Source organism: Dermacentor andersoni, chromosome 11 (assembly GCF_023375885.2).
Source record: "Dermacentor andersoni chromosome 11, qqDerAnde1_hic_scaffold, whole genome shotgun sequence".
Lineage (NCBI taxonomy): Eukaryota > Metazoa > Arthropoda > Arachnida > Ixodida > Ixodidae > Dermacentor > Dermacentor andersoni.
Genome location: NC_092824.1, coordinates 71,259,047 through 71,331,135, shown reverse-complemented (window position 1 = coordinate 71,331,135; position 72,089 = coordinate 71,259,047). Strand labels below are relative to the sequence as shown.

At 45.8% G+C, this 72,089-nt stretch overlaps 2 protein-coding genes and 1 long non-coding RNA gene across 3 annotated transcripts; all 3 read left to right on the top strand.

Moving 5' to 3' along the window:
• The first annotated feature begins 16,210 nt into the window (after positions 1 to 16,210).
• Positions 16,211 to 25,186, top strand: LOC129381653 (uncharacterized). Its single transcript, XM_055064680.2, has 4 exons — positions 16,211 to 16,432; positions 17,165 to 17,241; positions 19,762 to 19,888; positions 23,155 to 25,186. The coding sequence occupies exons 1-4, from the start codon at positions 16,311 to 16,313 to the stop codon at positions 23,822 to 23,824; spliced, it is 996 nt and encodes a 331-aa protein (XP_054920655.2). The 5' UTR covers positions 16,211 to 16,310; the 3' UTR covers positions 23,825 to 25,186.
• A 9,695-nt stretch (positions 25,187 to 34,881) lies between these two features.
• On the top strand, positions 34,882 to 49,788 carry LOC129381651 (uncharacterized). The gene is made up of 4 exons (XR_011890977.1): positions 34,882 to 35,047; positions 36,751 to 36,827; positions 40,612 to 40,735; positions 48,163 to 49,788. It is a non-coding gene; the product is annotated as an uncharacterized lncRNA (long non-coding RNA).
• A 10,544-nt stretch (positions 49,789 to 60,332) lies between these two features.
• LOC129381426 (uncharacterized) lies at positions 60,333 to 68,877 on the top strand. The gene is made up of 4 exons (XM_055064286.2): positions 60,333 to 60,512; positions 62,371 to 62,447; positions 64,968 to 65,094; positions 67,334 to 68,877. The coding sequence occupies exons 1-4, from the start codon at positions 60,391 to 60,393 to the stop codon at positions 68,037 to 68,039; spliced, it is 1,032 nt and encodes a 343-aa protein (XP_054920261.2). The 5' UTR covers positions 60,333 to 60,390; the 3' UTR covers positions 68,040 to 68,877.
• The last annotated feature ends 3,212 nt before the right edge of the window (positions 68,878 to 72,089 follow it).

Here is a 72,089-nt window from a genome sequence, read left to right as displayed (position 1 = left end):
CTGCCGGATCAATCAGTCATGATTGTAATCAGGGTGAAAACGACACATTCACCACATCGATGCTGAATCATATCAGGAAGGTACAAATACTAATTATTCTAATATCAACGGAAGTTTCCATCATAATTGCAGAAACTGTATGCACAGTGTCATTGTTATACTTCAACCTATATTACTGATGTTAGAACATGTTCCATGCTTTAAAAGATTTTATTCCCAAATTATTGTGAGCATTCGGTCACTGTAGCAAGTGGAGCAAGAATACTATGTAGCAAACTACATAGGACCCGGTGTATGTAATTTAGTAGTTAAACTAACAGTATTCGTGCAAGTCAATGCGCCGTTTCGTCTACGGTGTATGAGTGCTGTGCACCATGTATTGCCCCGAGTGTGCCGTTCGTCCTATGCCAGCCAGCATAGTCGGTATTTAAAGAGAACGAACCACTGCGAGGAGCGCGTTTACAAACCCCGACATTGCTTTTTCCTAACTTTGCTTTAATAAAACGTTTCACCTTCTTTCTGTCACAGCTAGTAACTGTCCGACGAATACTTTATTAATTGTAGGATTTCTGACGGCGCCTTGCGCTACCAGAGGAACACGCATCGCCCGCCGATGACCGTTGCGACTTGCAACGTGGACGGTACGTAGGCGATTGTCACTTGCCTTTACCACAAACATGGCAGATAGCCCCTACGGTTACCGTGGTAGCGGTAGACTTATTGCGTATAAAGATGCCCTTTGCCAGCAAGCCCAAGACAGTTTCCGCATGAGCCAGACTATAACTGTGCTTACTAAGACATTTGTGCGTACCCGAATATATGCAACGTGATACATAATCTATGCAGTAAAAGTTTCTGAGTGAATTTATTCATGAATCGGTGGGCTGGTAAAGCACGCTCCTAGATAAGCGCAGAGGCCGAGGCTGTGCATTCCATGTAGTGATTAATTCACTCGTAGATGGAATCGTCGCTTGACCATTGGTCTACAATTTTATTTGCCAAGCAGAATCTCAGTGGGTTTGACCTGCTAACATCGACATGTTTTCCTTAAACCGAGCTGGTTTACAAAGCAAGCCCTTTGATGCGAATGCCATGTGTGATGTGTAGTTGGTGCGGCGCTTCAGATGTCTATACCATGATGTCTTAACGGTGTTGTTACACTGTAGGCAGAGTGTGACAATTGCTCACCAAGAGGATGTTACAAGAAGACATATAGCCCTGCATCCCAATGGAGAAGTCACAGCATACAATTTGGGGCACCCCAAAACAGTGTATATTGAAGTTCTTGGTTCTTTCATTCCAACAAGGCAAGCCGCAGCCGCAGCATAAGCAACGCTAAAAAGTTAATGAAGATGCAACGGAAGGAGAAACAAAATTATTGGGTTGATGTTTGCTCTCTGTTACCATAAATTTGGGGTTCTGAAACACTATGGGGTTCTGAAACATAAGCATTAATCGTATTGACAGAGTAACAATTACTGTAGCCAACGATTTCCGATGAGTGTGCCACAACATTAAAATTCTAACGCTTTTTTAACGAGAAATTCTACTCCATGCTGAAACACTGGCCTTCCAAACTGAACAGTATTTCTATATTGTAACGGGATTAGACTTCCTTGGATACGTCAAGCGTTATACGCTTTGACAGTATCTGTGCAACCTCTTTCGAAGGCCTGACGAACGTTGCGACTTTACCGGCGCGACTAACAAAGTTGACAATGCCAGATAATAAAAAATGGTTCCTTAAATTACACCTATGCTATCACACTGTAGGCCATTCAAAGTCAAAGATGAAACTCAAATCTTTCGTTCCTATGGTTTGGAATCCGCGTTGAATGTTTTCTGTAGCGTACGACGGCATAGACACTAAGGCATGTGGGGGTAGTATAGTTCCGTAATATTCTTAGCCAACTCCTCCCGCCCCCCCGCCCTTCATATTGTAAATAAAGGTGCATCCGAAAATACGGCGTATCTCTGCAGGCATCTAATGTGCTTATTACTGGATAACACAAGATACATTGGGTGAAGAGTTTCACGCACAAGACACCGACATCATGTTTTTCACTTTGAGCATTCTCGCGTTCTGCCCGCGGGTTGAGAGAAAACGTGATAATCTGCAGAAGAATCCAAAACTACACAATCTTGATCGTGCTCGGCCTCCCCATCACCACGAAGTTCTTACATGCATTCAAGACATAGCTGCAGAAAGACAAAGCACCGCGTACGCAAGAACAGCAATAAAGTTTCCATACCACTAAAATCTTTTTGGCTTGCTCCATAAGCATGAAATATTTCCCTTGCACTATGGCGAATCAACACGTTTTCTAAAGTTTTATGCCATACAGATGTCACTGACAATGGCAGCTCAAGTTGCCAGCAGCTGGGGTCTATCAGGAGCATCGATAAGGCCGTGGCCAGCACAAGTCGCGCTGACATGGAGGAAGCTTCAGCCAATTTTGAAGACGGCGCCACGTAAGTTCACATTTAGAAAAGCTCCACTAAAAGCAACTCTGAAACGACAGCAATGGCTACCAGTGTAACAATATGCCCCTACTCGGTAATTTGTCCTTGGTAGGGCTAGCTGTGATGGCTGAAACAGGTACTGCATCAGAAGTTTGGAGCATTCGGTCGGTGCGGCTGGCCTTGACAAACTTCATGGTTTCAAGAGCGCGACCGCACACCACACGGGTAGTGTGCACACCTCATGCCGCAACCACGAAGCTACACAAGCTCGCCCGATTTACCATCCTGTTAACATGCCACAACGTCTGGTACACTTGCAGGTTTCCAGCCTGCTTACTCACTCCCCATTATGGAATATGTAAAGATTGTGAAGGAGAGGCAGTCATCGGAGCCGAGGCTCATGAAACGAAATGTAGGTTTTCGTGTTTTCCTGTGAAATTCCTGTAAGAATTAATTTGGCACCGAAGCACTTGCGCGAGGGATAAATGTTGCGATGACTTAAATGACAAATATCAACTGCTGTTCTAACAATATGGCGTCGGCGCCAACAAAAACCTTTAGCTCGGTATCTATTACCTAAGTACATTGCAAAAGAGAAATGAATCTGCTTGGCAACGCACTGTACGAGCATTGAAGCTTGTGGCATTTAAAGAAATGTGATAATATTGTAACCGATGCAGTTGCATTTTAGATTTGTCAAATACTTAAAAAAACGTTGAGAAACTCCAGCACCAACTGAGCGATGAAAACACTGCCACAATTGAATCAACTGCAACAAATAGCACATTTAAAGCGCTCAGAATTCATGTATTACAGAGCGCTCTGAATTTTTCTGTATTATGGGTAGACCATACGCCAGTATTCGGGCACATTGTATAGATTTCAAGGAAATCGCAAATAAATATTAAGAAAGTTGTCCGCTTAGGCTGCTCCAAGAGATGCAGCTAATCGAACTGAGATATATATTTTTTTCAAGTAGATAACTTGGTAAATTCTAAGCTGCTATTCTTTCTAAATTTTTGGGATTTCATAATTTTTCTCACTTGCAAGCCTGAATATAAGTTATGATGGATAATTTGCCGGGCCTTGACTGGTTCTGTCAAACAAAATTTGATTGTTTCATAGCTTTTATTCTTCATTAAATAATCCGGGCCATAAAGCCGGCCAAACTGACATTATTAGGAACGACGTACAAGGTAACACCACACGACTCGTGCCAAACCGTAACATTGCGTGAGTCATGTATACAACCGCTACAAGAATAAATAAAATTACACAAGTAAAAAGCCATTACCGCAAGGATAGCGACCAGTGTTCATCTAGTGCTTAGAGTAGAAATTTCAAACGAGCAACTGGCTGTACAGAAGACTCTACTACTCTACAGCCCGGGCTATTTTTCTTCACTACACGGTTGAAAATATGTCATACCAGCAATGCCTTAACTAAACGCTTGCAGCTTTCATTACCTTACCGAGAAAAAGAAAAGAAAATACTAACTCTTTTGGTAGCATATTTCATTCATTGTACACGTAAACACTGAAGCATTTGACGTATCTGTGCTTGCTACGTATGGGGGGAAATGATTATGCCTCTGTCATTCTCACGATGCCTTTGGCAGGAACGGTGTGCCATTCGAACGCGAGTCAAATATTAAATGACTTCATGCAAACACTGCAGAAAAACTTGAACCCGGAAGTTTTTCTTTGCATTCGATATGAAGAACTTGACTTAATACGTATGTCTGACGGGGAGACATTCCACCTACACTTCTCAAAAATAAAGCGAATAGTTCGCCTTTCTGTCATTTCCATTTCTTAAAGCAAGAGCCTCAAGTGGCTAATGGCAATGACTTATACCCGCAAAAAAGCGGCTCCAATGCAGTGAGACAAAAATGTCATAATGTTTAGATCGGCTAAGTTCCTTATCTAACCACCACTACCAGGCATTTCTTCTCCGTTCGAGTTGCAAGAAATACCAAAAACGCGCTTTACTTATTACAGTATGTACAGCCTATGTGGTACACGTAGAGGTCTTTCTTATTTTCAAGTTTAGCCACGCAGATATACCATCACAGGCAGCAGTGTTCAATTTACGCCAAACTAGAGCCCCAATCGAGCGCCCAGATTAAGTACTGCAAGTTAGCACTAAAGTTCAGAAAGTGGCCTTATCCTTAACGCACGATTTAGTTTGTCACGCTCTCAATTGGCTAGGTGTGTTTTTGTCCTCCTGTAAGAAGAGTCGGTCGTTTTGAGTTTTTGTCTGTGTCTTTCCAGGAATGCTTGTGGAACGAGAGGAAGGGAACAGCGCGAGTTGTGCGGTGTCTGTGGCAATGTTTACAGCAGGCCCGATGCCTTACACGGGCACGCCAAGGAACCCACGGATGACAGAGCCCATATTTGCAAAGCATGTGATCAATCGCCTTTCAAGGTGTCTAAATCTGTCCAACATTGCCGCAACCCTACTGTAAAAAATTACAAATGCGAAACCTGTGGTAAAAAGTTCCACCGGGCAGATCACCTTACTTTACATTACCGCACTCACACAGACGAGAGACCCTACAAATGCCAAATATGCGATAAATCGTTCCGGCATCCTCATCATCTAAAAATGCATGAGCGCACGCACACAGGTGAGAAACCCTACATTTGTAAAACATGCGGTAAATGTTACACACGGGCGGCGTATCTCCGCAAACATGAGCACGCTCATGCAGAGAACCGTCATGTATGCCAAAAATGTGCTAAATCATTCAAAAACAAATATGATCTGAAGAGACATGTAGACTCGCAATGTGGAAACAACGCTTTCGTTTGCGAAATCTGCGATCGATTCTTTCTTAGCAATTCAAATCTCCTTCGTCACCGCCGAACAAAGCACGTGGATAGAACACCGTATGAGTGTACGCAGTGCGGATGTCGATTTGCAGACCAAGAAACACGCGATAGGCATGTGTGCCAGAAGGAATGCAAGATTTGAACGATGCCGTGTTGTTTTTCGAAATTGCGCGAGAAGACCTCGTCGCCAGAAGTATTTGGGGTGCTTGAATGTCGAAAAATACTGCAGGCCCTGGCCAGCGCTCACTGCTCCATGAAGTATGTGGTTGGTGAACGTTGTTTTATCAAACTGATTTCAAGACAAACCCTAATGGGCTGCAAAATTTTGTTTTCTGTAACTACAGGGATGAAGTCTCCACAAAGGATCCTTGACCCCCATTTGCTTAGATTAACTTCTTGTGCGTGTCTTCTTGCAGTGTACAGGCAAACAAGTTTTAATTAACCATATTCGTAGCGATGTTGCAGTGTAAACAGAATGGAATAGCCTTCACAAGTAGGAAGCATTTGAGAAAGAAGGTACTGTATTCTTGTCAATTGAGAAGTAATTTCTGCCATTACATGATGTCCAAAGGCCAAGTTGCCTGCGAGAGAAAGCACTTGCACATGCTCTTACGACAATGCATAACTACATTGTACGCGTATGAAAAGTATTTGCTTGAAAGCTTGTTCAATGCATTGACTGTTCTTTGGAGCGTGTATTCATACCGCAAATGTTTGTCCTATACCATAAGATAAGCTGATGATGGTAGTGAGACTGTATTAGATTCATATCATTTGGAACTTCACTATACGACGTGGTCTCCCAATAGGAAAAATTTTAGTGGTTTTATAGTGGCGGAACTTTTAAAGTTTAATGCAAAGTTTTTTATCCGCTCGGAAGTCGGCTGTTTTGACTCATACTGCTCTCTAGTTGCAGCTGTAAAACCTTTTTAGCTTGATGTGACAAAAGTTTCTGTGCAAAATTGACAAGAAAAGCTTGACATGACACGTAAGTTTTTACACGTTTGCTTTTATATATTTTTCCTGTGAACGCGTTTCGCCGGCTAAGAAATGTTGTTACAGCTAAGCGCATGGTGCGCCTGCGTGTATCGGAACAGTCTCAATCTTTCTTACCAATTATACATTTTTTTCTACGCTCTAGTCGAACCTTCCGCAATAAAGCTGCATGCTCAATACAAATACAAATGTACATTCTTGAAGGCTTGCAAGCACCGACGATTACGCTACAATCCTAAACGAATCATGCATGAATATCTGACACGCGTTAGCCGTCAATCACTTATTCGACGATTGACGTCTATGCTCGCAACAATCTTTCTGTATGAGTGTTACTCGTTTTGTGCCTTCCCGTTCCCCGATTAAAGAGTTAGTGGCGTGACACAAGGTTCTAAATATTGTGTTGTCCACCGTCCCCACAACGTGGCATCTCGTAGAGGTGCTTGTTGTGACCATATACACCCAGCAAGCCATGAAAACCACGTAAACATTCTCATCGGCTAGCGATCTTGCCACAACCTGCGACTACTGGCCGAGTTCTCATCAGGCCTAAAATACCAGGAAGATCATGGCCCAATCAGCAGTCCCAATAACAATCCTTGTGTCGTCAGCAACGATCGCGCTCCACCATCCAATGGAGCGACCGATCTTCCACAGTTCATCGTTTAAGATCTGGAACGCTGGCTGAAAACCAAATCATTAATTGGCAAATTTAAGAATTGAAAGTGTGACTAGCTGCGTCATGACTATTTCTCATTGGAGGACACCGCTAGGACGTGGTTTAATAAACGAGACTCCGCCATAACAGCGTGGGAGCTGTTTCGCAGGGGCATCCTACGAATATTCACGAGCGCCTTGCGCAAGAAGCCGGTCAAAACTATGATATAAACTTGTGTGCAGCTACCGAATGAGCACATCGTGATCTTCACGGAAGATATAGGCCGTCTGTTAGGTACGCAGTCTGTTAGGCAAGCGATTTACGCCGCACTGATTCGTAAACCGGCCAAGACCATCGCGAAATTTCTAACAGAAGCCACATCGACAAGACGCTGGAAAAGCACACTCGGCAACATAGCCGCCTAGTGCTTTCACTGAAGTAAAACATATTGGCACTAGGCTCCGACAAGCTCCCAAAACCCATCGAAGCCGTTGTACACGAATAAGTGCGTAGGATGTTCTGTTCGACGCTGCCTCAAATAGCCTTAATTGCGAACATCCTCTAAGGGCATATCCAGAAGTCATTGAGTCCCTGGGTCTTCGCAGCTCAAGCAGATAGTGAAGATTTCTGTCGCTGTAATCCGCCGTCGACATCCGCTTCCATGTCCGCACTAGTGTGCTGGAACTCTTTTAATTCCGTCGCCAGTTGCAGCCAACAACCCAGCCGCCCATAAGCTCACTCAACTCCCCGAGGAAGACACACGTATGGTGTGCACCCGACCACCGCCCGCTATGCTGTCACAGCAGGAATGCAAGCCGCGTCTATTGTCGATACCATGAGAAGGTACTACCATGTTTCGCGCGCAAAATTTGTACGTCCATAGCGAGGCGAGCGACCACGTTAAATTCCCAACTACTTCACTGCAACTCGGGGAAGTGCCCGGCGACTTTCCCGATCATCTTGGTCATGGCACTACCTCTCGCGGCAGTGCGCACAGTACACTGGCCCAAATATATGGCCACTATTTTCATGAACCCATATTCGGTAGTCTGCATGACGTAGCAATCTGCATGACGTAGCAACGGCACGGTGCAATTTCGACTAACCTCCGAGGGAAAAACGCGCCGCCTACAGAGTATACGACGTAACGGCGAGGCAATGCGATCCAGACTTCATTCGACGCAACGAAATCGCTAACACAGCACTCATAACTAGCAACCTCGACGTATTCCTCTATGTTCCCACAGTCAGAGCTTTAGTGGATAGAGAAGCCGACTACTGCGTCATGAGGGAATCGTTCAACGTGCAGCCTGTGCAAGTTATGACAAAATCGTAAGGCCCCTGAATCCAGGCAGCTGAAGGTCAGCTGATAACGCCGACTTGCAAAGCTACTGCACGTCACCGCAGAAGAAAATCTCGACTTCGCCCCCTTAGTGCAGCGTGCCGAAGAACCACGACAACCTGCTTGTCTACCCATCAAGTACTAGCGAAGGACGGACACCCTTATCTACAGTCTTCGACGAAGATATGAGAAGCAGCAGCCGAGCGATCGTGTTTGGGTTTTGACCCCAGTACACCGACGTGGACTGAGTGAAAAGCTATGAAGCGCTCGCATGTATCTAAATATTCTCGGTCACACTCATTAATTGTATCTGTCGCCTATGTTGTAGTGGCACCTTTTGTAATTAGATTGCATGCGTGACGCGAATAGTGTTGTGCATTCTGGAAGGCACACGAACACGTAATATTACTCTGGAATCTTTGACTAATCCTTTATAAATAGCCTACGCGCTTGAGAGCCAAATCAACTCTACCATGGTCGACACATATTCGGCGCTTACATATTGCTTCGGAACAGTATTTGCGATGACGAAGAGGCGAGCAGTGTGAAGGGGACGACGACGATTGGAGGCTAACGCGGGCTGTTGCCTCTTGGCCAAGTACGGCATATTTCCTTGTAAATATACTTGTATATAGCTTTTCGTCTGCGTCTTCCTACGTAACATATCTGGTGGTGGTGGACGTTCCCTGTACCTTGTCAGGGAGCTTCGCAGTGGACGGTACGTCGACCCTGCCTTCATGGCTCCCTGCGACAACTCGACTCAGCCGCCTCCGACGCCTGCTGCCACGTAAACGACCTACATTGCTCTCCCAGCTCTCCGTAATCCTGTCGTATTCTGGGGCAAAGATCGGGAAGACGTCGAGGACTGGATTAGCCTGTACGAACACGCCAGCCGCAATAACCAGTGGGACCTTACTATCATGCTCACCAACGTAGTTTTTTACCTCGATGGCACACCTCGAGTTTCGTTTCGGACGCACGAAGATGAGCTCGCCAGTTGGGATTCACTTAAGTAAAAGCTTCGAGACTTGTTCGGCAACCCCTATGGTCACCAACTTGCCGCGCAGAAGGCGCTTTCCGGCCGTGTGCAGACGTCAACAGAGCCCTATGTCACGTACATTCAGGACGTCTTGGCTCTGTGCCGCCAAGTTGACGCCTTCAACTTGCTCGTTTTCAACAACGTGACGACGGTGCATGCAGTTATAAAAGAGTGCCGCCACCTGGAACTCGCTAAAAAATGACGTATCGACCAGCAGTTTGCCTGTCTGCCCAACACCCCAGCGACATCTTCCTCTGTCGACGCTCCTCGTTCCAACAACACTGGCGATGTTACCAGGATCGTCCGGCGTGAGATCGAGGCCGCCTACCTGGCTGCCTTCGACTCCAGCTCCTCCAACGCACCTGCAGTCACGGTTTCCCTCAGCCAGGCAGTTGTCCGCCAAGAGGTCGCAAACATGGGTCTTCATACCAACTGCTCGGCCCATCGCCCTGATACCCACCCGGCTTCTTCGATTCCGCCCGGTCCAGCATCTTATCACCCACCACGTTTCCACGACCCATCTGAATAACGCACCACGAGCCCATTAGTTTTCACTGCCGTCGAATCGGGCGCATTTCTCGGAAATGTCGCAGTCGCTGGAGCTCCCTGACCCGGTCTATTTACACTGCCTACTCTCGCCCCCCAGGTGGCTCTTCTCGTCCCTATGCCGCATGCTCCGATAATGCCGGCACTGATTCTCCTGCGCCGAACCGCCCCTATTCTCGTTCGCCTTCGCCCCAGCGACGACAATCTCCCTCTCCCCAGCCCCGTCGCTCCTTTTCGTAGACTCCCTTCGGACGGCGCTGCATTGCTCCGTACACCGCCAAATGCTCTACTGGCGTTCCCCACTCATCTGAACCTTCTTGACGTGCAAGTCGACAGTGTTTCTGTATCTGCTCTTGGAGACACTGGGGCGCATTTGTCGGTAATGAGAGCGGATCTTGGTAACCGCCTGCAGAAAATAATCACGCGCGCCACGACGCCCGTTGTCGGTGTCGCCGATGGCGGAACAGCGTCCGTAATTGGTATGCCGCCCGCGTCTCCTTCGCGGATCGCTCCACTATCGTACTATTCACAGTCATCGCCCACTGTCCCCACGACGTCATCCTCGGCTTAGACTTCCTCTCCGCACATTCTGCTCTCATCAGTTGTTCCCCAAGTACTCTCCGCCTTGAACTGCCTGTTCTGGATCCCGCTGAACCACACCCCACTCGCCTCAGTTCCGTCAACTTCGTTCGCTTCCCACCTTCGGCACTGACTTACGTCGACTTAGTGTCATCCCCACCAGTGGCCTACGGTCACTACATCGCGGCTCCTATGCAAGACGTCCTCCTTACACACGGGTGCACAGTACCTCATACAGTTTTACCTATTACGGCAAATTCCGTCTGCCTGCCAGTGGTCAATTTTTTCTTGACAACACATGTGCTGCCATGCAGGATGTCCCTGGCCCAGCTTTGCTCATTCGAGGATCACTCAGTAGCATCTATTGTAGTAGACGAAAATTCAGCCAATCTCGTCTACCATCGCAGTAGGCAACTTGTACCATTGGCGACACGCAGAAAATGATTGCGCCCGACATGCCATCCGAGCACGCTCGGGAGCTCTACCACATTCTGTTTTCCTACCACGATATTTTTGACTTTAACGATCGTCCTTTGGCCCAAACTACAGCTGTTAAACATCGCTATAATACCGGCGATGCCCATCCTATTCATCGCCGCCTGTATCGAGTGTCACCAGCTGAGCATCAAGTTATTCACACAGAAGTTCGCAAAATGCTTGCCAAAAACATTATTGAACTGTCATGTAGACCATAGGCGTCACCTGTTGTACTGGTAGAGAAGAAGGATGGCTCATGGCGCTTTTGCGCGGATTATCGGCACCTTAACAGGGTTACGAAAAAGGACGTGTATCCCCTACATCGGATGGACGACGCCCTTGACTGCCTCTATGGTGCTCACTATTTCTCCTCTATTGACCTTCGCTCCGGCTGCTGGCAGATTGCCGTGGACGATCTCGACCGCGAGAAGACTGCTTTGGAAACACCCGACCATCTTTATCAATTCAAAGTGATGCCGTTCGGTCTATGTAACGGTCCTGCCACTTTCGACCGCATGATGTACTCCCTTCTTCACGGTTTCAAATAGTCCACGTGCCTGTGCTACTTGAATGACGTTATAGTATTCTCCCCAACGTTCGCTACGCACCTCGAGCGCCTTTCAGCAGTCCTGGACCTTTTTCGTCGAGCTAGTCTACAACTCGTAATTAGATTGCATGCGTGACGCGAATAGTGTTGTGCATTCTGGAGGGCACAGGAGCACGTGAGATTACGCTAGAATCTTCGACTAATCCTTTATAAATAGCCGACGCGCTTGAGACGCAAATCAACTATACGACGATCCACGCATGTACTCGGCGCTTGCGTATTGCTACGGAACAGTATTTGCGATGACGAAGAGGCGAGCAGTGTGAAGACGACGATTGGAAGCTAGCGCGGGCTGTTGCCTCTTGGCGAAGTGCTGCGTATTTCCTTGTAAATATACTTGTATATAGCTTTTCGTCTACGTCTTCCTACGTAACCATATTATATGGGTGTGACTTCTTTTGAAGACACATGTTTACCCATTAAACAATTGGTTCCCTGACTCACGCTTATTGCTACTGTGTTCTTCACCCTCCCTGCAAAGTCAGAATATCCAGGAATAACGATTATCATAGCGTACACTTATTTGGCTTATTCGGAGTTTTTAGGCTATGACGCCTTTGCCAAACGTGCCAGATTGGCCCATTCTTTAGGATTCTCATTGGCATGCCCAGCCTCCGCCTTTTGAGTGTCTTTTTTAGCTCGTCCTCGCCACCTGCCGACCACTTCGAGGTCGATGAACTCGCGCACGGCCTGCCGCCGCTTGCGTTGCTGCTCCGCCCTTCTTGCTTGGTGCTCGGCCTCTCCATCGACAGACGAACAGATACATCCATAGCGCACACAGAGCCCGGAGCAACTTCCAGCGGATACAAACCCAGCGCACCTCCTTGTACCTCACACCACCGCAGCGCGCTCCTCCTCTCTACCTCCAAGCGCCCTCCTCTACCTGCACTCGGTTCCCTCTCCCAGCTCGGCAGCCTCTGGCTTAACCTCGCTGATTTCACCAAGTGAACTAGTAAGCTTGCGCATAAAAACGTTTCATCTACCTGGATGGTATCTGTGTTAAGTCGGAGTGCTCGAAGTGCAGATCTACTACCGGCGTCAAATTAAACGCAAACGGCGAAGCACGTGTCGGCTTTTATTTGTAAGCGAGAAAGCAAACGTCAAAGAAAACAGAAGTGACAATATTGCAGTATAGGGCGAGCGTCATAGCGCAGTGTGGTGCAACTGGGTGTGCGCAGCTGTCAAAGGTGGTCACTGGCCGACGGCGCGCACTATACCTTCAGTTATGCTTCGCCAATTGTACAGAGACACTAAAATGTCTACGAATGTGCCACCGGGCATTCGCTGTATATCCTGGAACATGCAAGAGCACCAGCAGAGCCCGTAATGGTATGCGGACCGACAGACAATTTTGTTTCAGTGATGAACACGTATTCTACTCATTTATTACATTTTGTTGTAAGCATAAAATATATACGAGGTCATGCAGTGTGTCCTAAGCGAGCGGAATACATAACTGACCACTTAAACGATGCCCCGAGCAGTCATGTGAGTACCGAATGGACCAAAGCATGGAAAGATGAATCGGAGAATCGCTGCTCGTTGGAGTTGGGGAGTTGCCGCGATGCAGGGTCATCGTTATGTGTTCGAAGAATTTCAGTCGGTTTTAAATTACAAGACTGTAGCAGACAACATAATTCCGCCCAAATGCATAACGTCGTGACGTGTGTGAGGAAGAACTGTATAGGTTGGAGATTCCAAGCCAAGTTACCAACAAAAATAAAAGCTGTTTCTGCATACCGAACTACGCGGCGCCCACTTAATCTTGTAGTACTGCCTGCGATCGTCGAAGTACATGCCTCTGCCCTAATCAACGTAGTCAAAAGTAACGTACTCAACGTACTGAACAGTAAAGCACATGCCGCCCGGCATGTGCTTTACAATTGTGCACAATAAGATAAAAGGGATAGTAGCAGACCGTCACCTAGTGCCCAAAAAGTAAAACTGTGACGATCCCGCATGTGTACGAATTACATATAAGCGCAAAAGAATGAGTCAAAAGATGTGCAGTTTCGTTCGTCGGCGAATCATGTAAAGCGACCGCAAGTAGGAGCATTGGCTGAGGACGTCTTGGAAAGCTAGAATTATGAAGAGCAGCGCCAGCGGCCATGCAGTCGTCGCACCTCGATGCTATACGACAGCCAGAAAAAGTATGTCATTAATTTAGCGTCCCCTTTTATTGTCCTTTCCACTGTGTACACGACGCTGGCGTTTCCACACAGTTGACGCAGCAAGTGGCCCTTCGCACCCGCACCTGACTGCTCGCTCTGCTTACACTGCGGAGAAACCCGATACGTCTGCTGCCTATACCCATACCAGGATATGGCACTAGGAGGTTTGGCTTGAACTCTCTGCACCTACAGCAAGATGAATGATCCCGTGAAATTGCTGACTGCTTTGCTGCAACTCGGCGGAGACCCCGACGACTTTCTCGATCGCCGTCGCCAAGGCACTGCCTCTCACTGCAGCACCCAGTGCACACTGGGTGGTCGATATGTGGTCCGTATCCGCTAAACTAAACACAGCAACCCATGGAGGTGCGGTTGCTTCTCGTTGCAGTGCCGAGGGTCCTCCGCCGCCAACGCAAGATCAGTCCACACAAAGGATAGACACGCTCAGTAAAGAGTTGGTTTCGTGACTCCCGGTTCTTTCTACTGTGTTCCTCACCGTCACTGCAAGGTTAACATACCGAAGATTAACTCGCATCTTAGCAAAACCTTAGTAGATAGTGAAAGAGAAACCTCTCATCCTGGTGGAAGAAATCTGTGTTGTCTCGCACTGCTTTAGTTGGAGATATTCCATCTCTGCCAAACGAAACGCGAACAGCGGAGCCCGCGTCTGAATCATAACTGAACGAAATGTGGGTGCCGTCGGCTAGTCTTGCTGCACTGGGCGATGATGCTCGCCTTATACTGCGATATTTCCGCATCTGCTTCCTTTCATTTTTCTTTTCTCGCATCGAAATGAAAGGCAAACGAAATAGAGGAGAAAATGTCGCAGTCAAGGGCCAGCATCATCGACCGGTGTGGTCAAACCAGACGTGCCCGCCTTTCGATGCTGATGACTGGCAGACGCTACACACTAAACTTTCGTGTTCCGCTTCCGAAAGCACTCCGCTGTTTACGTCTCATTCGGTGCTGATAGCAGAACATTTCAGCATATTTGGGCAAGGAAGAAAAGGGGAAAAGGAATGAACGGCAACTTTTGCTGGCAAACATACGCACACGGCCAGAATCTTTGCCAGAAACTTTCCATCACTAATTGAAATAAAAAAATGATTATTTCTGGAACTTAAAGTGGGTGAAAAAGCAACATGCCGCAGGTGGGAATCTATCCTGCGTGTTAATTTTACGCGTGCGATGCTCGGTAACACACGAGAATTTTCGCTCACGGGGACGTTCGCGCAGGACGACGACATCTGATTTTCTGCCATACGTAGGGCGTCCATAAAACTTTCGTCTTAAATTTTATCTTTCCGTAAACAAAATACCATAGACACAAAAGACCGGTCACCGAGGGGAATAAGGAGTGCAGCAAGACGCGAAAGAAACAAAACAAAACACGGCGCATACCTCTCGATACCCAAGCGCGGAAAATTTTATCTAATCAAAAACGTGTGTCGTAGAGTAGCCGACACATTCATAGGCTAAAGAGCAAGCTGGGGAACGTTTCTGAAGCGAAGGTTTATTGCAATATATATTTTTGTTAATTCGGGCAGGTCACCGTAACTGCAACTTTGGGTGTGGTGCGTTTTACCTTGATAACAAATAATTTTTTCAGCTAGGTTCGTATAAACTGTGTTTAACACGCTTAGCAATCATCAACATTGTGGCAAACATGTAGAAACTCTGTTATCATTTATTTTTCGAGTAAGATATTGCATAAATAAAGGTATTTGCTAGTCAGTGTCACGCAGTGGGAAAAGTCTTGCGTAAATATAGTTAACAGTTTACTTATAGGTAATTATAGGTTAACAGTTTTTTATAAGTAATGGAATTTGTGGGCAACAGAACAAAGCGAGTGCCAATCGTTGGGCGATAAGAAATACCTGCTTCATTTCAACTGAGCCAGAGAATCCCACAGCAGTCAGCAGAAGCGTAGCACCTGGAAATAAAAAAAATGATGAGGTTTTGCGTGCTAAAACCACTTTCCGATTACGAGGCACGCCATAGTGGAGGTCTCCGGAAAATTAGACTACCTGGGCTTCCTTAACGTGCACCTAAATCTAAGTAAACGGGTGTTTTCGCATTTCCCATCATCCTAATGCGGCCGCTATGGCCGGGATTCGATGCTGCGACCTCGTGTTCAGCAGCAACACCATAGATCTGGTAATCATGCGGTAGTTAGGGCTAACTTAGTTTGCATACCTCCAACGCGTCCACGCACGCTTACACGAGCAACAGTTTCCTCCCAGCAAGATGTACACTTCACTTTGAGAGGAGCATGAAAGAAATGTAGCAATATCATCCGATACGTGTACTTTTTTTCGTAGTAAGTGAGGTTCAGTTGGATTATTTGGCGAATAGAAAGCACGGGTTCTCGGCACGCCTCTGTTGGCGTTCAAAAATTTGTACACTAGCGTCAAGCAAGTGGCGGACTCAAACGTCTCGCTTTGTTTTTATATATGCGATATCATTTTACACGAAACCCCGAAGTGACAAAAGTTTGTTTAGCTTCCGTTCTTTCTCGGCATCGAGTGCGCATGCGCGGTGATTCAATAACGCGCTGTCGACAGTACACGCCAGTTATAGGACATTGAAACATCAGGCATGGCTGAAGAAAGCAGCGACGAATGTACGCCTCTTGACTTAAGCATGAAGGACGAAGCAACACCAAGTACAAGGCGTGACGGTACCCAGGGCGCTTCATCTACTTTGGGCGCCTACATAACGTGAGCTTTCCCACTTGCCAATTTTTTCATTGAATACTGTTACCCTTACACACGGCCCATATAATAGGCTTTATTATCTGTACATTTGTTCCCACCTAAAACGGGTCTTTTTGACAGCCAGCTTCAGCTTTGAAACTGGAGGCATTTTTAGATCAAGACGCGTCGACGCAAGGGCGGTGCGAAAATGTTGCTACACGTGTATGGTTTTTGATTGTTTGAACGAGGCGCGTAGGCGCCATCACTCGAGAAAAGAGGAGGAAGAACGCCCTCTGGCTCTCGAGCTGTCGGCTGAACTGGGAGCGCTGCATTGTCCCGTGTAAATATATTCTGTAAACAGTCGCCAGTTTTATTGCTTCGTTCGCGAAACATTTTGGTGGAGGGTGCCATTCCCCGTCCTCGCCACGGAGCTCCGCAGCGGCCGCACCATCCTGCTTTGCGCCATTGCTCCCGGTGACGACGCCTCGTCTCCTTCTACTCCTGCGACCCCGACAACAATTAACGTGCCATGTTCAGCGCAAAGTCAGCTCTTCTGCGCTCAGGATAACATTTTTTCAGAACATGAAGTGAACGTATACTTATTGAACAAAATATTTTTCATTAATGTACAAGTCTTGCACCCCACACACGCGATGGCGTGCTATAGCTCTAACTCGCGGGTACAAACGAAACATAATTTCACCTCTTTTTTTGTGATAACTTGTAACTGTCTGACAAATACTTTATATATTGTAGGTATGCTGGCGATGCCTTGCGTTACCAGGGGAACACGCAGCACACACCGATGACCGACGAGACTTGCAACGTCGACGGTACGTAGGCGATTGTCACTCACCCTCGCCACAAATATGGCAGATAACCCCTACAGTTACCGCGGTAGCGGTACATTTATTGCGTATAAAGATGCACTTTACCAGCGCGGCCAACACGGTTTCCGCATGAGCCAGCTTATAACTGTCCTCACTAAGAATTTTGTGCTTATCTGAATATATCCAAATTGATACATAACCTATGGAGTAGAAGTTTTTGAATGAATTTGTTCTTGTATCGGTGGGCTTGTAATGCGCGCGCCTAGATGATGAGTGTAGAACTTTCATGGTTATATCGCGCTTTGTTTTACACTGAAGATATTAAGTGAAGGACAGGACGTGGACGTGGACGGACGTAGCGCAATATCGTCAGTGTAACACTAAGCGCAATATAACCATGAACGTTCACCAACTAGCCCCCTTCGTTGCTTCACTAAATGAGGGTAGAAGCCGAGACTGTATATTCCATGCAGTGATTAACTCACTCGTAAATGGAATCAGCGCTGGACCATCGGTGTACAATTTTATTTGCCAAGCAGAGTCTCAGTGGGTTTGACCTACTAACATAAGGATAATCTTTCCCTTAAACCGATCACGCTGCTCTACAAGGCAAGTGCTTTGGTGCCAATGCCGTGTGATGTGCAATTAGGGCGACGTTTCAGATCTCTTTACTTGAGCCATAATGGTGGTCTTATGTTTTAGGCAGGGTGTGAGAATTGCCCATAAATAGCATGTTACGAGCAGCAGACATATCCCGCTGCGGCCGAATGCAAAAGTTACAGCGCAAAATTTTGGGCACACCAAAACAGTTTATATTGGAGCTCTTGGATCTTTTATACCAAGCAAGCCAAGCCACAGCCGCAGCATAAACAAATTTAAAAAGTTAATGAATATGCAACACAAGAAGAAACAAAGTTTTTGGATAGTTTGCGTTCCGTCGAAATTCCATAGTTGAATATCCCAACTATGGGCATCTGAAACAAACATTTTTTCGTATTGACAGTGTAACAATCACTTTACCCAACGATTTCCAATGAGGGTGCCACAACATCGAAATTGTAGCTCATTGTTAACGAGAAAATCTACGGCATACTGAAACACCGGCCTTCCAAATTGAATGTTCTTTTTGGTCATGTGATTAACTTTCCTTAGATACGTCAAGCATTATTCGTTCTGCCAGTGTCCGCACAACCTCTTTCGCAGGCCTGATTAACGTTGCGACTTCAATGGCGCGACAACTAAAGTTGAGAATGCCAGACAATAAAAATCAGTTCTTTAATTTACGCCTATGCTATCACAGTGGAGTTCATTTGAAATAGAAGATGAAACTCATGTCTTTAGGTCCGGTGGTTGGGAATCCGCATTGAATGTTTTCTGTGACGTATGAAGGCGTAGACTAAGGCATGTGGGTGTAGTAATGCCGTAAACATTCTTAGCTAACTCCCACCCACTCTCTCTTCATATCGTAAATGAAGATGCATTCAAAATACGGCGTGTCCCTGCAGTTTTAATGCTAATTGCAGTAGCATCGATGGTCATCCTGAAGAGGGTTCTGCCGCAATTTCCGCCTTTTACGTCTCTCACGTTTTCCTTTCAGTTTCACGCACTTTCTGCGCCGTTAAAGGGAAGATGTGCACCTAGCTACAATACTTGCAGCGCTATCCATAGAGTCCACATTCTTAACGCGCTTTGAGGCTTTCCGTTGCATAGTTTAGCGACATTGTCCCATGAATTACCACTTCTGCGTTTCTTTCCAAGATAATTTGCTGTCTGCAATGCGACTCTTTCACATGCGCGTTAAGCAATCTTTTTGAAAGTTTTCATATAGTCTATTGATGAACTACACAGGAACATTGCCGAGGTCATCCGTGCTCGTAATGAGCTGGTAAACCTGCAGTGCTTACAGCCGGCGCTTATGGACTTCACTTACACATGTCACCAAATGGCGTTCGAAGAACCACTTTCTGAAAGTCGAGTACGCCGTTCGATGACGCGCATATGTGTCATAGAAGGTCAATAAATTAAGGGCATACGGCAAACAAAAATTTAAATTCCTCGGTAGTAATGCGTCCTCACTTTTTCATTGTCGTCGTCTGCGTCGGGCTATGTCTGCTGCTCGTAATTGATGAAGAATAAGCAAGAACTTCGTGAGGCATCTAGTGTGTATGTTACTGGATAACACAGCTAATATATTCGGTCAAGGGTTTAACGCACAAGAGGCCGACATGTCGTCTTTAACTTCGAGCACTGTCGTGTTCTGCCCACGGGCTGAAATAAAACGTGATAATCTGCAGAAGAATCCTACACTACACAATCTTGATCGTGCTCGCCTTCCCCATCGCCACGAAGTTCTTGCATGCATTCAAGACATAGATAAAGCGCCGCGTATGGAAGCACCGCACTAAAGTTTCTCTACCACTAAAAGCTTCTTGCCTTGCACCATAAGCATGAACTATCCTTTTCCATGAATGGCCTTTGCACTGCGGCGAATGAGCACCTTTACTATACTTTTATGCCTTATAGGTGTCACTGACAATGGCAGCACACGTTGCCAGTACCTGGGGTCCATCAGGAGCATCGATAACGTGAGGCCAAGTACAAGTCGTGCTGGCATGGAGGACGTATCGGTCAATTCTGAAGACGGCGCCACGTTAGTTCACATTTAAAAAAATTCCATAAAATGCAACTCAGAGACAACAGCATCGGCTAGCCGGGTAACAATATGCCCCTACACCGTAATTTCTCCTTTAGAGGGCTAGCTCTGATGACTGAAACAGGTACCGCATCATCAGTTTTGAGCGTTCAGTCGGCGCGGCTGGCCTTGACATACTTCATGGTTGCAGCAGCGGGACCACGCATGGTCAGAGTAAGAAGGAGGGAACACCACACGGCACTGTGCACGCCCCATGCCGCAACCACGAAGCTACACAAGCTGGCCCGATTTTCCATCCTGTTAATGCGCCGCAATGTGCGGTACACTTGCAGGTTTGCTCCCCATTATGGAATATGTAAGGATTGGCAATGGAAGATGCTCATGCTAGTCGAGGCTCATAAAATGACACAGGGTTTTCCTGTTTTCCTGTAAAATTCCTGCAAGATTTAAACTGGCACTGACGCACTTGCGCGAGGGATAAAAGTTCCGATGACTTAAATGCCAAATATCAGCTGGTGTTTAGAGAATATTCTGTCGGCGTAAACAAAAACTTTAGCTCAGAATCTACTACCTAAGCACATTCGAAGAGAGAAATGAATGTGCTTAGCAAAACACTGTATGAGTATTGAAGCTTGTGGCATTTAAAGAAATGTGATAATATCGTAAGTGAAGCTGTTGCATTTTAGATTCGTCATATACTTAACACGGTGTTGAGAAACTCAAGTAACAAACTTGCTTCTTTATAATTCAGAAATAAAAACACCACGACGATTCAATCAACTGCACCAAATAACACATTTAAAGTGCTCGAAATTGATGTATTACACAGCGCTGTGAAATTCCTTCTTTTATGGGTAGATCATTCGCCTGTGCTCGGACACATTGTATCGATTTCAAGCAAATTGCAAATGAATATAAAGTTGTCCGCTTGCGATGCTCCAAGAGATGCAGCTAATAGAACTGCGATACATATTTTTTTCCGTGTAGTTAACTCCGGAAATTGCAAGCTTCTATTGTTTCTAAGCGTAGCGATTTCATAATTTTTGGCACTTGCAAACCTAAAAGAAAGGTATCATGGGTACATTTGCCGGAATTTACCTGGCCCTATCGAACGAAATTTGATTGTTTGATTGTTCTAATTTCTTCATGAAATAATCCGGTCTTGATGCCGGCAACGCTGGCATGATTAGAAATGACCTCAAGGTAACACCACACGACACGAACCAAACTGTTACATTGCATGAGTCATGTATACAACCGCTACAAGAATAAATAAAAGTGTACAATAAAAGCACATTACCGCTAGAATAACGACCAATGTTCATTGGTGCTTAGCGTAGACATTTCAAACTAAGTTCAGATTGTAAAAAAGACACACGCTGCACGCGTTGTCTCTGGTCTACTGCCCGTTGTATTTTTCTTCACTTAACGGTTGAAAAGATGTCGTACTAGCAATGCTTTAACTCGACGCCTGCAGCGTTCATTATCCTACCGAGAGAAAAAAATACTAACTTCTTCGGCGGCATACTTCATTCATTGTAAATGAAAACACGAAAGCGCTTCTTGTATCTGTGCTTGTTGCGCATGGGGGTATAGATAAGGCGTGCATTTCAAATGCGAGTCAAATGTTAAATGACATCATACAAACACTGCAGGAAAACTTCAACGCGGTACTATTTTTTCTTATTCGATATGTGGGACTTGTGTTAAGTCGTCTGATGTCCGACGGACGGCCAGTCCATGTCCGAAATAAAGCGAATAGTTCACATTTAGGCCATTTCTATTTCGTAAAGCGAGAGCCTCAAGTGGCTAATTGCAATCGATTATCCCTGGAAAATGCGGCTGTAGTGCAGTGAGAGAAAAATATCATCAGGAATGTCTCATACCTCCGTAAGCAAACAGGGATATAATGGCTGAATATGAACGAAGGGAAGAAACATCGAACGAACGAATGAGCGAATGTAAGAGCGACAGAAAAAAAAGAGCCAATGAAAACAGGAACGAAATTACTTTTAGTTATTGCATTAGGTTCTCGCATGTGGCGTTGAGGAGGTCTGAGGAGAGCCAAACGTTTACTTCGTACTGCGGCTCACTATGTCTGACCCGTCAGATCGTACAACTTTAGACATTAACACGCGTGCAGCAGGATTTCGTCTAAAGGTGTTAATAGTGTTACATGCTGGCGAAATTTTTTACTCTTCCTAGCATACAATTTACAGACCATTAGGATAGACTATAATGCGTAATTTGAGAGCAGCTGTGTACGTATTCATTTCGTGATATATTGCGGCAAATATTTTAAGACAGACACGTAGCAGAGGTCAAGCGCGACGGCTTTTTAAAATGACTGATTGAAGGATCCAGCGTAATAGCCGGTGCAGCTTGCTTCCACAAAATCCTACACAATTCGCGTCACCCATAAAATCCAGATTGGAAAGCAACCGCAAACCAAGGCAACCGAACCACGCAAACCAATCAAGCCGGAGCGAGAGCCGACGCGAGCTGATCATAGCACGAAATGAGCCCTCTGGCTTAGGCCAGATACGAAACGAGCGCTCGGGCGGGTCCCCATGAAACCAGTTTTCCGCACTCATATCACTGAAGGGACAGCTCGCATTGGTCTCCGCCTCTCGGCCGTTCAATGCTCGTGTCTTCTGTCGCTCCGCGTTCGCTCTTTCATCTTTCGCTGCTGTGCTCGTTGGCTCGGTTACGCCGTCGATGCTGGCTGCAGGAGCGAGTCATTAACAGCTGCACCATAGTATGCAGACGTATTTTAGCAGACACAAAACAGAATTTCTCAATGCCAAATGTCTCACTTAGGAGGGCACGTTTCTAAACTTTTGCCTGAATAATCCTTGCGAGCGTGTTGAAGACGGAGTTACATTTTTAATACACAGACCGGCTACTTTTACTTACCATCACTGACACATATTTCTACTTTAATGTGCCTGTTTCATGTAGGGTATACATGATGTGTTAGATGATGCAGAGCTTCTATTATGCTTGCATCTCGAACGAGGAAACTCCTTAATTTGCTGTTTAGCATGACAGGCCACCAAAAGCACCAATGTTCAATTTCTGCCAATCTAGAGCCCAAGTGGAGCGCTAAATACCAATGCAGCAACTCGGCGCTGAGATTGAGCGAGGCACTATACTATTAGGGTGAGATTTAGTTTGTCAAACTCTAAATGGGTCAAACTCTGTTTTTGTCGTCCCATAAGAAGAGTCGGCAATTTTGAGCTAATTTGTCCATATACTTGCAGGAATGCTACTGGAACCGGAGAAAGAGGTCAGCAACTGTCCGGCGGTGTCAGAGGAAAGGTTTCAAGCAGACGGGACACCTCACACGGGCAATCCACCGAACACATCGGTGGTACAGGCCCCGTGTTCAGAACGCGTGATCGATTGTCTGTCAAGAAGTCGAGCCACGAATGCGAAATATGTGGTAAATTGTTAAGCAGAGCTAGTAGTTTAACTGCCCATTACCGCGTGCATACACGCGAGAAACCCTACAAATGCGAAATATGTGAGAAATACTTCCGGTACAAGACAAATATCCGTAAACATCAACGGATTCACACAGGCGTGAAGCCACATATCTGCCAAATATGTACTAAACCATTCAAAAGCACATGGGAACTTAATAGTCATATCGTATCACACAGTAACGACAGACCTTTGGTTTGCGACATATGTAATGCCTGTTTTAAGCGCAACTCACATCTCCGAAGACACCGCCAAAGTTGTCATGTAGGCAAAATTCCGTATGAGTGCAAGCAGTCCGGATTTGGGTTCGCAAAGCAAGAAAACCTCGACGCACATCTCTGCCATGACAGTAGGTGCGAATTGTGTGGAGATTTGTTTGAAGATGCATCTCAACTTGTTGCACATCTCGTGACGCATGCGGGTGGGCAGTTAAAACAGTGCGACTAGTGCGCAAGTAAGTAAATCACCCACGGGTATTGAATAGGAACGTGACCCCGAAGCCGTGCAGGAAAATAACGCTGACATTCTACCACAGGGGCGAGAAACTAACTGAATGCATCGTGTCGAGAGATGGGCTGCTTTCGACTTTTAGAAGAGCTGAGTGAAATGCAAGCCGTAAAGGATGCCGCTTGATTTTTTGAAATTACGTGACAAAACGTCGTCTACACCAGAATTTGGGATGCTTCAATGTCGAAGTATACTCCAGCTCCTGGCCAGAGCTCACTGTTTGCAAAACTATCTTGTTCGCCACCGTAGCTTCAGCAAACTCATTTCTACACAAACCACGATGGGCTGCAACTTTGTGTTTGTGCAACTACAAGGTTGAATGTTCGCACGAGATCTTTGACACCTCGTTTAGTTTTGTGCACGCGCTTTGACAGTGTATTAGTAATCAAGCTTTAGTTAAGCATGCTTTGAATGATTCTGCAGTTTGTATAGATGGGAGTACCTCACAAGAGGAACCCTTTAAAAAGGAGGCACTATAGTTTTGTCAACTAAAAACTAGTCTCTCGCAAGAACGTAGGCCTTTAGGCCTTGCTGCGTTACAAAGACAGCTTTTACAACATATATACACAGGCACGGGAAAATTTATTTCCCATAGAAATTGTTGAATGCACGTAACGTCTTGGTTACCTATTTGGCTCTTGTATTCATACCGAAGATTTTTCTTTGTCATGCTGATCACCACAGTGAGACTGTATTAGACTCAAATGTTCTTCCACTGCGAACATTTTAATTATTGTTGTATTGAAGTAGAACCTTTGTCAGTTTTTAAGTGCAGTTTCTTAGTCACTCGGAAGTCGTCTCTATTGACTTGTGCTCCACTATAACTACAGCAGTGGAATTTTTTATCCTGATGTGACAAACGTATCCCTACGGGCAATAACAGGACGATTTAGATACAGTTGTTAGTTATGTTACTGACATGCATACTTCTATATCTTTTTCGACTGAACGCGTTTCACCGAATAACAAATGTTAAGTTACAGCTCAAGACATGAGGCACCAGCATGTTTCAGCACATTCTCAAAATAGCCGAGCCTTTTGTGATCAAGTTGCACGTGCAACGTGAATACAGTTGTGCATTTTGGAAGACACGCGAGCGCCAATGATAACGCCGGAATATTCTACGAAAAAAATGAGACCGGCGGATAGTCGTTATTCGCAAATAATTTGTTCAACTATCAATTCACGTGCCCGGCACTACCTTTCTGCCCGAATTTAACTTGTTTAATTGATTCCGGATCGCCCAATAGTCTTTCATGACTCACGGTTGTTCTGACTGCGTTGTTCACAGTCACTACAACGTGACATCTCGTATAGGTGCTTCATGGAAACCGAATAAACCCTACCAGCTATAAAAATAACGTGAACATCGTTATGGACAAGGGAGCTAGCCGCAGGTTACGACTACCGACTGAGTACGGATCTCTTCCCCAGAAGATTAGGAAGATCGTGGCCCAGACAAGACCAGGCCGACGCTCTCGGTGAAAACTTCGAGCAAGTGTCTAGCTCCACTGACTATTCGGAGAACTTTCTTAAACATAAAGCAATACAAGAACTTAAACCACTGATTCGAAAATGTATCCCAAACGATCCTTACAACCGTCCTTTTACCATGGCTGAACTTAAAGCTTCCTTATCGGGATGACTGAGCTCTGCACCGGGCCCCGATAGAATCATGTACGATATTCTTAAGCACCTGCACTCCGACACACAAATCACGCTGCTCACATTTTTTCAATACTATCTGGGCTGCTGGTTATCTCCCGTCTGAGTGGAAAGGAGCTATTGTAATCCCTGTTTTTAAGCATGGTAAAGATACTTCATTGCTGACTAGCTACCGTCGTACAGCGCATACGAGCTGCCTTGGTAAGTTTCTTGAAAAAGAATGATCAATCGCCTTCTAGTACATTTCCTAGAGTCCAGCAAAGTGCTTGACCCATTTCAATGCGGTTTTAGGGAAGGGCGATCTACAACCGACCATCTCGTGAGCATCGAAGCAAGCATTCGCGATGCCTTCGAGCACAAACAATCCTTGTTATCTGTATTTCTTGATATGAAAAAAGCGTACAACACAACTTGGCAGTACGGAATCCTACGCAACCTTCCGGTGCTGGGCATCCGCGACAGTGTGTTAAATATTACAGAGAACTATCAAGAGAAACGTACATTTCGGGTGAAAATAGGTCATGCACTGTCGCGTACATTCATACAGGAAACTGGGGTACCCCAGTGGCGCGTACTCAGCTGCACGCTCTTTCTCGTAAATATGAACACGATTCATGCATAATTACCACTAGCTATTATTTATTCCGTCTACGCAGACGATGTACAAATTCGTTTCAAATCCTGCAACGTGGCGTTGTGTGAGAGACAGGTACAGCAGGGCCTAAACAAAGTGTCCGAGTGGGCAGGCCAAAATGGATTTAAAATGACCCCCCCCCCCCCCAAATGTTCGTGTGTTCTCTTCACAAGACGGAGACGCCTGGTCCCAGATCCTTTTCTAGGACTGGACGGAAAACCAATTCCTCTTAGCGAAGAACACAAATTTCTAGGTTTTATACTTGACTCCAGGCTCACTTTCATTTCACACATGAATTGTTTTACAGCAAAACATCTAAAAACAATGAACTTGCTTAAAATCCTATCCTACACAACATGGGGTAGCGACAGGAAGTGCTTTTTGAATCTTTACAGGAGCCTAGTTCCATCACGAATGGACTATGGTGCCCTAGTACAGCGCTCTGTCGCCCCGGACGCGCTAAAGATGTTAGACCCCGTTCACCATCTGGGCATCGGCCTGGCCACTGGCGCATTTAGAACAAGCCCTGTTGAAAGTCTATACGTCAAGTCAGATGATTGGTCACTCCGTTTTCAGAAAACATACATCAGCTTCACCTATCCTCTCAAAGTTCACTCTACTAAGGAGCATCCGTGTTTCACAACCGCTAATGACTTGGCGCGTGAAACACTTTTTCGTAATAGACTCTCTATGAGAGTACCTTTGTCACTGCGTGTAAGAGATCAGGGAAGAAATGGATGTCCCAATTTTCGAACATCGCCTAATTCCTCCAGCTCAGCTATTACCGACCGGGGAGTGGCAGGTGATAAACTGTGATGTATCCTTTGCAGAGGTCACAAAGCAGGCTCCTGACTTTGAAATCGCTATGCATTTCCGCGAACTTCAATCGAAGTACTGCTGCTCCGAATTCTACACAGACGCGTAAAAATCGCACGCTGGCGTATCTTATGCTGCTGTTGGTCCTTCTTTTTCTAAATCTGACGTATTGAACCCCTTAACAAGTAAGTATCTTCACTGCAGAAGCTTATGCTGTACTGTCTGCAGTAAAACATATGAAGAAATAAAACTTGACAGAGTAATAATATTCACAGACTCGTTAAGTCTTGTAAAAGCGCGACTACCAGTCAGCTCATTCGAAGCTTGTAAAAAGGGGAATCGCAAAAAACTGCCTGCGTGCTGCTCCTGATAAGTCCTGCCAGCATGAAATACAACATAGCGTGTTCCTACAGTTGCAAAGACTGCACAGCGCAGGATTTCAGCATGATATGGTCACCTCGGTGATAGAAACCCTTGCCAAGGAAGCGCAGGGCCCATCAGAGCTCCGCCCAAGCGTAGAGCCACAACGTCGTAGACCTGTTGCCATCCCGTACTACCACCAAATCTCCCACCGTCTCAAAAAGGTGGCTGCAAAATGTGAAGTACCGGTGGTTTTCCCGGCGCCCAAGAAACTGGCGGGCATGTGCAAGATGGTGCAGGGTAAGAACCAAAGAAATGAATGTGATATCAAGCACGTCGACAGGTTCGTCCCATGCAGAGTAGGGGTAGTGTACCAGATACCTCTCTCCTGTGGCAATAGCTACATAGGGCAGACAGGACGGTGCCTAAACGTCAGACTGCAGGAGCACCGCGCAGGAGTTGAAGGATTGGCGGGGGGTGGAAAACTGGCTGACCATTGTCGCCACTGTAGTAATTGCACGCCCAGGTTCCGCGACACTAAAGTCTTGAAGATGTTTGCGTCACAACTGAGCCGTGAAATATACGAAGCTTACTGTATAAAAATGCAATCTGGCAGCTGCGTAAGCAGTTCTTCAGTATCATTGAGTGATAAAGAATACAAATATTTACAAGCTAATTTGCGGCACTCACGCCCGCATGCCAACGTCGAGTGATGGCTGTCCGATGATTGGCAAGGGTGATTACGATACCTGTATAAATGTGAGATTTCCCGTAGTAAATCTTAATTGAAGTTCCGCCCCTGTCTTGTGTGTTCCTTCCTTGTCCCTTGTTTTTCAGTGCGGTTACATGATGCATTCCATTAACGACCACCAACTAGCCCGCTTATCCCTGTTAAATATTCTACTTTCTAGTTCAATGGGCCCTGTTCTCCCTGCCTTTCTATGTGTGAATTCGAGTGCTACCCTCGTTAGTTTAGCGGCCATCATCGGTTGTCGTGCGCGTGTGTGTGCCTTCGCCCTGAACCATCGGCTCGTCCTTCCGGAAATTGTTCTCCTCTTCTACCCGTGCACTCCCTCAAAAAGGCATTCTACCAGGAAGATGAAGATACTCAGGTCTGAACTATGGAGGCAAGTGCGACATATTCAAGGATGCCTGCGGGTGCTCGCAGCGTCTCAAGTGGAGGGAATCCAGAACATTGAAGCCTTGTACAGAAGGTACTCTCGCGAATGTAACCATTTTACCGAACTGCTGTGGTCCCTGTGCCTTCCAGCGCTCCTCGATTGGGCAAAGTTTCGAAAAAAGGTAGATGTGTCTCCAGGAAAGGTTACCTATATTGGACACTGCGATGTGCCAAAAAGTGTTGATTCGGTCTTATCTAAAGGGCCTAAGTTCTGTATTCAACCCAAAGATTCCCCGGTCGAGCTCATATCTATTGTCAAGAACATTGCAAGACGCGCGCCTGAGGATGAAAAAGGCCTATGTATTTCAGAAGGGGTAAACTCACTAGCAGTGAAGCGGTCCAAGCAGGACCAGCAGCGAGATGTTAAGCGAACTGTCGAGTACCTCAAGCAGAATGATCTGGCTTTAATGATTTCTGATAAAGAAGGTAGCTTTACGGTTTTACCGAATTCTTTATTTCGGCAGAAAGCGAGGGAAGCTGTCGCAAAAAATTTTTCTATTAAGACCTGCACTGCCGCTAAGCTAAAAAAGCTAGCGTTGGGTCTCTGTGATAGATGTAACCTGAAAAATCTTGGTTTGGGTATCAAGGGTGCGAAGAGCGGAGCACTTAGTATTTTCTTCTCCGCGAAAACACATAAAGAAGGCATTCCTTTCCGAGCCATCGTTTCGGAACGTGACACGTGGTAGAGGACGGTCTCTAAGTTTCTGCAGAAACACTTGCGCTTACTCAGATTTGAGGACCCGTTCATGATAAAGAATTCTGAGGAGCTTATCGCATTTCTTCATGACCATGAAGGCTCGAGGGAACCGCTGTTTTCGTTTTCCATTGATGTCACTGACCTATTTTATTCCATTCCACAAGATATTTTGCTATGCGCCATTAGAGAATCCATTGATGACTACGGCCCTGTGGCCTTTCAGAACGCATGTGGTGTAAGTGTGGACCACTTTTTAGAAATTCTGCATTTTTATTTGGCATCGACCATCGTTAATTTCGAAGGAAAGAACTACGTCCAAAAGCGTGGAGTGTGCATTGGTTCATGTATTGCCCCTTTATTAAGTGACATATTTTTATCATATTGTGACAAGCGAATTGCTGAACGCATTGACACAGCCTACTCGGCTAAGATTTTTAGATATGTTGACGATTATGCCATTTTCTTGAAAGGGGTTGGGGAGGGAGGCGGTTCAGCTGCAGTAGAGCGTGTTCTTGCAATTTTCCGAGAATACGCGTTTGGGTTGAATTTCACCTGTGAGTTGCCTACACATGGATGCCTGCAGTTCCTGGACATTTTCATTATTATTGCTGGAACCCATGCGTGCTCGGAGGTATCAGCCTCGATCAAAAAAAAGGTATTTTAAACTACCAGTCAGCTCATTCGAAGCTTGTAAAAAGGGGAATCGCAAAAAACTGCCTGCGTGCTGCTCTTGATAAGTCCTGCCAGCATGAAATGCAACATAGCGTGTTCCTACAGTTGCAAAGACTGCACAGCGCAGGATTTCAGCATAATATGGTCACCTCGGTGCTAGAAACCCTTGCCAAGGAAGCGCAGGGCCCATCAGAGCTCCGCCCAAGCGTAGAGCCACAACGTCGTAGACCTGTTGCCATCCCGTACTACCACCAAATCTCCCACCGTCTCAAAAAGGTGGCTGCAAAATGTGAAGTACCGGTGGTTTTCCCGGCGCCCAAGAAACTGGCGGGCATGTGCAAGATGGTGCAGGGTAAGAACCAAAGAAATGAATGTGATATCAAGCACGTCGACAGGTTCGTCCCATGCAGAGTAGGGGTAGTGTACCAGATACCTCTCTCCTGTGGCAATAGCTACATAGGGCAGACAGGACGGTGCCTAAACGTCAGACTGCAGGAGCACCGCGCAGGAGTTGAAGGATTGGCGGGGGGTGGAAAACTGGCTGACCATTGTCGCCACTGTAGTAATTGCACGCCCAGGTTCCGCGACACTAAAGTCTTGAAGATGTTTGCGTCACAACTGAGCCGTGAAATATACGAAGCTTACTGTATAAAAATGCAATCTGGCAGCTGCGTAAGCAGTTCTTCAGTATCATTGAGTGATAAAGAATACAAATATTTACAAGCAAATTTGCGGCACTCACGCCCGCATGCCAACGTCGAGTGATGGCTGTCCGATGATTGGCAAGGGTGATTACGATACCTGTATAAATGTGAGATTTCCCGTAGTAAATCTTAGTTGAAGTTCCGCGCCTGTCTTGTGTGTTCCTTCCTTGTCCCTTGCTTTTCAGTGCGGTTACATGATGCATTCCATTAACGACCACCAACTAGCCCGCTTATCCCTGTTAAACAAGCTGCCTGATAGCTGATACCTGATGACGCCAAGAAACAGTGGGACAGTGCCATGGAGTCACCTTCAGACGCCTTGAAATAAGTGTAAGCTAAGACCATGAACCACCAAAATCGACGTTCTCGCAACGCAGTCGAAGCTTTAGTGCACACAGGGCCCGATCACTCCGTCACGAATGAATCCTTAACCGCGCTGTCAATGATAATTAGGACTGGATGCCGAGACCTCCAAATCCGAGCAGCTGGAGGTCACCTGACAAATGTGAGTGTAATGTGCACGTACGTCGAACACAAGATGTGTCAAGACACCATTGCATCGCAGGATTACAACTTGCTTGCCTAAGCTTCAAGCACGAGCCACGGACGGCCAGACCACGTTAATCTTCGATGAAGCTTTGTCGAATACCAGGTCGGTGAATATGTATGGGCTTGCACCCCTTTAATCCGACGTGGATTGAGTGAAAAGCTACGTTATTTCGGCCTCTACATGGAAATTCACTAGCTATGCCCACGCTAATTTCATGTAATGCCGGCTGCCACGCAATCACAGCGGCTCCGCTCATGCCTGTAAGCCTGGTTCTACCATAACTAAACAACTCTGATTTCGTTGCTTTGTTCATTTTCTTTGCTACATGTTTTCTAGTTTTACCTCTCGTTTGACGCTCGTAGCCGGGGCACAATACTTTTTAAGTTGGGCGCATTGATATTGACGCGCTTCACCGCCTAACAACTGTTAAGTTATCGCTCGGTGCATGACGCGCTTGCATGTATCAAAACCTTCTAGGTCATCCTCACTGATTTCGTCTGCTGTCTGTGTTGTAGTGGAACCTTGTGTAATCAGACTACATTCATGGCGAGCGTAGTGTTCTACATTCTTTAAATTATTGGGTTTTACGTGCCAAAACCACTTTCTTATTATGAGGCACGCCGTAGTGGAGGAATCCGGAAATTTCGACCATTTGGGGTTCTTTAACGTGCTGTTCTACATTCTTTAAGGCGCTTGAGCTCATGCGATAACGCTAGAATCTTCGAATAAACATTGATGCATAACCGATGTGTGTGAGTGGCAGATGTGTTTTCCGGGGATCGACGCATGTGCTGGGTGCTGTCGCTCAGGCCGAGCGAAACTTGTTTTGTGGGCACAGTTTCGCTCAATAAAGGATTGGTTCCGTGACTCCCGGTTCTTTCTACTGTGTTCCTCACCGTCAATGCAAGGTGAAAATACCGACGACTTACTCGTATCTTAGCGGAGCCTTAGTCGATAGTAAAAGACAAACCTCTTATCCAGGTGGAAGGTAGCTGCGTTCTCTCGCATTGCTTTAGTTGCAGATGCACCATCTGTGCCAAACGAAAGGTGAACAGCGGAGCCCGGGTCTGAACCACAACTGAAAAAAATGTGGGCGCCGTCGGCTTGTCTTAGCGCACTGTGCGGCGATGCTCGCTTTAAACTGCTATATTTTCACATCAGCTTACTTCGTATTTCGGTTTTCTCACTTTTAAAGTAAAGGGAAACGAAATAGAGAAGGAAATGTCGCAGTGAAGTTCCAGCGTCATCGACCGGCGAGGTCAAACCGGACGTGTTCGGCTCCTAATGCTGATGACTGGCAGACGGTGCACAACAAACTTTTGTGTTCCACTTCAGAAACGCACTCCGCCGTTTGCGTCCCATTCGGTGCCGACAGCAGAACATTTCAGCATGTTGTGACAAGGAAGAAAAGGGACAACGGAATGAGAAGCACCCGTTGCTGGCCAACATGCGCACATGCCCAGAATCTTTGAAAGAAACTTCTGCTTACCAATTTAATTAAGGAAATGCTAAATTACTGGAATTGAAAGCGGATGAAGAAACAACTTGGCCACAGGCGGGGAAGAATCTCACGTCTTTACATTACGCGTGCGATGCTCTATAACTTACGAGAATTTTCGCTCATGGGGACGCCGGAGCAGGACACCGAAGCGGACACCTGATTTTTCGTCACGTACGGCGCCGTTAACACTTTCCTGTTAAAATTTATCGTTACGTAAACGAAATACAATACTCGCAAAAGGCCGGTCACCTGGAGGAATTAGGAATGCAGCAAGACGCGAAAGAAACACTACAAAGCACTGAGCATACTTCGTCGATACCCAAGCACGGAAAATATTATCGAATCAGAAAGGTAAGTCCTAGAGTAGTTGACACAGTGGCAGGCTGAAGAGCAAGCTGGCGAAAGTTTGGAAAGCGAAGGTTTATCGCAATATATATCTTTGTTGATTCGGCCATGACATCGTAATAGCAACTTTGGCTGGGGTGCGTTTTTCCTTGACAACCAAAAATTTTTTAACCTAGGTATGTATAAACAATGTTTAACACGCTTAGCAAGCATCAACATTGTGGTAACCATGTAGAAACACTGTTATCATTCCTTTTTTGAGTAAGATATTGCATAAATAACACTATTTGCTAGACAGTGTCATGCAGTGGGAAACATGTTGCGTAAATAGAATTAAAATTTTACCTTATGAGAAAACGTAATTACGTGAAGAATGTCCAGCTATGCTAGCACTTCATATTATTGTTTATTGACAGATGTAATTAGAAAGCATTGAATACACTAAACACGGAAATAAATTGCCTTCCGTTTAGCATTAGGTGAACACATTGCTCTACGAAGGCTACACACTATCACGTGTGTCGCTTCGGAAAGGTATGGAAAACCAAATATATAACCGGTATCTGTTAGCAGCAAGAAATATATTACCGGAGGCAACGCGCAGGAAGGCACGTAGGACAACAGAAGTGAACAAAGACACAATGCTTCACTTCTGTTGTCCTACGTAGGACGACGCAACAAGCTATCGAAAGAAGAATGATGGGTGTAACGTTAAGGGATGAGAAAAGAGCAGATTGGGTGAGGGAACAAACGCGAGTTAATGACATCTTGGTTGAAATCAAGAAAAAGAAATGGGCATGGGCAGGACATGTAATGAGGAGGGAAGATAACCGATGGTCATTAAGGGTTACGGACTGAATTCCAAGGGAAGGGAAGCGTAGCCGGGGACGGCAGAAAGTTAGGTGGGCGGATGAGATCAAGAAGTTTGCAGGGACGCCATGGCCACAATTAGTACATGACCGGGCTGGTTGGAGAAGTATGGGAGAGGCCTTTGCCCTGCAGTGGGCGTAACCAGGCTGATGATGATGATGATGATGATGATGATGATGATGACGTACCTTTTTGCGCCTAGTCTGAAGTTATGCCGTAACAACTAGCCCACCTGTCGGTTTTCTTGAAGAAATCAATAACTTACCTGCGCTTGTATCACCTAATGAGCACCTCAGGGCTGTATATATGACGTGAGTGAAATGCGTCTGTAGACTGTGGGTCCTTTTGAGAGGCTGCATGCGACGTTGCGCTCCAATTGCCCTGTTGGCGAGACTTTTCACTCTTGCTTACGGAATAAAAACAGACATAATTTACTTCATTAAGCCTCGTGATGGTCAGTGTAATGTATTTTAAACTGGCACAGCTACAGTAAATACAAAGAGCACACTGAAGCTTCCACGATGTAGAGCAAGCTCGGAATCGACAGACGTCTTAACTTTCCTCGATTTGTTCTGAAAATACATTCGCGCTTGCGGCGGAGGAATATTTTGTGCCCCAACCATTTACATGACACAATGGAAGTTTGTATACCTCCTGCGCTTGCACGAGCACTTACACGAGCAAGAATTTCTGCCCAGCAAGATGTGCACTTTGAGAGGAGTATGAAAGTAGCGATATCATCGAATAACTGTATTTTTTTTTCGTAGTAAGTGAAGTTTAGTTTAGTTAGATGATTTGGCGGATAGATAGATCGGGTAATCGGGGCGCCTCTGCTGGCGTTAAAAAATTTGTAAATTTGTGTCAAGCTAGTGGCGGACTCAAACGTCTAGTTTTTTCCGGATATGCGGTATCATTTTATACGAAACCACGAAGTGACAAAAGTTTTATTAGCTTCCGTTCTTTCTCGGCATTCAGCGCGCATGCGCGCTAATTCAACAACGCGCAGTCGACAATACATGCCAGTTACACGACACCCAATCATCAGGCATGGCAGATGAAAGCAGCAACGAATACACGCCTCTTGATTCAAGCGTGAAGGACAAAGCAACACCAAGTACAAGCCGTGACGGTACCGAGGATCCTTCAACTACTTTGGGCGCCTACAACACGTGAGCTTTACGGCTTGTCAATTTTTTTTCATGGAATACTGTTACCCGTAGACACGGCCCATATAATAGGCTGTAACATCTGTACATTTGGTCCTACCTAAAACGGGTCTTTTTTACAGTCAGCTTGAGCATTGAAATCGGAGGCATTCGTAGATCAAGATGCGTCGACGCAAGGGTGGTGGAAAATATCGCCTCCTCCAGCGCAATGTCAGCTGTTTAGCGGTGAAGATAAGATTTTTCAGAATATGAAACGAACGTATACTTACAAAAGAATGTACTTTTCATTGATGTATATTTCGTGCACAGCACACAAGAGATGGGGTGCTATAGCTCGAAGTACCGGGTACAATTCCGGATTGCACCACCGTATTTCGATGAAAGCTCACTGTAAAAAGGCTCTTGATTACTCGCATTTGGGTGCTCGTTACAGAAGCCCCGACGGTCAAAACTTATGCGCAGTGTCCCTCAGTTTGCTATGCGTTTTATCAGGTCATGAATCTTCCCCGAAAAACCTCGGTATTAGTTTTAACCGCGGTGTACAAATGGTGGGACGAACCCTAGGTGTTTTGTAGACAACTCGTCGAAGTCCACAACAATACTGCCACTTGCCGATTAACAAAAAAATGCGACCCAGTGGGCACTGCCCGCTTAAAGCTTTACTTTAATAAAAAGTAAGCCCGGTGCATTAAAAGCCACAACTTCGTTTAAAACTATTGTTCTTCCGTTTGTATGTGTCGCTTGTGGACAACAATTGCGCAAGCAAACACAATTTTCCCGCTTCAACGTGTGTGGCCAAAGAAGGCATTCGTTTCTCTTTTTAATGCTTTTTGACAACTTTGTTTTACATCACTCAGTTGTAAATCGGCTTTTTTTTTCAAATAGCAAACTGGGATGAATTAGTACCACATTGATAAAGAAGTGCGAAGTCATGGTATTCTGCGGTACCCTTTACGATTTTTGAACGAATGCAGTTGCACGTCGCATTTCAGCTATTTCCTTGCTAAGCATTGCATCAGTCTTAGGATATTTTTCATGCGTTCTCACATTATTTCTTTATCCTTCGAAGAATTCTTATACAGGATCCTGCGAGTGACATAGAAGCAAACACAGCATCGCTTGAAAACAAACATTTAGAAACTGCATTCTAGTTCATATTATTCCATTCGAACTCGTAATTTAGTTCGTAAGTGTTCAAATTATTACTTGGCTAAGAGGAAGAAATCTGCTTGTATTCCCCCGAGCATGACATTTCGGCCCATATCAGCGCAGGTTTGCCTTATAATTACAGAAACTATCTGCACAGTGCAATTGTTATCTCAAGCCATTTTTTTCATGCGAAAGCATGTTCCGTGTTTTAAAAGATTTTATTCCGAAATTAGTGTTGGCGTTCTGTCGCTGTAGCATGTGGAGGAAGAATTTTATGTAACAAACAGAATAGGACACGTTGTAAGTACTTTAACAGTTAAACTGAAAGTATTCGTGAAAGTCAATGCACCATTTCGTCTATTGTGGATGAGTGGTCTGCACCATGTATTCGTTCGTCCTATGCATAGTCGGTATTTAATGAGAACGAACCATTGCGAGTAGTGCATTTAGAAAACACGACATTGCTTTTTCCGAACTTTGCTTTAATAAAACATTATTTAACCCTTTTTTGTCATATCTAGTAACTGTCTGATCAATACTTCTTTAATTGATCGTAGAATTTCTGACGACGCCTTGCGTGACCAGGGAAACACACATCCAAGGCCAATAACCGACGGGACTTGCAGCGTCGACAGTACGTAAGCGATTGGCACTCGCCTTTTCCATAAACATGGCAGATAGCCCCTACGGTTGACGTGGTAGCAGTACCTTTATTGCGTATTAAGATGCATTTACCAGTGCGGCCAAGACAGTTTCCGCCTCAGCCAGCTTATAACTGTCCTTACTAAAACATGTGTGTTCATCTGAATATATGCAAACTCATACGTAATCTATGCAATATAAGTTTTTGAATGAATATTTTCTTGTATCGGTGGGCTGGTAAAGCACGCTCCTATATGATAAGGGCTGAAACCGTGACTGTACATTCCTTGCAGTGATTAATTCACTCGTAAATGTAATCATCGCTCGACCATCGGTCGGCAATTTTATTTGCGCAGCTGAATCTCAGAGGGTGTGATATCGTGATATTGTTTCTCTTAAACTGATCAAGCTGGTTGAAAAAGCACGTCCGTTGATATGAATTCCGCGTGGGATGTGTAATTAGTGCGGTTCTTAAGATGTCTATACCAGAGCGTCTTAACGGTGCTGTTACGTTTTCGGCACAGTGTGAGAATAGTTAACTTATAGCATGTTACGAGGTGCAGACATATCCCGCAGGGGCCCAATGTCGAAGTTACAGCATACAATTTGGGGCACCCCAAAACAGTTTATATTGAAGCACTTGTTCTTTAAAACCTAGCAAGCCAAGTCACAGCCGCAGCAGAAAGAACCGCAAAGAGTTAATGAATATAGAATGCAAGGACAAACAATATTCTCGGTTAGTCTTTCAATTTATACAAGATGTGTGCGTGCTCGCCAAGCTGCGCTGCAGTGACCATAGGATGGTAAAAATTCCAGTTAGCCTAGACTTGAGGAGGGAACGCAAGAAACTGGTGCATAAGAAGCCGATCAATTAGTTAGCGGTGAGAGCGAAAATAGAGCAATTCCGTATAAAGCTACAGAACAGGTATTTGGCTTCAACTCAAGAAGAGGACCTTAGTGCTGAAGCAATGAACGACAATCTTATGGGCATCATTAAGGAGTCTGCAATAGAAGTCTGTGGTAATTTCGTTAGACAGGATACCAGTAAGCTATCGCAGGAGACGAAACATCTGGTTAAGAAACGCCAATGCATAAAAGCCTCTAAAAGTAAAGCTAGAATAGAACTGGAAGAACTTTCGAAGTTAATCCACAAGCGTAAGACAGCTGTAGCACCGGAAGTATAATATGAATGGAATTGAACGTGGCCTCAGGAACATAGGAAGCCTCAAAGCAGCGAGGAAGAAACTAGGAATAGGCAAGACTCAGATGTATGCGTTAAGAGACAAAGCTGGCAATATCATTACTAATATGGATTATACAGCAAGTGCCTGAGGAGTTCTATAGGTATTTATACAGTACCAGTGGCATCCACGACACTAATGGAAGAGAAAACAGGCTAGAGAAATTTGAGATCCCACAAGTAACGCCAGAAGAAGTAAAAAAAGCCTTGGGAGCTATGCAAAGGGGGAAGGCACCTCGGGAGTATCAGGTAACAGCATAATTGTAGAAGGATGGTGGGCAGATTGTTCAAGAAAAACTGGCCACCCTGTATAAGCAAAGCCTCACCACGTCGAGCGTACCGAAATCTTGGAAGAACGCCAACATAATCTTAATCCATAAGAAAGGGGACGCCAAAGACTTGAAAAATTATAGACCGATCAGCTTACTGTCTGTTGCGTACAAAGTATCTACTAAGGTAATCTACTAAGGTACTTAGACTTCTGTCAACCAAAGGACCAGGCAGGATTCATTAAAAGCTACTCAACAATACGCCATATTCACGCTATGAATCAAATGATAGAGAAATGTGCGTTATATAAGCAACCTTTATGTATAGCTTTCATCGATTACGAGTAACCGTTTCATTGAGTCGAAACTTCAGCAGTCATTACGGAATCAGGGTGTAGACGAGCCGTATGTAAAAATACTGAAAGATATCCAGAGCGGTTCCACAGCCGCCGTAGTCCTCCATAAAGAAAGCGACAAAATCCCAATAAATGAGGGCGTCAGGCAGGGAGATACGATCGCTCCAATGCTACTCACAGGTTGTTCACAGGAGGTATTCAGAGAACTGGATTGGGAAGATTTGGGGACAACAGTTAATTGAGAATACCCCAGTAACTTGCGATTCGCTGATGACTTTGCCTCGCTTAGTAATTCGGGGGACCAATTGCAATTCATGCTCACTTATCTGGAGAGGCAAAGTAGAAGTTGGGTCTAAACATTAATCTGCAGAAAACTAAAGTAATGTTTAACAGTCTCGGAAGAGAACAGCAATTTACAATAGGCAGCGAGGCACAGGAAGTCGTAAGGGAATACATCTACTTAGGGCAGGTAGTGACGGCGGATCCGGATGATGAGACCGAAATAATCAGAAGAATAAGAATGGGCTGGGGTGCTTTCGGCAGACATTCTCAGATCATGAACAGCAGGTTACCATTATCCCTCAAAAGAAAGGTGTATAACAGCTGTGTCTTACCAGTACCCACCTATGGGGCAGAAACCTGGAAGCCTACGAAAAAGGTTCTACTTAATCTGAGGCCGCCGCAATGAACTATGGAAAGAATGGTGAGTGTAACGTTAAGGGATAAGAAAAGAGCCGATTGGGTGAGGGAACAAACGCGAGTTAATGACATCATAGTTGAAATCAAGAAAAAGAAATGGGGCATGGGTATGATATCTAGTGAGGCAAGATAACCGATGGTCATTAAGGGTTACGGACTGGATTCCAAGAGAAGGGAAGCGTAGCAGGGGGCGGCAGAAAGTTAGGTGGGCGGATAAAATTAAAATGTATGCAGGGACAACATCACCACAATTAGCACGTGACCGGGGTAGTTGGAGGAGTATGCGAGAGGCATTTGCCCTGCAGCGGGCGTACAGCCCCATGATGATGATGTTTGCACTCTGTTTCCATAAATTTTTACGAATATGCCAACCATACGCTTCTGAAACTATTCCTATTGAATGAGCAACAATCACAGTACACAACGATTTCGAGTGAGTGTGCCCCTACTTCAAAATTGTAACGCTCTGTTAGCGAGAAAATTTATGCCATGCTGAAACACCGACCTTCCGAATTAAACGTTCTTTTTTGTGAGGTGATTAGCTTTCCTTAGATACGTTAAGCATTATTCGTTGTGCCAGTATCTGCGCAACCTCTTTCGCAGGCCTGACGAACGTTGCGACAACGGCGCAACTTATACACTTGAGAATGCCAGGCAATAAAAAATTAGTTACTTAAGTTACGCTATGCTATCACACTGTAGTTCATACGTCAAACCAAAATTTTATGCCCCTCGGTAGAAATGCGTCCTCTCTGTTTTTCATTGTCGTCGTCTGCGTCGGGCTATGTCTGGTGCTCGGAATCGATGAACAATAAGCAAGAACTTCGTGAGGCATGTAGTGTGTATATTACTAGATAACAAAGGAATATATTGGGTCAAGGGTTTCACGCACAAGAGAGCGACATGTCGTTTTTAACTTCGAGCACTGTCATGTTCTCCCCACGGGTTGAGATAAAACGTGATAAGCTTCCGAAGAATCCAACACTGCGCAATCTTGATTGTGCTCGTCTTCCCCATCGAAACGAAGTTCTTGTATGCATGCAAGACATAGTCTCAGAAAGAATAAGCACAGCGTACGGAAGCACAGCAGTAAACTTTCCCCACCACTAAAAGCTTCTTGCCTTGCACCACAAGCATGAAATATCCATTGCCCCTGATTTGCCCTTGCACTACACCGAATTAACGCCTTCACTATAGTTTTATGCCACACAGGTGTCACTGACAATGGCAGCACAAGTTGCCAGAACCTGGGTTCCATCAGGAGCATCGATAAGGCAATGCCCAGCACAAGTCACGCTGCCATGGAGGAATCAGCCAATTTTCAAGACGGCGCCACGTAAGTTCACATTTAGAAAAGTTACATTAAATAGTGTTACGTAGGAAGACGCAGACGAAAAGCGATGTACAAATATATTTACAAGGAAAATACGCTGCGCTTGGCCAAGAGGCAACAGCCCGCGCTAGCTTCTAATCGTCGTCGTCGTCTTCACACTGCTGGCCTTTCGTGATCGCGCATATTGTGCCGTAGCACTACCCCCGGCTGCAAAAGTGCCGTCCCGGAGCGACTAAAGATCGGACTCGGAAGCAGTGTAGTAGGCCTTGAGCCTACTGACGTGTACGACATCACTAGATGCCACAGGAGAGGACGAGGTTGAGGCCACAGGAGCAATTTCGTAAGTCACAGGCGTCACCTGGCGCAGCACGCGGTAGGGCCCTGTGTATCGCGAAAGGAGCTTCTCTGAAAGTCCGACGTGACGAGAGGGCGACCACAGGAGCACGAGCGCACCAGGTGAAAACTGTACGTCACGATGGCGGGCGTTGTACTGACACTGCTGAGTGGTCTGTGAGGCCGTCAGTCGAGCACGGGCAAGCTGGCGTGCATGGTCAGCGAGGGCGATGGCGTCGCGCGCATACTCGCTTGTTGAGACCGCAGCAGGAGGAAGTGCCGTGTCTAGGGGCAAGGTAGGTTCGCGACCGTACAGTAGATAAAAGGCAGAAAATCCGGCGGTGTCGTGCCGGGAAAAATTGTACGCAAATGTTACGTAAGGAAGGGCAATGTCCCAGTCGTGGTGGTCCTTGGAAACGTACTTGGCCAGCATATCGGTAAGAGTACGGTTTAACCGCTCTGTCAGGCCATTGGTTTGAGGATGGTATGAAGTAGTCAGTTTGTGTTGAATGGAGCAGGAACGCACAATGTCAGCGATAACTTTCGAGAGGAAGTTTCGACCACGGTCAGTAAGCAGCTGTCGCGGGGCGCCATGAAGCAAGATAATGTCACGCAAGAGAAAGTCCGCGACGTCAGTGGCGCAGCTGGTAGGGAGAGCCCGAGTGATAGCGTATCGGGTGGCGTAATCAGTCGCGACGGCTACCCATTTGTTCCCAGAAGATGACGTGGGAAAGGGACCGAGCAGGTCTAATCCAACACGAAAGAACGGTTCCACAGGGACGGTGATCGGCTGGAGATGACCGGCAGGTAGCACCTGAGGTGTCTTCCGACGCTGGCAGGGATCACAGGCAGCAACATAGCGTCGAACGGAGCGAGCGAGACCAGGCCAATAGAAGCGGCGGCGGACGCGGTCGTACGTGCGGGTTACCCCAAGATGTCCTGAAGTGGGTGCGTCATGCATCTCAAAGAGCACAGTCTGTCGTAGCTGTTTTGGCACGACAAGAAGGTCAGAGCCGTCAGGGAGGAAGTTCCTTCGATACAGAATGCCACCCTGGAGGACATATCGGCGAACGGATGCGTCGGTAGGTCTAGAGCGCAGACGCTCGATAAGTGCTCGCAGCGATAGGTCTCGGTACTGCTCATCGGCGATGTTACCGAAGGCAGAGACAGAGAAAATGCCGTTGGGGCTACTACTGTCGGCGTCGTCAGGCTCCTCGACCGGGTAGCGAGACAGGCAGTCAGCGTCCTTGTGTAGTCGGCCAGATTTATAGGTGACAGTATACGAATATTCTTGGAGGCGTAAGGCCCAGCGACCAAGTCTTCCTGTAGGATCTTTCAGTGAGCATAACCAGCAAAGCGCGTGATGGTCTGTGACAACGGAAAAGGATCGGCCATATAAGTATGGGCGGAATTTCGCAACCGCCCAAACTAGGGCCAGACACTCACGCTCAGTGATGGAATAGTTGCGCTGCGCGGGTGAGAGGAGCCTGCTGGCGTAAGCGATAACACGGTCGTGGCCATGCTGGCGTTGTGCCAGTACTGCTCCAATTCCGTGACCGCTGGCATCAGTACGGACTTCGGTAGGCGCAGAAGAATCGAAATGGGCCAAAACGGGAGGCGTTGTGAGAATGTCGATTAGATGAGAGAATGCAGAGGCCTCGTTATCGCCCCACTGGAAAGGAGCGTCTTTTTTCAAAAGGTCGGTTAGTGGTCGTGCTATGGCGGCGAAATTTCTCACGAAACGGCGGAAGTACGAACAAAGGCCGATGAAGCTGCGCACATCCTTGACACACTTCGGAACAGGGAAGTGCGTAACAGCATGGATCTTGCCTGGGTCCGGTTGCACTCCGTTCGCGTCAACGAGATGTCCAAGGACGGTAATCTGGCGACGGCCGAATTGGCACTTCGATGCGTTGAGTTGCAGACCGGCTCGCCGAAAAACGTCCAGGACTGCTGAGAGGCGCTCGAGGTGCGTAGCGAACGTTGGGGAGAATACGATAACGTCGTCCAAGTAGCACAGGCACGTGGACCACTTGAAACCGTGAAGAAGGGAGTCCATCATGCGTTCAAAAGTGGCAGGGGCGTTACATAGACCGAACGGCATCACTTTGAATTGATAAAGACCGTCGGGTGTGACAAAAGCAGTCTTCTCGCGGTCGAGATCGTCCACGGCAATCTGCCAGTAGCCGGAGCGAAGGTCAATAGAAGAGAAATAGCGAGCACCGTGGAGGCAGTCAAGGGCGTCATCAATCCGAGGTAGGGGATGCACGTCCTTTTTGGTAACCCTGTTAAGGTGCCGATAATCCACGCAAAAGCGCCATGAGCCATCCTTCTTTTTGACCAGTACTACAGGTGACGCCCATGGACTATATGATGGTTCAATAATGTTCTTGGCAAGCATTTTGCGAACTTCTGCGTGAATAACTTGACGCTCAGCTGGTGACACTCGATACGGGCGGCGATGAATAGGAGGGGCATCGCCGGTATTAATGCGATGTTTGACAGCTGTAGTTTGGGCTAAAGGACGATCGTTAAAGTAAAAAATATCGTGGTAGGAAAACAGAACGCGGTAGAGTTCACGAGCGTGCTCGGAGGGCAAGTCGGGGGCAATCATTTTCCGTAAGTCAGCGATGGTACAATTTGCCGACTGCGATGCTAGAGGAGTATCGGATGAAGTGTCGTCTACTGCAATGGATGCTACTGAGTGATCCTCGAATGAACAAAGCTGGGCCAAAGACATCCCACGTGGCAGCACTTGTGTCGTCAAGCCAAAGTTGACCACTGGCAGGCAGACGCAATTCGCCGTAATAGATAAAACTGTATGGGGTACTGTGATCCCATGTGTAAGGAGGACGTCTTGCATAGGAGCCGCGATGTAGTGACCGTCGGGGACTGGTGGGGATGACACTAGGTCAACGTAGGTCAGTGCCGAAGGTGGCAAGCGAACGAAGTCGGCGGAACTGAGGCGACTGGGGTGTGGTTCAGCAGGATCCAGAACAGGCAGGTCAAGGCGGAGAGTACTGGCGGAACAATCGATGAGAGCAGAATGTGCGGAAAGGAAGTCTAAGCCGAGGATGATGTCGTGGGGACAGTGGGCGATGACTGTGAATAGCACGATTGTTGAGCGATCGGCGAAGGAGACGCGGGCGGTACACATACCAATTACGGGGGCTGTTCCGCCATCGGCGACACGGACAACAGGCGTCGTGGCGGGCGTGATAATTTTCTTGAGCCGGTTACGAAGGTCAGCGCTCATTACGGACAAATGCGCCCCAGTGTCTATGAGAGCAGACACAGAAACACCGTCGACTTGCACGTCAAGAAGGTTCAGATGAGTGGGCAAAGTCAGTAGAGGATTTGGCGGCGTAGGGAGCAATGCAGCGTCACCTCGAGGCGCTGCATCGTCTAGTTTTCCGGCTGGGAGCGGCGTCCGAAGGGAGTCGGCGAATAGGCGCGACGGGGCTGGGGAGAGCGAGATTGTCGTCGTTGGGGCGAAGGCGAACGAGAATAGGGGCGGTTCGTTGCAGGAGAATCAGTGGCGGCATTATCGGAGCGTGCGGCATAGGGACGAGAAGGGCCACCTGAGGGGCGAGAGTAGGCAGTATAAGTAGGCCGGCTCGGGGAACTCCAGCGACTACGACAGTGCCGAGAAATGTGCCCGATTCGATGGCAGTGGAAACAAATAGGCTTGTCGTCAGCAGTGCGCCATTCAGATGGGTTGCGGAAACGTGGTGGGCAAGAAGATGCGGGACGGGGCGAAATCGAAGAAGCCGGGCGGGTATTAGGGCGATGGGCCGAGCAGATGGTGTGAAGACCCATGTTTTCAAACTCCTGGCGGACAACTGCCTGGATCAGTGAGACCGTGACTGCAGATGTGTTGGTGGGACTGGAGTCGAAGGCAGCCGGATAGGCGGCCTCGATCTCACGCCGGACGATCCTGGTAACATCGGCAGTGTTGTTGGGACGAGGAGCGTCGGCACAGGAAGATGTCGCTGGGGTGTTGGGCAGACGGGCAAACTGCTGGTCAATACGTCGGCTTTTGGCGAGTTCCAGGCGGCGGCACTCTCTTATAACAGCATCCACCGTCGCTACGTTGTTGCAAACGAGCAAGTTGAAGGCGTCATCGGCAATGCCTTTGAGGATGTGGGAAACCTTGTCTGACTCAGTCATGTGGGTGTCAACTTTGCGGCACAGAGCCAAGACGTCCTGAATGTACGTGACATAGGGCTCTGTTGACGTCTGCACACGGCCGGAAAGCGCCTTCTGCGCGGCAAGTTGTTGACCGTAGGGGTTGCCGAACAAGTCTCGAAGCTGTGTCTTAAGTGAATCCCAACTGGTGAGCTCATCTTCGTGCGTGCGATACCAAACTCGAGGTGTGCCACCGAGGTAAAAGACTACGTTGGCGAGCATAATAGTAGGGTCCCACCGGTTATTGCGGCTGACGTGTTCATACAGGCTGATCCAGTCATCGGCGTCTTCCCCATCTTGGCCCGAGAATACGCCAGGATCACGGGGAGCGGGGAGAGTGATGTAGGTCGTCGAAGTGGCAGCAGGTGTCGGAGCCGGCGGAGTCGGGTTGTCGTCGCCGGGAGCCATGAAGGAAGGCTCAACGTACCGTCCACTGCGAAGCTCCGTGACGAGGTACAGGGAACGTCCACCTCCACCAGATATGTTACGTAGGAAGACGCAGACGAAAAGCTATGTACAAATATATTTACAAGGAAAATACGCTGCGCTTGGCCAAGAGGCAACAGCCCGCGCTAGCTTCTAATCGTCGTCGTCGTCTTCACACTGCTGGCCTTTCGTGATCGCGCATATTGTGCCGTAGCAATAGCAACTCAATGAGGCGAGGGATAGTTACCCGCTATAACAATGATGTCTCTACTCGGAAATTTCTGCTTCGGAGTGATAGCTCTGGTGCTGAAACAGGTACGGCATCGACAGTTTTGAGAGAATGGCCAGCGCAGCCTGCCTTGCCAAACTTCATGGTTCAAACAACGCGACCGGGTATGAACAGCGTAAGAAGGATTCTACACAACACAGCACTGTGCACGCCCCATGCCGCAACCATGAAGCTACACAAACTCGCCCGATTTTCCATCCTGTTAACGCGCTGCAATGTGCGGTGCACTTGCAGGTTTGTAGCCTGCTTACTCACTCCACATTATGGCATATGTAAAGATTGTGAAGCAGAGACGCCCAATGGAGCCCAGGCTCATAAAATGAAACATTACACTCCTGTTTTCCTATAAAATTCCTGCAAGGATTATGCTTGCGCTGACGCACTTGCGTGATGGATAAACGTTCCGATGAATTAAATGACAAATATCAGTGGTAGTTAAGACAATGTGGTGTCGGCGTAAAGAAAAACCTTTAGCTCAGGGCCTAATACTTAAGCACACTGGAAAAGAGAAATGAATGTGCTTGACAACACCCTATACGAGTATTGAAGCTTGTGGCATATAAAGAGATGTGATAATATCGTAACAGAAGCAGTTCCCTTTTAGATTTCTCGTATACTGAAGAAAACGTTGAGAAGAGACTCAAGTAACAAAATTACATCTTTATATCTCAGCAGCGAAAAAACCGCCATCATTCAATCCATTGTGCCAAGTAACACATTTAAAGCACTCAAAATTCATGTATTGCACAGCGCTCTAATGTTTTCAGTTTTTTGGGGAGATCATTCGCCAGTGCTAGGAGATATTGTATCGATTTCAAGTAAATTGCCAATGAATATAATGAAAGTTGTCAGCTTAGGACTCTCCATGAGATGCAGCTAGTGGGACTGCAACATATATTTCATCGTGTAGTTAACTTTGTAAATTCTAAGCTTCTATTCTTTTTAAACTTCATTTCATAATTTTTCCCACTTGCAAGTCTGAATAAAAGTTATGATGGATAATTGGCCGAGATTTGCCTGGCTCTATCAAACGAAATTTGATTGTTTGATAGTTATAATTTCTTCGATAAATAATTGCAGTCTTGCAGGCTGGCATCATTACAAACGACGTACAAGGTAACACCACACGTCTCGAACCAAACCATAACATTGCAGGAGTCATGCATGCAACTGCTACAAGAATAAATAAAAGTGTACAAGTAAAAAGCACATCACCGCAAGAATAGCGACCAATGCTCATCTAATTCTTAGCGCAGACATTTCAAACGACCAACTGGCTGTACAAAAGACATACACCATATACGCAGTCTCGGCTCATCTGCCCGTTGTATTTTTCTTCGCTATACGGTTGAAGAAATGTCGCACCAGCAATGCCTTAACTCAACGCTTGCAGCGTTCACTAACTTACGGAGAAAAAAATACGAACTTCTTCGGTAGCATATTTCATCCATTGTACATGAAAACACTGAAGTATTTGAAGTATCTGTGCTTGCTACGTATGGGGGGAAATGATTATGTCTATGTTTTCCCCACGATGCCTTCGGCAGGAACGCTGTGCAGTTCGAATGCGAGTCAAATAAAATGACTTCATACAAACACTGCAGGAAAACTAGAACCCGGAAGTTTTTCATTGTATTCGATATGTAGGGCTTGAGTTAATACGTAAGATGTCCGACGAAGTTATTCCACCTACACTTGTCAGAAATAAAGTGAATAGTTCGCCTTTGCGCCATTTACATTTAGTAAAGCGAGAGCCTCATGTGGCTAGTTGCAATGGCTTGTACCCGCAAAAAAGCCCCTCTGCTGCCGTGTGACAAAAACATCATGTTTAGATCGGCTAAGTTCCTTATCTAAACAGCACTACCACGCATTTATTTTCCGTTCGAGTAGCAAGAAATACCAAAACGCGCTTTACTAATTCCATTATGTGTAGCCTATGCGAGACAGGTACAGGTCTTTCTTATTTTCAAGTATAGCCACACAGACCATCACAGGCAGCAGTGTTCGATTTACGCCAAACTAGATCCCCAATCGAGCGCGAAGATTAAATGCAGCTAGTAACGCGCTAAGGTTCAGAAAGTCGCCTTACCATTAACGCACGATTGTTTGTCAACCTCACAATTGTCAAGATGTGTTTTTCTTCTTTCGTAACAACATTCGGCCGTTTTGAGCTCCTTTGTCCGTGTCCTTGCAGGAATGCTCCTGGAACCGGAAGAAGGGAACAGCGAGAGTTGTGCGGTAACTGTGGTAATGTTTGCAGTAGACCGGATGCCTTACACGGGCACGCCAAGGAACCCACGGATGAGGCAGCCCACATTTGCAAAGCATGTGGTCAATCGTCTGTGAAGAAGTCTAAGTTTGCAGATCATTGCCGCAACCGTACTGACAAAAAACACAAATGCGAAACCTGTGGTAAACAGTTCCGCCGGGCAGATTACCTAGCTGAACATTACCGCACGCACACAGACGAGCGACCCTACAAATGCCAAATATGTGCTAAATCATTCCGGCAGTCTAGTCATCTGGCTGACCATATGCGCACTCATACAGATGAGAGACCCTACAAATGCCAAATTTGTAATAAATCTTTCCGGGTGTGGAGTCATCTAGATAACCATAAGCGGACGCACACAGGTGAGAAACCCTACAATTGCAAAACTTGCGGTAAATCATACACGCGGGCGGCAAATCTCCGTAAACATGAGCACGCTCACGCAGAGTAGAAACGTCATGCATGCGAAAAGTGCTCAGTCATTCAAGAACAAATATATTCTCAAGACACATGTATACTCGCAATGCGGAAACAGCACTAAAGTTTGCTAAAACTATGATCGGTCCTTTCAGACCAATTCAAATCTCCATCGTCAACACTGAACGAAGCAGGTGGGTAAAGCACCCTATGAGTGTACGCAGTGCGGATGTCGTTTTACAGACAAAGAAACACGCGATAGGCATGTGTGCCAGAGGGAATGCAAGATGTGAACGATGCCTACTGGTTTTTCGAAATTGCGCGACCGGAACTCGTCGAAAGAAGTATTTGGGGTGCTTGAGTGTCGAAAAATAATGTAGGTCCTGGCCAGCGCTCAGTGTTCCATGAACTATGTTGTTGGTGAACGTTCCTTTATCAAGCTGAGTTCAAAGCAAATCCTAATGGGCTGCAAGATTGTGTTTTGTGTAATTAGAGTGCTGAAATGTTCAAAAAGGAACCTTGACCCCTATTTGGTTAGATTAACTTCTTGTGCATGTCTTTTGACAGTGTACAGCCAAGCAAGCTTTAATTAACCATAATCTTAGTGATTTTGAATCTTAAACAGAATGGAAAATATCTCATAAGGAAAGATTTGAGACAGGACGTACTGTATTCTAGTCAATTAAAAAGTAATTTGTGCTATTATGAAGTCCAAAGGCCAAGTTGCCTTCGAGACACAGCACTTGCGGGTGCTTTTACGACAATGCATGAATACATTGTGCGCGTTTCAAAATTACTTGCTTGAAATTTCGTTCAATGCATTCACCGTTCTTTGGCGCGTGTATTCATACCGCAGAGGTTTGTACTATATCATCAAATGATCTGATCACGGTAGGGAGACTGAATTTGACTCAGATCCATTTGGAACTTCACTATATAATGTGGTCTCCGAAAACGAATATTTTTATTTGTTTTATTGTGACGGAACTCCTGTAGTTTGATGGATAGTTTTTTATCCTCTTCGAAGCCGTCTGTTTTCAGTCGGACTGCAATCTAGCTGCAGTGTGAAATCTTTTTAGCCTAATGTGACAAACTTTTCTGTGCAAAAATTACAATAAAGGATTGACACAAGGAAGTTTTCATATATGTTTACACGCTTACGTGTATATATTTTTCCTGTGAACACGTTTCACCGGGTAGCAAATGCTAGGTTACCGCTCAGCGCATTACGCGCCTGCGTGAATCAGAACCTTCTCGATCTTTCTCACCAATTACATTCTTTTCTATGCGGTAGTCAAAACTTTCGTAATCAAACTCCAGGGTCAATAAGAATAGAAATGTGCATTCTTGAAGGCTAGCAAGCACGAACGATTACGCTGCAGTATTCAACGAATCGCGCATGAATGTCTGACAAACGTTAGCCGTAAATCAGTTATTCGACGATTGAAGTCTACGCTCGTCACTATCTTCCGTCACCCGATTAAAGAGTTAGTTGCTTGACTGAAGTTTCTTGCTAGTGCATTGTTCACCGTTACTACAACGTGGCATCTCGTAGAGGTGTTTGTTGTGACCGGATACACCCAGCAAGCCATGAAAACAACGTAAACATTGTCATCGGCTAGCGAGCTTGACACAACCTTTGACTACCACCCGAATATGCTCGTCTTGCCGAGAATATTAGGAAGACCATGGCTTCGTCAGCATTCCCAAAGACAATTCTTGCGTCGCAAGCAACAATCACGCCGCAGCAGCCAATGGAGCCACCGTTCTTCCACATATCATTGTTTAAGATCTGGAAAGCTGGCTGGAAAACTAAGCATAAATCACCACATATAACAAATGAAAATGCGACTAGCCGCGTCACGACTATGTCTGATTAAAAGACACCGCTAGGGCGTGGTTTAAATAACGAGACTCCGGCATAACAGCGGGGGAGCTGTTGTGCAGGGGCTTCCTACAAATATTAACGAGCGCCGTGCGCAAGGACCCGGTAAAAACTATGACATAAACATGGGCGCAGCAACCGAATGAGCCCAGCGCGATCATCACGGAAGTTATGAACCGTTTGTTAGGCACGCCGACCTTGACATGTTGGAGCAGAAAGAGTCTTTCCTCAGGCGCGGTTTGAGGCAAGAGATTTACGCCGGACTAATTCGCAAACCGGTCAAGAGCGCCGCGAAATTTCTAACAGAAGCCACATCAACGAAACGCTGGAAATGCGTACTCAGCAACATAGCCCCCTAGTGCTTCCGCTGAAGTGAAAAAAACAGGCGCTAGGCTCCGACAAGTTCCCAAAGCCCATCGAAGCTGTTGGATGCGAATAAGTGCGTAGGATGTTCCGTTCAACGTTGACAGAATATTGTGGCAGAATATTACGTGCGAATTATGTGGACATTCATTTAGAGATGCGCTTGAACTGACTGCACACCTCGAGACACATGCGGGTGGGCAGTCCTAACAGTGTGACTTGGGCGCAAGTGAGGTAAATCGCCCGTGGCTTTTGCATAACAACGTAAGGCTGAAAGAGTACAGGAAAACAAATCTGACATTCTCCCATGGATGGAAGTCAGAAACTAAACGCATAATGGGCAGATACCATATTCTTTCGACGTTTAAATTGGCTGAGTAAAATGAATGATCTAAACAACGCCATGAGGCATTCAAGAAATCACGAGACAAGATGTGGTAGCCGGAATTATTTGGGGTGCCTCAAGGCCCAAAGGATGCAGCAGGTCCTGGCCAGTGCTCATTGTTTGCATAACTGCACGTGTAAGTCGCGAAAGTAGCTTTGGAAAGTTCTTTTAAGACAAACCCTTATGCGGTGCAAGTTTGTGTTTTACGTAACTGGAGAGAATGTCCGCACAAGGCTCTCGAGTCCTCCTTTTGTGAGAAATCGCTTTTTCAAGCGTTTCGACAGTGTAGGGCTAGTAAACCGATCGCTGTAAGGGAACCCTACTTGATGATTTTGAAGCATGGATAGAAGAGAATATGTCTCATTACGAAGCGTTTAAAAAAAGGAAGCCCTGTTTTCCTGTAAACTAAAACATCATCTCTTTAGTAATTAAAGTTTTTAGGCCCTTTTCCTTTCCAGATACAGCTTTACGATAGTGTGTAGATACATTGTAAGCACGGTAAATTTTTTTTTCGTTTAACTTCTGTTGAATGTATTGACCGTTTTAGTTCCCTCTTTGCTCTCGTATTGATTCCAAATATCTTTGTTTTATACCATAAACTAAGCCAATGATCGTAGTGAGACTTTTTTAGTTTTAAATCATTTGGAGCTTCCCAATATGAAGTTTTCCCACTACGAATATTTTATTTATTGTTGTATTGAAGTGGAACATCTGTCAGTTTTAAAGCGCAGTTCTATGTCCACTCTAAATTTGTCTCATTTTACTGGCACTCCACTCCTGTTACAGCTGTGGAATCTTTTTTAGCCTGGTGTGACGAAATTATCCCTGCGAGGAATGACAGGACGATTGAGATACAGTTCTTTAGTTTTATTATTGACCCGCGTACTTCTGTATCTTTTTTCTAGTGAACATGTTTCACCCAATAACAAATCTTAAATTAGAGCGCAGGGCATGAGGCGCCGGCATGTATAAGAATATTATGCAATATTCTCGTCTATTCTATCTTTTTCCTATGTTGCAGTCTTGCCCCTCCGTAATCAAATTGCACGCGCAACGCGAATACAGTTGTGCATTATGAAAGACACGCGAGCGCCAGCGATTAAGATGGATTCTTCTACGAAAGAAAACTTAGAATAGCAGATATTCGTTATTCGCAAGTGATTTATTAAAAGATGGACTCATGTGCGCAGCACTCTCTGTCTGCCCGAATGTAACATATTTTGGGGCTTCCGGTTTACCCAACAAAGTATTCCGTGACTCACCGTTCTTGTTACTGTGTTCAGCATCACTACAACGTGACATCTCGTAACGGTGCTTCCCTGTGACCTCATAAACCCTGCCAGGCGTGAAAATAATGTTGCCTCCGTCATGGACCAGAGAGCACGCCACAGTCTAGGACTACTCCCAATTCACGGACCTCTTCTCGAGAAGACTGGGAAGATCATGGCCCAGACAACAGCCACAATGACTGTCTCCGTTTCACCTGCAGAGACATATGCTGCAGGTAAATTACAGGAGGTATTCTCTACTAACTCCTATCGCCAATTCTTCCCAATCCAGGTCTCTGAATACCTCCTGTAAACAAGCTGTGAATAGCATTGGAGAGATCGTGTCACCGTGCCAGACGCGCATCCTTACTGGGATTTCGATGCTTTCTTTATGAAGAACTATGGTGGCTGGTGGAGCCGCTATAGATATCTTGCAGTATTTTTACATACGGCTCGTCTACACCCTGATTGCGTAAGGCCGGCATGACTACTGAGGTTTCGACTGAATCAAACGCTTTCTCGTAATCAGTGAAAGCTACAAATAAGGGTTGGTTATATTCCGCACATTTCTTTATCACCTGATTGATAGTGTGAATATGGTCCGTTGTTGAGTAGCCTTTACGAAATCCTGCCTGGTCCTTTGGTTGACAGAAGTCTAAGGTGTTCCTGATTCATTTGCGATTACCTTAGTAAATACTTTGTACGGAACAGACAGTAAGCTGATCGGCCTATAATTTTTCAAGTCTTTCGCGTCCCCTTTCTTATGCATTAAGATTACGTTGGCACTCTTCCAAGATTCCGGTAAGCTCGAGGTCATGAGGCATTGCGTATATAGGGTAGCCAATTTTTCTAGAACAATCTGCCTACCATCCTTCAACAATTCTGTTGCCTGATCCTCCCCAACTGCCTCCCCCTTTCGTATAAACCCAAAGGCTTTCTTTACTTCTTCCAGCGTTACTTGTGGCATGTGAAATTCCTCTAGACTATTCACTCTTACATTATCTTCGTGGGTGCCTACGGGTACTGTAAAAATTTATATAGAACTCCTCAGCCACATGAACTGTCTTATCCATAATAGAAATGGTATTGCCGGCTTTGTCTCTTAACGTGCACATCTGATTCTTGCCTGTTCCTGGTTTCTTCTTCCCTGTTTTTTGGCTTCCTCCGTTCATGAGAGCATTATACTGCCTTATGTCAGCTTTCTTGCGCTTATTCATTAACTTGGAAAGTTCTGCCAGTTCTATTCTAGCTGTAGGGTTAGAGGCTTTCATACACGGGCATTCTTAATGAGATCTTTCATCTCCTGCGACAGCTTACCGGCATCCTGTGTAACGAAGTTACCACCAACCTCATTTGCACACTCCTTAACGATGCCCATAAGATTGTCGTTCATTGCTTCAACACTAAGGTCCTCTTCCTGAGATGAAGCCGAATACCTGTTCTGTAGCTTGATCCGGAATACGTCAATTTTGCCTCTTACCGCTAACTCTTTGATTAGCTGCTTATGTACCAGCTTCTTACGTTCCTACCTCAAGTCTAGGCTACTCCGCAATTTTACCATTCTATAGTCACTGCAGCGCACTTTGCCGAGCACGTCCACATATTGTATGATGGTATAAGTAACCCTCATTAAAAGACACCACCTGGACGTAGTTGAAGAAACTTGAGTACAGCCTGAGAATATGGAAGCCGTTTCGCAGCGGCTTCCTGCAAAGATTCACCATTGTCGTGCACTGGACGTTGGCCGAAGTTATGCTGAAAACTCGTATGCAGCTACCGACTCAGAGCATCGCGATCGTCACGGCGGAAATGAACCATCTGTTCAGCCACGTCGGCCCCGACATGACTGAGAAGAAAGCGGCCAAGATCATGGCGCAATCTTTAACGGAAGCCACGGGCATCGATAAGGTGGTGAAAATGCGTAACCGGCAACATAGGCACCTAAGGGTTTCGCCGTGGTGAAAAATGTAAGCACTAGTCTCCGACGATTCGCGAAAGACAACCAGAACCGTTCCACGCGGCGAACTGCGTACGACGTTCTCTGCGACGCTGCCTCAAGTAGTGTTCAGTGTGGATGTGGTGTGAAATGATATCGAGCAGTCACCTGGAGCTGATAAATTGCCAACAGCTCAAGCCACGCGTAACGGCCTACGTCGCTGTCTTGGGCCGCCGGCGTCGCCCTTTGCGCCCGCACCCCACCACTGGCCGCTCTGCTGCAACCGCGGATAAGTCGGACAGGTCTATTGCCGATGGCCATACTGTGAGATGGGACTACGAAATTTCGCCCTAGAGCAAGATATACGTAAATAGGGAACACTCCCGTAGGGCCCTGCGGCCGATCTACTGCACTGCCGCCAGTGTCCCAAGCGGCTGGTCCGACCGGCAATTTTGTCTTCAGAGATATAATACACGTAGTTTGTCTGTTTTGGTTTTGGTTTTTATAGCAACGCTTTCGATTCTGGTTTACTTTTACCGGTGAAGATGTTCAAGTACGTCACCTGCAGTGCAGTGCATAAGCTTATAGGTGTAACATATAGGCCTAATAATCTCGCATATCGCAACCTATTTTGCTGGAAGAGCCGCCAAGCTTCTCACAGAACCTTAGCAAGGCTGCATTGGCTCATACAGACTGGAAAACTAATGCACTCAGAGTTCTCTTTATTGCAATTCTTTCGCGATTTATAAGGCGCTTTTCTCAGTTGCATGCATTAGGCAGCAGTTGGTCCATTCAAAAACGTTTATTGTTTACATAGAAAACTCAACAAAAAAATGCTGCTTCATATGCTTCATAATGAGACACAGAAAGACGCAGACTACAAGAGGAACGTTTTAGCCATGAATAGCAACGCGTTAAGTAAACATGACACTTGCGAGCAGGGCCAGCCGCATTCAGCGTGCGCGTACAGTCAAGCAAATATCCTTCACAAGGCGATCCGAAATGCATTTTACACTGATAGAGCCACTCCAAACGAAACGCTTGTGTAATGCCACGGGTGAGCCACAGTTAAGAAATTCTGCGCTTTAAACCGAAGGTCTTGCCAGTGACTTTTGGAATATTACGCGTTGGAAGTAATGAATATGCTCTTTCAAAAACGAATGGGCGGGTAGGCGGTAAACGGCTTCCACGGCTCAGGTCCTATGCAACGCGTGCAAAGTACGCTCAGCAAGCAAAACAACCGTCTTTATAACAATGTTGTTAACCCAAGAAACAGCAAAATTATATCTGCAAAAAAATACTTTCACATACGTGCGAGGTGACGCACGGAAAAGACTGGTGAGGTGGGTGTAACCAACGACATATGACCGGCGCAGCATCAACGTCCCCCAGGAAAGAGGATGTGTGGACGTAACCCGTAGAATTATGATAAACTGTCCACCTTTGAGCTCAAGTAGAAGCGGACTTCGCTACTCCGCCTAACGGGTGGTCAGATCCTTACTTGCTCGACCGCAAAATGGCTCGCGTGTAAGCTCTTACATAGGTATGTTTCTCAATGGTTTCGCCGCCAACTCTCTGCGTCCACAGCAAAGCAAACGACTCCGTGAAATCGCGCACTGCTTGGCTGCAACTCAGCGGTGACCCCGACAACTTTGCCGATCGCCGTCGCCGAGACACTGCCTCTCACGTCAGCGCCCACAGTACACTGGGCCAATGCGTGGGCGGTATGTGAGCCCATATTTGGTAAAGTAGAAGCAACAACCGGTGGATGTGTGTGGTCGCAGTTTGCTGAAATGCCGGAGACCATCCACCGCCGACGCCAAATCCGTCTCCACGACGAAGCACCGACAGGCTGCGATTTCAACAATGCTCCGAAAAAGAAACTACGCTGCCAAAAGAATAACTGACGACGCAACGTAATAGCGGGACAATACAGTTAAAAAAATTAAATTATGAGGTTTTACGTGCCAAAACCACTTTCTGATTATGAGGCATGCCGTAGTGGGGGCTCCGGAAATTTCGACCGCCTGGGGTTCTTTAATGTGCGCCTAAATCTAAGCACACGGGTGTTTTCGCATTTCGCCCCCATCGAAATGCGGCCGCCGTGGTGGGGATTCGATGCCGCGACCTCGTGCTCAGCAGCCCAACACCATAGCCACTGAGCAACCGCGGCGGGTGGGACAATACAGTACAGCCATGATCTGTCGCCACGAAGTAAGTAAGGCAAGACCACGAACCACCAACCTGGACGTGATTTTCTATTGCCACGTAGTGGCCGCATTATTGGGCACAGAAACCGACTGCTCTGTCATGAGGGTATCCTTAACCATGCAGTGGGGGAAAGTTATGACTACGTGGGAACACCCCCAAATCCGAGCAGCTGGAGGTCACCCGATACATCTGACTGGAATGTTGCACTTAGGTCCAACGCAAGACCTGCGGTGCCACCCTTCCATACGTAATCTGCGCTTACAGCAAAGAATCAATGGAGATCACGGCGTTCAAGCTAGTTGAGGGAAAGGAAACTAACTGCGGTCCTCAACGCCACACTACCACACGTCGCCGCCTAAGAAAGAATCGACGGCGCCAGCTTTCCGCGGCGCGCCGAAGAACCGCGACAACTCGCCTGCCTACGCATCAAGCAAAGGCCAAGGGCGGACAGCCGACGCTACCCCTATCAGCCGACATGGACTGAGTGGAAAGCTACTTTTGAAGTTATGACGGATTCTACATGAAAATGCACTGTATATGCGCACGTAACTTCGATGCAGTGCGGGCGGCATGCAATCACGGCGGTGCCACTCAGGCCCTTAAGTCCGGCCCATAGTCAAGTCAAGCTACGCCCCATAGCTAACGAACTCTGTAATTTCGTCATTTTTCTTTCTTTAATACGTCTTGTGTTTTTAGCTCTCGTTCAGCGGTCATAGTAATCGCACGATACCTTTTAAGATGGGCGCAATGACACATGTACTGTTTATCTTCGGTGTACGCGTTTCACCGGTTAACAAATGCTAAGTTATCGCTCGGCGTATGACGCGCTTGCATTTATAAGAACATTCGGGCTCATCCTCGCCAATTTATTCTGCTGTCTATGTTGTAGTAGAACCTTGTGTAATCAGATTGCATGCGTGACGCGAATAGTGTTCCACATTCTGTAAGGCGCTTGAGCACATGCGATAACGCTGGAATCTTCGAGTAAATATTCATACATAACCGACATGCTTAAGTCGCAGATGTGTTTTCCGAGGATTGACGCATGTGCTCAGTGCTGTCGTTCAGCCCGAGCGAAACTTGTTTTGTGGGCACAGTTTCGCTCAATAAAGGATTGGTTTCCTGACTCCCAGTTCTTTCTACTGTGTTCCTCACTCACCATCAATGCAAGGCGAAAGTACTGACGATTTACTCGCCTCTTAGCGCAACGTTAGTCGTTGGTAAAAGAGAAGCCTCTGATCCAGGTGGAAGGTATAAGTGCTGTCTCGCACTGCTTTAGTTGCAGATTTACATTTCTGCCAAATATGAAACGCGAACAGCGGAGCCCGTGCCCGAATCATTATTGTATGTAATCTTGGCGCCGTCGGCTAGTCTTGCTGCACATGGGCGATGATGGCTATTTGTACTGCAATATTTTCGCCTCTACTTTCATTGATTCCTGTTTTCTCACTTTGAAATTAAAGGAAAACGAAATAGAGGAGAAAATGTCGTAATGAAGCGGCAGCATCGTCTGCCGGTGAGGTCAAACCAGAAGTGTCCGCCTCTGAATGCTGGTGACTGGCAGACGGTGCACAATAAACTTTTGTGTTCCGCTTTGGAAACGCACTCCGCGGTTTGCGTCTCATTCGGTGCCGATAGCAGAACATCTAAGCATATTGTGACAAGGAAGAAAACGGGGAGAGGAACGAAAGGCAACTGTTTCTGTCAAACATACACACACCCCAGAATCTTTCCCAGAATCTTCTGCTCACCAATTGAATTAAGGAAGTGCTAAATTAATGGAATTGAAAGCGGATGAAAGAACAACTTGACCACAGGTGGGGAAGGTTCGCACGTCTTCGCATTACGCGTGCGATGCTCCATAACATACGAGAATTTTCGCTCATGGGAACGTTGGCGACAGACGCTGACGCTGACACCGGATTTCCAGTCACGTACGGCGCCCTTAACGCTTTCATGTTAAAATTTATCGTTCCTTAAACAAAATACAGTACTCGCAAAAGTCTGCTCACCTGGGGGAATGAGGAATGCAGCAAGACGCGAAAGAAACACAACAAAGCACTTCGTTGCACTTCATACTTCGTTGATACCCAAGCGCGGAAAATATTATTGAATCAGAAAAGTGAGACATAGAGTAGTCGACACAGTGAGAGGCAGAAGAACAAGCTGGGGAAAGTTTAGAAAGCGATGGTTTATCGCAAGATATATTTTTGTTGATTCGGGCAGGCCGTCGTTATGGCAACTTTGGGTGCTGTGCATTTTTCCTTGACAACCAATAATTTTTTCACCTAGGTTCGTATAAACTGTGTTTGACACGCTGAGCAAGCATCAACACTATGGCAAATATGTAGAAACACTGTTATTATTCGTTTTTCAAGTAAGATATTTCATGAATAAAAGTGTTTGCTAGACAGTGTCCCGCAGTGAGAAAAGTGTTGCATAAACTGAATTAAAAATTTACTCACGAGAATTACGTAATTACGTGTACAATGTCCAGCTATGCTAGCACTTAATATTATTGTTTATTGACAGACTTAATTAGAAATTGTTGAATATACTAAACAGAGGAAATAAATGCCCTACCGTTAAGCATTTGGTGACCATATTCCCCTACGAAGGCAACACACTGTCACGTGAGTTGTTCCCGAATAATACAAAAAACCAAATATGCAACCGGTATCTGTTAGTAGGAAGAAATAAATCACTTGAAGCAACGCCCATGAAGGCACGTAGGGCAACAGAAGTGAACAAAGACACAGCGTTTCGCTTCTGTTGTCCTACGTGCCTTTTTGTGCTTAGCCTGAATGTTACGTAGTACCAACTAGCCCACCTTTCGGTTTTCTTGAAGAAATCAATTACATCACTGCGTTTGTATCACCTAATGAGCACCTCTGGGCTATGCATATGACTTGAGTGAAATGCGTTGGTCGACTTTTGTCCTTCTGAAAGGCTGCATGTGCTCTTTCGCTCCAATCACCCTGTTGGCGAGAGTTTTCACAATTGTTTACGGAATAAAAACAGACATAGTTTACTTCAATAAATTAACGTTGTCTGAAACATTAGCGTGTTAAAATTGCCTGATGATACTCACTATTATGTATTTCCAGCTGGCACAGCTACAGTAAGTACAAATAGCACACTGAAGCTTCCACGATCTAGAACAAGCTTGAAATCGATAGACGTCTTAACTTTCCTCGATCTGTTCCCAATATTCATTCGAGCTTGCAGCGGAGGAAGCTTTTGTACCACAACCATTTTCATGAAGCAATGGACGTTTGTACACCTCCTGCGCTTCCACGAGCACTAACACGAGCAAGAATTTCTGCCCAGCAAGATGTGCACTTTACGTTGAGAGGAGCATGAAGATAGCGATATCATCCGATAAATAAACGTTTTTTTTTCCTAGAAAGTGTGGTTTAGTTAGTTAGATGGTTTTGAGCATAGATAACTCGAGTAATCGGGGCGCCTCGGCTGGCGTTCAAAAATTTGTACATTAGTGTCAAGCTAGTGGCGGACTCACACGTGCAGTTTTTTCCGGATATGCAGTATCATTTCATACGAAACCGCGAAGTGACAAAAGTTTTATTAGTTTCCGTTCTTTCTAGGCATTGAATGCGCATGCGCGGTATTTCAACAACACCCAGTCGTAAATACATGCCAGTTATAGGACATCGAAACATCAAGCATGGCAGAAGAAAGCAGCAACGAATACACGCCTCTTGACTTGAGCATGAAGGCTAAAGCAACACCAAGTACAAGCCGTGACGGTACCCAGGACGCTTCATCTACTTTGGGCGCCTACACAACGTGAGCTTTAGAACTTGTCAATTTTTTTCGTTGAATACTGTTACCCTTAGACACGACCCATATATTAGCGTTTAACATCTGTACATTTGTTCGCACCTGAGACACGTCTTTTTCACAGACAGCTTGAGCTTTGAGTGGGAGGCTTTCTTAGATCAAGACACGTCGCTGCTAGGCTGGTGCGAAAATATTGCCATGTTCAGCGCGAGGTCAGCTGTTTAGCGCTCAGGATAAGATTTTTCAGAACATGAAGCGAACGTATAGTTAGAGAAGAAAATATTTTTCATTGATGTATAATTCTTGCATTGCACACACGCGATGGGGTGCTATAGCTCGAAGTCGGGGGTACGATTCTGGATAGCACCGCCCTATTTGAATGAAAGAGCAATGTAAAAGGCTCTTGCTTACTTGCATTCAGGTGCTTGTTACAGAAACGCCAATGGTCAAAATTAATGCCCAGTTCCCCTGAATTTGGTACGCGTTTTATCAGGTCGTGGCTCTTGCACGAAAAACCTCGGAATTAGTTTGAACCGCAGTGTAGAATTGGTGCGCCGAACGATAAGTGTTTTCTAGGCAACTCGTGAAAGTGCCCAACAATACTGCTATTTGCCAGTTACCAAAAAAATGTGACCAAGTGGATGCTGGTCGCTTAAAGCTTTACTTTAATAAAAAGTGAGACACGTGCATGGAAAGCCACAACTTGGTTTAAAACGATTGTTCTTCCGTTTGAATGTGTTGCTTAAGGAAAAGAAGTGCGCAAGCAAACACTCTATTCCGGGTTGGAGTTGTGCGGCCAAAATTGTATTTGTTTGTTTTTATTTTTTGACAGCCTGAATTTACATTACTTAGTTGAAAACCGTCTTTTTTTTTAATAGCAAACTGGCGTGAGGTAGTACCAGAGTGATAAAGAAGTGGGAAGTCATGGTATTCTATGGTACCCTTTACCATTTTTGAAAGAATGTTGTTGCACGTCGCATTTCAGCTATTTTCTTGCTAAGCATTGCATCAGTCATAGGATATTTTTCATGTGTTCTCTAAATAATCTTTACCATTCGAAGAGTTCTTATATATGGTCCAGCGAATGACATAGAAGAAAACGTAACATCGCTTGAAAACAAACATTTAAGGACGGCATTCTAGTTCATTATTTCATTCGAACTCCTCATTTTGTTGGTAAGTATTCAAATTGATACTTGGCTAAGAGGCAGAAATCTGCTTGTATTCCTCCGAGCAAGACTTTTGAGCGAAAGATCTCAAATATTACCTGAAATTCGACATATTCCTCATACCTGACCGATCTTTGAGTGATGATTGGAATTGGCGTGAAAACGCGACATTCACCATGGCGTTGATGAAGCGCATCAGGGAGGCACCAATACTAATCATTCGCATATCATTGCAGGTTTCCATCATAATTGCAGAAACCATCTGTACAGCGTCATTCTTATAATTCATCCTGTTTTATAGATGCAAAAAAAAACATGGCCCTGCTTTAAAAGACTTTATTCCGAAATTATATTTAGGATTCTGTCACTGTAGTAAGTGGAGCGAGAATTTTATATAGCAAACTGCAGAGGACGAATTGATAAGTACTTCAACAGTGAAACTGACAGTATTCGTGCAAGTCAAGGCGCCGTTTCGTCTACGGTAGATGAGTGCTCTGCACCATGTATTGCCCCGAGTGTGCCGTTCGTCCTATGCCAGCCAGCATAGTCGGTATTTCATGAGAACCAACCATTGCGAGTAGCGGGTTTACGAAACGCGACTTTCCTTTCTCCGAAATTCGCTTTAATAAAACTTAATTTAGCCTTTTTGTTTGTCGCAGCTACTATCTGTCTGACCAATATATCCTTAATTGCAGGATTTCCGACGAGGGCGTGCGTTACCAGAGGAACACACCGCACACGCCGATGACCGACGAGATTTCCAACGTCGACGGTACGTAGGCGATTGTCACTCGCATTTTGCACGAACATGGCAGATAGCCCCCCATGGTTACCGTGGTAGCGGTACAGTTATTGCGTATAGAGATGCACTTTACCACCACCGCCCAGACGGTTTCCGCACGGACCAGTTTATAACTGTCCTTATTGTAATGTGTGTACTGAACAGTCCCGATGGTAAAGTCTATTCGTAACCGAGAAGGCAGGTGACGCCGAGCAAGAACAGCTGGTTGCCCGAACGGCTCACACTCGTGCTAAGCACTGGCGATCCGGCTGGCCTACTGGTTGCACAGCAGGAATGGATGAGACGATCTGGTTGGCCTTGTTCTTGTGCTCTTCTTTCTCATTACGTTACTAAGAAAATTGTGCTTATCATAATATAAGCAAATTCATACATAACCTATGAAGTAGAAGATATTGAATGAATTTGTGCTGCCGAGACTGTACAATCCATGCAGTGATTAATTCGCTCGTAAATGGAATCATCGCATGACGATTGGCCTACAATGTTATTTGCCAAGCAGAATCCAGGTGGGTTTCACCTGCTCACACCGTCAATGTTTTCCTTAAACCGATCACGCTGGTTGACAAAGCAAGTGCTTAGATGCGAATGCCGCGTGTGATATGTAATTAGTGCGGCGCTTCAGATGTCTTTACGGGAGGGTCTTAATGGTGTGGTTACGTTGTAGGTAGAGTGCGAGAATTGCTCACCGATAGCATGTTACGAGCAGCAGACATATACTGCTGGGGCCGAATGCAGAAGTTACAGCGTGCAACTTGGAGCTCTTGGTTCTTTCATACCAAGCATGCCAAGCGACATGCGCAGCATAAACAGCCCTAAATAGTTGTATGAAAAAACAACCCAAGGAGAAACGAAATCGTTGGGTAGTTGTTCGCGCTCTGATGCCATAAATTCTTACCGAAAATCCCAACTCTGGGCTTCTGAAACGTAATTATTATTCGTACTGAATGAGTAACAATCACAGTACCCAAAGATTTCCAGTGAGTGTGCCACTAGGTCAGAATTGTAACGCCTTGTTTACGAGAAAAGCTACGCCATGCTGAAACAGCTGCCTTCCAAACTGAACATTCTTTTTTGTAGCGGGATTATCTTTCCTTGGATACGTCAAGCATTATTCGTTCTGACAGTATCTGAGCAACCTCTTTCGCCGGCCTGACGAACGTTCCAACTTTAACGGCGCGACTTATAAAGTTGAGAATGCCAAAGAATAAAAAATCAGTTCCCTAACTTACGCCTATGCTTTGACAATGTAGTTCAGTCGAATTCGAAGATGAAACTCCAGCCGTTAGTTCATCTGGTTTGTAATCCACGTTGAGTGTTTTCTGTAGTGTACGAAGGAATAGACACTAAGGCAAGCGGCTGTAGTATTGCTGTACACATTTTCAGTCAACTCCCCCCCCCCCACCTTCATATCGTAAATAAAGGTGCGTTCAAAATACGGCGTGTCCCAGCAGTTTCAATGCTAATTGCAGCAGCGTCCATAGTCATCCTGAGGAGGGTTCTGCAGTAATTTCCGCCTTTTAGGTCTCTGGTGTTTTTCTTTCAGTCTCACGCAATTTTTGCGCCGTTATAGAGAAGTGCACCTGGCTACAGTACTTGCAGCGCTATCCATACAGTCCACACTTTTACCGTGCTTTGAGGCTTTCGGTTGCATAATTGAGTGATATTACCCCCTGTATTAACACTTCCGCATTTCTTTCCAAGCTAATGTGCTGTCTGCAATACGACTCTTGCATATGCGCATTGAGCAATCTTTTTGAAAGTTGTCCTATAGCCTATTGATGGCCTACACAGGAACATTGGCGAGGACCGCCGTTTTAGTGCTCGTAATGAGCTGGTAAACCTGCAGTGTTTACAGCCGGTGGTTATGAACTTCAGCTACACGAGTCAGAAAATGGGGTTCGGATAACCAGTCTCTGAAAGGCGAATAGGAATTTCGATGACGCACGTGTGTCATAGAGGGTCAATAAATTTGGGGCATACATCAAACAAAAAAATTAAATCCCTCTGTAGAAATGCAACCTCTCAGTTTTTTCATTGTCGTCGTCTGCGTCCGCCTATGTCTGCTACTCATAATAGATCAGCAATAAGCAAGAACTTCGTGAGCCATCTAATGTACTCATTACTGGATAGCACAGCAAATATATTGCGCCTAGGGTTTCACACACAAGGGACCCACACGTTGTTTTTCACTTCGCGCACTGTCGGGCAGATGTTCTACCTGGGGTTTGAGACAAAACGTGAAAAACTTCACAATAATCAAACACTACACAATCTTGATCATACTCGGCTTCTCCATCGCCACGAAGTTCTTGCATGCATTCAGGACATAGTTGTAGAAAGGAAAGCACCGCGTACGGAAGCACAGCAGTAAAGTTTCCCTGCCACTAAAAGCTTCTTGCCTTGCCATATAAGCATGAAATATCCATTTGCCCCGCATTGCCCTTGCACTAGGGCGACTGAACACCTTGACTATGCCTTTATGCCACACAGGTGCCGCTGAAAATGGCAGCAGAAGTTGCCGACACCTGGGGTCCATCAAGAGCATCGATAACCCAAGGCCCAGCACAAGCCGTGCTGGCATGGAGGAAGCAGCAGCCAATTCTGAAGACGGCACCCCGTAAGTTCACTTTTAGAAAACTTCAATTAAAAAGCAACTTATAGAGGCGAGGAATGGTTACCCAGTATAACAATGATGCCTGTACTCCTTGGGAGGGCAAGCTCTGATGGCTGAAACAGATACTGCATCAGCACTTTTGAGTGTTCGGCCGACGCGGCTGGCCTTGTCATACTTCATGATTCAAACAGCGCTACTGGACACTGCACAGCAGTGTCGGCATCCCATGCCACAACGAAGAAGCTACACAAGCTCGCCCGATTTTACAGCCTGTTAACACGCCGCAATGTGCGATGCTCTAGCAGGAGCGTAGCCTGTTTACTGACTCCCCATTATGTAATATTTAAAGATTGTAAAGAGAAGAGGCTCATCGGAGTCGAGGCTCATGAAATGGAAGGGGTTTCCTGTTTCCTGTAACATTCGGGAAAAAATTAAGCTGGCACTAACGAACTTGCACGAGGGATAAAGGTTCCGATGACCGAAATGCCAAATATCAGCTGCTGTACAAGCAATACAGTGTCGGAGTAAAAAAAATTTAGCTCAGTATCTACTACCTAAGTACACAGGAAAAATAAAATGAATGTGTTTAGCAACACAATATACGAGTATTGAAGCTTGTGGCATTTAAAGAAATGGGACAATATCGTAACTGAAGCAGCTGCATTTTAGATTCGTCAAATACTTAAGAAAAGGTTGAGAAACTGAAGTAACAATATTACGTCTTAATAACCGCCACGATTCAATCAACTGTACCAAATAACACATTTCGAGTGCTCAAAATTCATGTATTACACAGCGCTGTGAAGTTTTCAGTTTTATGGGTAGATCATTCACCAGATCTCGGAAAAATTGTATCGATTTCTAGCAAATTGCAAATGAATATAGAGGAAGTCTCCGCTTGCGATACTTCATGACATGCACCTAATAGAACTGCGATATATATAGATTTTCATGTAGTTAACTTTGTGAATTCTAGGCTTCTATTCTTGTTAAGCTTAGCAATTTCATAATTTTTCCTACTTGCACTACTAAATAAAAAAGTTATTTGCCGGAATTTACTGGCTCTATAAATGAAATTTGATTGTTTGATAGTTCTTAATTCTTCGGTAAATAATCCAGTCTCGATGGCCACCAAGCTGACATAACTAGAAACCACGTAGAAGGTAACACCATACGGCTCGAACCAAACCATAACATTACATGAGCCATGTGAACAACCGCAACAAGATTAAATGCAAGTATACAAGTGAATTGCCCATTACCGCTAGATTAGCGACCAATGTTCATCTAGTGCTTAGCGTAGACATTTCAAACGAGCAACAGGCTGTACGAAAGATATACACTGTACGCGCTGTGTCTGCTCTACAGCCTGTTGTATTTTTCTTCACTAAACGTTAGAAAAGATGTCATATCCGTAAAGCCTTAACTCCCCGCTTGCAACGTTCGTTACCTCACCGAGAAAAACAAAATACTAACTTCTTCGGTAGCATTTTAGCCATTGCACATGAAAACACAGAAGTATTTGTCGTATCTGTTGTTGTTGCGTATGGGGCAGTGGACTAGGTGTGTGTTGTTTGTTCGATGCCTTCGGTAGGAATGGTGTGCCCTTCAAATTCGAGTCAAACGGTAAATGACTTCATATAAACACTGCAGGAAAACTTGAACCCGCAAGTTTTTCTTCGTATTCGATATGTAGCGCTTGAGCTAAGACGTATGATGTCCGACGGGGAGTCAGTCCACCTACACGTGTCAGAAGGTAACGTATAGTTCGACTTTGAGCCATTTCTATTTCCTAAAGCGACAGCATCAAGTGACTAATTGCACTGGATAATACCCGCAGAAAAGTGGTTCTAGTGCCGTCCGAGAAAAATTTCATGTTTCGATCGGCTAAATTGCTCATTTAACCACCACTACCAGGCATTTCTTCTCCGTTCGAGTACCAAGAAATACCAAAACCACGGTTTACTTATTACATTATGTATAGCCTATGTGAGACAGGTATGGGTCTATCTTATTTTCAAGCTTAGCCGCACAGACCATCAAAGGCAGCAGTGTTGAATTTATGCCAAGCTAGATCCCGAATCGAGCGCCAAGATTAAACGCATCAAGTTAGCGCTGAGGTTCAGAAAGTCGCCTTATTATTAACACACGATTGTATGTCAACCTCACAATTGTCAAGAAGAGTTCTTCGCCTCTCATAACAAGATTCGGCAGTCTTGAGCTTTTGTCCGTGTCTTTGCAGGAATACTCGTGGAACCAGAGGAAGGGAACAGCGAGGTTTGTGCGGTGTCTGTGGGAATCTTTCGAGCAGACGGGATGCCTTATACGGGCACACCAAGGAACACGTGGATGACAGAGCCAACATTTGCAAAGCATGTGGTCAAGCGTATGTGAAGAAATCTGAGTTCGTAGAACATTGCGGCAACCATACTGACAAAAAGCACAAATGCGAGACCTGTGGTAAACAGTTCTGCCGGGCAGATTACTTAACCGAGCATTACCGCACGCACACAAATGAGAGACCCTACAAATGCCAAATATGTAATAAGTCGTTCCGGCGTTCTAGTCATCTGGAGAACCATAAGCGCACGCACACAGGTGAGAAACCCTACATTTGCAAAACTTGTGGTAAATCATTCACGCAGGTGGCTCATCTCCGTAAACATGAGCACGCTCACGCAGAGGGGAAATGTTGTGTGTGCCAAAAATGTTCGAAATCATTCAAAAACAAAGATACTCTGAAGAGACATGTAGACTCGCAATGTGGAAACAATGCTTTAGTTTGCGAAATCTGCAATCGATCCTTTCTTAACAATTCAAATCTCCGTCGTCACCAGCGAGCATGGCACGCGGATAAAACACCGTACGAGTGTACGCAGTGCGGAAGTCGATTTGCAGACCAAGAAACACGCGATAGGCATGTGTGTCCGAAGGAATGCAATACGTGAACGTTGCCTTCTAGTTTTTCGAAATTGCACAAGACATCGTCGCCAGGAGTATATGGGGAGCTTTAATGTCGAAAAATACGGGAGGCCCTGGCCAGCGGTCACTGTTCCATGAACTATGCTGTTGGGGAACGTTGCGTTATCAAACTGACTTCAAGACAAACCCTAATAGGCTGCAAGATTGTGTTTTGTGTAACTACACATGCTGAAATGTCCACAAGAGATCGTTCACCCCCATTTGGTTAGAGAAACGCCTTGTGCAGTCCTTTTGACAGTGTACTAGTAAACAAGATTTAATGAACTATATTCGTAGTGATTTTGCAGCCTAAGAAGAATGGAATATCTCTCATTAGGAAGCATATGAGAAAAGAGGTACTGTATTATAATCAACTAAAACGTAATGTCTGCCTTTATATGACGTCCAAAGGCCAAGTTGCCTTCGAGAGACAACACTCTCAGATACTTTTACGACAATGTATAACTATATTGTACGCGTATGAAAATAATTTGCTTGATATTTTGTTCAATGCATTGACTGTTCTTTGGCGCGTGTATTCATACCGCAGATGTTTGTTCTATACCATAAGATAAGCTGATTACGGTACGGAGACTGAATTTGATTCAGATCATTTGGAACTTCACCATATAATATGGTCTCCCAGAAGGAAAATTTTTAGTTTTATTGTGACGGAACTTCTGTAGTTTAATGGATAGTTTTTTATCTTCTTGGAAGCCGTCTGTTTTCAGACGGACTGCAATCTAGCTGCAGCTGTAAAATCTTTTTAGCCTGATGTGACAAACGTTTCTGTGGAAAAATTATAATAAAGGATTGACATGACAAGTAAGTTTTCATATATGTTTACACGCTTACTTCTATATAATATTCTTGTAAACGCGTTTCACCGGCTAAAAAATGTCAGGTTACCGCTCAGCGCATGACGCGCCTGCATGTATCAGAACCTTCTCGATATTTCTCACCAATCACAGATATTTTCTATGCTGTAGTCGAACCTTTTGTAATCAAATTGCACGCGCAATACGAATACAGCTGTCCGTTCTTCAAGGCTTGCAAGCACCAACGATTACGCAACACTCTTCAACGAATCATGCAGGAATTTCCGTCACTCGTTAGCTGTCAATCGCCCAATGGACGAGCGCCGTCTATGCTCGCAACTATCTTTCTGCCCGAGTGTAACTCGTACTGTGCGTTCCCGTTCCCCAAATAAAGTGCCAGTTGCCTGACTCAAGGCTCTTGTTAGTGTATTGTTCACTGTCACTAACACGTGGCATCTCGTGAAGGTACTTGTTGTGACCGGATACACCCAGCAAGCCATGAAAACAACGTAAACATTGTCATCGACCAGCAAGCTAATGACAGCCTATGACTACCACCTAAGTACCCTCGTCTGGCCGAGAATATTGGTAAGAGATGGCCAAACCAGCAGTTCCAATGGCAATCGTTGCGTCGCCAGCAACGATCGCGCTGCAACATACAATGGAGCCACCATTCTGCCGCAGATCATCGTCTAAGATACGGAAAGCTGGCTGGAAACCGAAGCATAAATCACCAAATCTAACAATTGAAAGTGCGACTAGCTGCGTCATGGCTATTATTCATTAAAATACATCGTCCGAACATGGTTTGAAAAACGATACTCCGGCATAAGAGCATTGGAGCTGTATTGGAGGGGCTTCCTACAAACTTTCACGATCGCCATGTGCAAGGAGCAGGTCAAAACCATGACAAACTTGTGTGCAGCAACCGAATGAGCACATCACGATCTTCACGGAAGATATGAAGCGTCTGTTAGGCACGCCCACCCAGACATGTCGGAGAAGAAAGCGTGTTTCTTCATGCACGGTTTGAGATAAGACATTTACGCTGGACTGATTCGTAAATCAATAACCGATGAAGGCCGTCGCGAAATTTCTAACAGAAGCCACATCGACAAGACGTTGGAAATGCGCACTCGCCAACATAGCCCGGCCTAGGCAACTCGGCCGCTCCGGTGGCAGAGGTAATTGGCGCCATCCATCGGGAGGGCGGGAAAGCTAATCGGCTTCCCTTGTACGACCTCCTGGATCGGCGCGCGGGCGAAATGGAAGGACCTCCTGGTCGGCGCACGCCCGCGCTCGCCGATCCAGGAAGTCATTCCACTTCGCTCCCTCCTCTCAACCCTACTCTTCTTGCCCTCTCTCGCAATACCCTCACCTTCGACTGTCTCCGCACACGCCCGGCGGCCCGCCACCTGGTGCTCGATACCTGCGTGCTTGTGCTCCGCGATGTTTCACCTGTCTCAACACTCGTGCGGCTCGTACATCATGCAGTGGTGCACGAATACCTCGAAAACAAGCCCTGTAAGGTTGTTCCGTGCGCCTAAAGACAATAGCTGAGTGCGCAGACCCAAAAACATCAAAAGGCACATGTACCCGAACACAGCCCTGTCCATGTGCTACACTTTCCTCTCACCGGTAGAGAAAGCTGACAAGCTTGTGTTGACAAGCTTGTGACAAGAGTTTGACAAGAGTTAGCTTGCCATTCCGCCCTTAGTGCTTTTTCTGTGTGTTCTGTTCGTGTTTGTTCTATTCGTGTTTGTTCTATTCGTGTTTGGGTATTATCTCACTAATCGCCGATGGAAAACCGCGCGAACAACCTTCATGTGTAGGCATGATACGCTTTCTTTTCCTTCTGGAAAGCATGAGCATTGCAAGTGTCCTAAATGGAGATTTTTGCAGTTCGTGTTTATTATACAAAGGAGTGCCCACAAGGTACGACTTAGTGCCTTAAGTGACGTAATCTTACTGCTAAGTATTGCATTCGGGGTGAAAGAAAAGTCGTGTGGTTGGCCTATTTTGCCTGGTCTTTGAGGAATAGGCCTTCCTGCGAATGTTTTCTATGTGCTGCTGCAAAAGCCGATTACCTTCTGTTCCCACTTGCCACCGTTACTCAAGTTCTGACCAAGTGCAAAATAATGTGAGAATGTGTATTTGAGTTTTAGTACAATGTTATTTTTGTTCTGCCGTGTCTTTTTCATTTTGTCCAGTAGTAATAAACAAGTCACGCATTTCATATACTTTTGTGCAGATTTATAAGTAAGCTGTTGTTTTTGTTCTGTTTCTTCGGTATGATTATCAATCAAACTTAGCATTTTATTCTATAGGTATTTTGCGTACCATTGTTTTTGCTATTACCAGTGAGTTTTCCCTTTCTTTAGTTGTCATGACCATATCATACACGTCGTCCTGTTTTGTACAATATCTTAGTGCATATATTGGAAGCTCGTCTATATTTTCCTCTTGAGGGCGGTGTATAAAAATTTTGTTTTTTTATGTGTGTGTGTGTGCATGAAACGGCCTTCGCGCTTTCTATCGTTTTTTTATTTCATTGTCTGTGAACATTTGTGTTTAGTAATCATGTATATATGATGCACCTTTCATTTTGTTCAATTTTTGGACGTGTCACCACCACGTTATAAGAATAATCATTGTTTTCCGAAACGTAGTCAACAAAGCGAGACCAAAGATCTGTTGTGTTGGAAGTGGAATTGTTTCGTGCCCCGGTACATGCTCCCATAAGTATGGGCAAGACTGCGGCCGTGCCAACGCATAGCCCATCGTGCACCACGCGCCAGCTCGCAAGCAATGCCAAGGCGTGGCGTAGCGCGCGCGTTGGCATTGGCAAAATAAGAAAACCAGAACGCGCCGCGTACAGGCAAAAATAAGAGTAAGCGGCGCGCGCGGCAAGGGGGAAAGGGAGCGAAGCGGGTCCGTATAATAAAAACAAAGAAAAAAGAACTCTAGGGAGAGGAGGCGCCACGTGGGTGCTCTTCCTGTTGCCATGACAACGTAAACAATCGTCTGCACCGCCATTTTGCTAGATCATCGCCCTCCTGTTAGGGCCGTAACTGAAGGGGACCTTGGAGCTGGCGTTGAGTGTCCGCTCGAAAACCGATAATGGCAGCCATTCGGGGATTCACCTATGGCACACAGCAGTCTAGCACTTTCGCTGAAGTGAAAAATTCGGGCACTGGGCTCCGACAAGCTCCCAAAGCC

Excerpts from the sequence above, each read along its gene's own strand:
- LOC129381653 (XM_055064680.2), top strand. The coding sequence starts at position 16,311 with ATGGCTGAAGAAAGCAGCGACGAATGTACGCCTCTTGACTTAAGCATG. Across the intron at positions 17,242-19,761 it reads CGAGACTTGCAACGTCGACG|GTGTCACTGACAATGGCAGC; the intron begins GTACGTAGGCGA and ends TATGCCTTATAG. Across the intron at positions 19,889-23,154 it reads AATTCTGAAGACGGCGCCAC|GAATGCTACTGGAACCGGAG; the intron begins GTTAGTTCACAT and ends ATATACTTGCAG.
- LOC129381426 (XM_055064286.2), top strand. The coding sequence starts at position 60,391 with ATGGCAGAAGAAAGCAGCAACGAATACACGCCTCTTGACTTGAGCATG. Across the intron at positions 60,513-62,370 it reads ACTTTGGGCGCCTACACAAC|GATTTCCGACGAGGGCGTGC; the intron begins GTGAGCTTTAGA and ends CCTTAATTGCAG. Across the intron at positions 62,448-64,967 it reads CGAGATTTCCAACGTCGACG|GTGCCGCTGAAAATGGCAGC; the intron begins GTACGTAGGCGA and ends TATGCCACACAG.